The sequence below is a fragment of the Lagenorhynchus albirostris genome, chromosome 6 (assembly GCF_949774975.1).
Source record: "Lagenorhynchus albirostris chromosome 6, mLagAlb1.1, whole genome shotgun sequence".
In the NCBI taxonomy this organism is placed as follows: domain Eukaryota; kingdom Metazoa; phylum Chordata; class Mammalia; order Artiodactyla; family Delphinidae; genus Lagenorhynchus; species Lagenorhynchus albirostris.
The window spans coordinates 97,644,463-97,716,551 of record NC_083100.1 but is presented as its reverse complement, the minus strand read 5'-3'; positions in this window follow the sequence as shown (position 1 = coordinate 97,716,551).

The following is a 72,089-nucleotide window of genomic DNA, read 5'->3' as shown; positions in this document are numbered from 1 at the left end:
TTGCTCTATTTATGCCTTGCAAAATGGTTAATCTGTACAGGTTTTCTAGGTTCCACATATATGCATGAATATACAAGATTTGTTTTTCTCTTTCTGACTTACTTCACTCTGTATGACAGTCTCTAGATGCATCGACGTCTCTACAAATGACCCAATTTCATTCCTTTTCATGGCTTAGTAATATTCCATTTTATATATGTACCACATCTTTATGCATTCGTCTGTCTGTGGGCATTTAGGTTGCTTCCATTACCTCGATATTGTAAATAGTGATGCCATGAACATTGCGGTGAATGTCTCTTTTTGATTTATGGTTTTGTCTGGGTATATGTCCAGTACTGGGATTGCTGTATCATATGGTAATTCTATTGTTAGTTTCTTAAGAAATTTCATATTGTTCTCCATAGTGACTGTATCAATTTATATTCCCAACAATAGTGGAAGAGGGTTCCTTTTCTGCACACCCTTTCCAGCATTTTTTGCTTGTAGATTTTCTATGATGCCTATTCTACCAGGTGTGAGGTGATACCTCATTGTTGAATCCATTTACTTGAGCAAGGGGTAGGTCTTGTCTATTCCATATTTGGCTTAAGAAACTTTATCTGTGCTAATTTCAAACTCTGGTTTAATGCAGCACCCCAACTCACCTTCCCCCTTAAGCAAGCATAAGTTAGTTTTCTAAACTTGAGACCCTGTTCTGTTTTGTAATTCAGTTCATGTGTAGCCAAGTTCACATTCCGTGTATTAGTGATACCTTATGATGTTTCTTTTTCTGTGTGACTTATTTCAGTTAGAATCATCGTACCTGAATCCACTCATTATGCTGCTACGGGCCTGAAGACATAGATTTCCTTGCTGAGTGATATTGCATTGTACGTAAGTACCACAACTTCTTTATCCATTTTTAACTTTCTGCGATATTGAACTTGTACCGTAAGTGAGTTTCTTGTAAACAGAGCCGTCCCAACCTTTTGGGTGGCTCTGTCTTTTTGATTTTAATTTCCCTAAGCTATAGGACCATAAGTGGAAGTGCCCTAGGCTCTGTTGCTTTGTTTTTTAGATGTTTCAGGAAACACCATACACTTCTCCCGAGCGGTTGTTGGCAATTTACATCCCGCCCATCAGCATAACAAGGCTCCCAGTTTTCCATGGCCTGTCCTGCCTTTCTGGATTTTACACTTTTTTCAGATGGCCCTTTTGACCGGGGGGAAGTGAGACTTCATTGTAGTACAGATTTCCATTGCAAGCTTGCTTGGTTGGCCAAAAAGGGCGTATGCGTTTTTTCCTGAATATATTCAGGAAAAAACGCATACGCCCTTTTTGGCCAAGTGCATCATTGTGGACGTTCTGCCTCTTTTCCTATGCTGTAAATGCAATTCCAGTCTACCTCCTGAAATCGGTTTCCTGCAATTCTGCCCCGCTTTCAAGTACTCTTGGCAGCCTTACTTCAGTATAATTTTGGACGATAGCTGTCATTTATAACTCTGCAGGTTTGTGAATTACAGTGCCCCTGAGCTCCTTTCTTCAACTCGCTTTCTCGTGAGCTGGCCGCAACACCGCAGGATGGCTTCAGGCCCTAATCTTGTTCTGGCACGGCACGCTGAGCCTTTGGTTAATTCCTCTTCCTGGTGGGAAATGAGAGTTAAATTTGCCCGTCCAGACACCTCCAGCTAGTCTCTCATTGGTCCTCCCTATTCGTGTTCATCTTCTGCAGAAATTGCAAACTGGGCCAAACAGGAGGTTAAAGGCACTGACTCTCGAAGTCGGGAGAGTGTTACTAAAGCGTCTGGAATGTTGCACCCGAGTACAGAGGATGAAAACTGAGACATATTGGAACACCTCTCCCGATCACACGGTTGATCATACTCTGGGTTCCACATGCATGTTTTAGCTGAAGGAAGAATCCCTTAAACCTGGAGAGTTGATACCCGTGGAATGGGTACCATGCAATATGACTTCAAAGGGTCTTCATTTGCTCACCGAACCTCTCCAATCCTATCACTGCTGCGTTTATGCCCCTGTACACACGCTTGATTCTCTTTCGGAGACATAGCATTCCTTAGGTTTTAAGCTAATTACTAGTCAGGTACATTCTTAGGTGTTTAATATGGGTTGATGAGTCCGTTTCGTTGAGCAAGGAGTAGCTGTTGTCTATTCCATATTTGGCTTAAGGAACTTTATCTGTGCTCATTTCAATCTCTGGTTTTATGCAGCACCCCAACTCACTTTCCCCTTAAGCAAGCATAAGTTGAGTTTCTAAATTTGAGACCCTGTTCTGCTTTGTAATTCAGTTCCTGTGTAGCCACGTTTACATTCCGTGTATTAGTGATATCTTATGATGTTTCTTTTTCTGTGTGACTTATTTCAGTTAGAATCATCATACCTGAATCCACTCATTATGCTGCTACGGGCCTGATGACTTAGATTTCCTTGTTGAGTGATACTGCATTGTACGTAAGTACCACAACTTCTTTATCCATTTTTCACTTTCTGCGATATTGAACTTGTACCGAAAACCAGGTTCTTGTAAACAGAGCCGTCCCAATCTTTGGGGTGGCTGTGTCTTTTTGATTTTAATTTCCCTAAGCTATAGGACCATAAGTGGAAGTGCCCTAGGCTCTGTTGCTTTGTTTTTTAGATGTTTCAGGAAACACCATACACTTCTCCCGAGTGGCTGTTGGCAATTTACATCCCGCCCATCAGCATAAGAAGGCTCCCAGTTCTCCATGGCCTGTCCTGCCTTTCTGGATTTTACACTTTTTTCAGATGGCCCTTTTGACCGGGGGGAAGTGAGACTTCATTGTAGTGCAGATTTCCTTTGCAAGCTTGCTTGGTTGGCCAAAAAGGGCGTATGCGTTTTTTCCTGAATATATTCAGGAAAAAACGCATACGCCCTTTTTGGCCAAGTGCATCATTGTGGACGTTCTGCCTCTTTTCCTATGCTTTAAATGCAATTCCAGTCTACCTCCTGAAATCGGTTTCCTGCAATTCTGCCCCGCATTCAAGTCCTCTTGGCAGCCTTACTTCAGTATATTTTTGGACGATAGCTGTCATTTATAACTCTGCAGGTTTGTGAATTACAGTGCCCCTGAGCTCCTTTCTTCAACTCGCTTTCTCGTGAGCTGGCCGCAACACCGCAGGATGGCTTCAGGCCCTAATCTGGTTCCGGCACGGCACGCTGAGCCTTTGGTTAATTCCTCTTCCTGGTGGGAAATGAGAGTTAAATTTGCCCGTCCAGACACCTCCAGCTAGTCTCTCATTGGTTCTCCCTATTCCTGTTCATCTTCCGCAGAAATTGCAAACTGGACCAAACAGGAGGTTAAAGGCACTGAGTCTCCAAGTAGGGAGAGTGTTAGTAAAGTGTCTGGAATGTTGCACCCGAGTACCAGGGACGAAAACTGACACATATTGGAACACGTCTCCCGATCACACGGTTGATCATACTCTGGGTTCCACATGCATGTTTTAGCTGAAGGAAGAATCCTTTAAACCTGGAGAGTTGAGACCCGTGGAATGGGTACCATGCAATATGACTTCAAAGGGTCTTCATTTGCTCACCGAACCTCTCCAGTCCTATCACTGCTGCGTTTATGCCCCTGTACACACGCTTGATTCTCTTTCGGAGACATAGCAATCCATAGGTTTTAAGATACTTCCTAGTCAGGTACATTCTTAGGCGTTTAATATGGGGTGTTGAGTCCATTTCGTTGAGCAAGGAGTAGCTCTTGTCTATTCCATATTTGGCTTAAGGAACTTTATCTGTGCTCATTTCAATCTCTGGTTTTATGCAGCACCCCAACTCACCTTTCCCCTTAAGCAAGCATAAGTTGGGTTTCTAAATTTGAGACCCTGTTCTGTTTTGTAATTCAGTTCCTATGTAGCCAAGTTTACATTCCGTGTATTAGTGATATCTTATGATGTTTCTTTTTCTGTGAGACTTATTTCAGTTAGAATCATCATACCTGAATCCACTCATTATGCTGCTACGGGCCTGATGACATAGATTTCATTGCTGAGGGATATTGCATTGTACGTAAGTACCACAACTTCTTTATCCATTTTTCACTTTCTGCGATATTGAACTTGTACTGTAAACCAGGTTCTTGTAAACAGAGCCGTCCCAACCTTTGGGGTGGCTGTGTCTTTTTGATTTTAATTTCCCTAAGCTATAGGACCATAAGTGGAAGTGCCCTAGGCTCTGTTGCTTTGTTTTTTAGATGTTTCAGGAAACACCATACACTTCTCCTGAGTGGCTGTTGGCAATTTACATCCCGCCCATCAGCATAACAAGGCTCCCAGTTCTCCATGGCCTGTCCTGCCTTTCTGGATTTTACACTTTTTTCAGATGGCCCTTTTGACCCGGGGGAAGTGAGACTTCATTGTAGTGCAGATTTCCTTTGCAAGCTTGCTTGGTTGGCCAAAAAGGGCGTATGCGTTTTTTCCTGAATATATTCAGGAAAAAACGCATACGCCCTTTTTGGCCAAGTGCATCATTGTGGACATTCTTCCTCTTTTCCTATGCTTTAAATGCAATTCCAGTCTACCTCCTGAAATCGGTTTCCTGCAATTCTGCCCCGCTTTCAAGTCCTCTTGGCAGCCTTACTTCAGTATATTTTTGGACGATAGCTGTCATTTATAACTCTGCAGGTTTGTGAATTACAGTGCCCCTGAGCTCCTTTCTTCAACTCGCTTTCTCGTGAGCTGGCCGCAACAACGCAGGATGGCTTCAGGCCCTAATCTGGTTCTGGCACGGCACGCTGAGCCTTTGGTTAATTCCACTTCCTGGTGGGAAATGAGAGTTAAATTTGCCCGTCCAGACACCTCCAGCTAGTCTCTCATTGGTTCTCCCTATTCCTGTTTATCTTCCGCAGAAATTGCAAACTGGGCCAAACAGGAGGTTAAAGGCACTGACTCTCCAAGTCGGGAGAGTGTTTGTAAAGCGTGTGGAATGTTGCACCCGAGTACCAGGGGACGAAAACTGACACATATTGGAACACGTCTCCCGATCACACGGTTGATGATACTCTGGGTTCCACATGCATGTTTTAGCTGAAGGAAGAATACCTTAAACCTGGAGAGTTGAGACCCGTGGAATGGGTACCATGCAATATGACTTCAAAGGGTCTTCATTTGCTCACCGAACCTCTCCAGTCCTATCACTGCTGCGTTTATGCCCCTGTACACATGCTTGATTCTCTTTTGGAGACATAGCAATCCATAGGTTTTAAGATACTTCCTAGTCAGGTACATTATTAGGCGTTTAATATGGGGTGTTGAGTCCATTTCGTTGAGCAAGGAGTAGCTCTTGTCTATTCCATATTTGGCTTAAGGAACTTTATCTGTGCTCATTTCAATCTCTGGTTTTATGCAGCACCCCAACTCACCTTTCCCCTTAAGCAAGCATAAGTTGGGTTTCTAAATTTGAGACCCTGTTCTGTTTTGTAATTCAGTTCCTGTGTAGCCAAGTTTACATTCCGTGTATTAGTGATATCTTATGATGTTTCTTTTTCTGTGTGACTTATTTCAGTTCGAATCATCATACCTGAATCCACTCATTATGCTGCTACGGGCCTGATGACATAGATTTCATTGCTGAGTGATATTGCATTGTACGTAAGTACCACAACTTCTTTATCCATTTTTCACTTTCTGCGATATTGAACTTGTACTGTAAACCAGGTTCTTGTAAACAGAGCCGTCCCAACCTTTGGGGTGGCTGTGTCTTTTTGATTTTAATTTCCCTAAGCTATAGGACCATAAGTGGAAGTGCCCTAGGCTCTGTTGCTTTGTTTTTTAGATGTTTCAGGAAACACCATACACTTCTCCCGAGTGGCTGTTGGCAATTTACATCCCGCCCATCAGCATAACAAGGCTCCCAGTTCTCCATGGCCTGTCCTGCCTTTCTGGATTTTACACTTTTTTCAGATGGCCCTTTTGACCGGGGGGAAGTGAGACTTCATTGTAGTGCAGATTTCCTTTGCAAGCTTGCTTGGTTGGCCAAAAAGGGCGTATGCGTTTTTTCCTGAATATATTCAGGAAAAAACGCATACGCCCTTTTTGGCCAAGTGCATCATTGTGGACGTTCTGCCTCTTTTCCTATGCTTTTAATGCAATTCCAGTCTACCTCCTGAAATCGGTTTCCTGCAATTCTGCGCCGCATTCAAGTCCTCTTGGCAGCCTTACTTCAGTATATTTTTGGACGATAGCTGTCATTTATAACTCTGCAGGTTTGTGAATTACAGTGCCCCTGAGCTCCTTTCTTCAACTCGCTTTCTCGTGAGCTGGCCGCAACACCGCAGGATGGCTTCAGGCCCTAATCTGGTTCCGGCATGGCACACTGAGCCTTTGGTTAATTCCTCTTCGTGGTGGGAAATGAGAGTTAAATTTGCCCGTCCAGGCACCTCCAGCTAGTCTGTCATTGGTTCTCCCTATTCCTGTTCATCTTCCGCAGAAATTGCAAACTGGGCCAAACAGGAGGTTAAAGGCACTGACTCTCCAAGTCGGGAGAGTGTTAGTAAAGCGTCTGGAATTTTGCACCCGAGTACCAGGGGACGAAAACTGACACATATTGGAACACGTCTCCCGATCACACGGTTGATCATACTCTGGGTTCCACATGCATGTTTTAGCTGAAGGAAGAATACCTTAAACCTGGAGAGTTGAGACCCGTGGAATGGGTACCATGCAATATGACTTCAAAGGGTCTTCATTTGCTCACCGAACGTCTCCAGTCTTATCACTGCTGCGTTTATGCCCCTGTACACACGCTTGATTCTCTTTCGGAAACATAGCAATCCATAGGTTTTAAGATACATCCTAGTCAGGTACATTCTTAGGCGTTTAATATGGGGTGTTGAGTCCATTTCGTTGAGCAAGGAGTAGCTCTTGTCTATTCCATATTTGGCTTAAGGAACTTTATCTGTGCTCATTTCAATCTCTGGTTTTATGCAGCACCCCAACTCACCTTTCCCCTTAAGCAAGCATAAGTTGGGTTTCTAAATTTGAGACCCTGTTCTGTTTTGGAATTCAGTTCCTGTGTAGCCAAGTTTACATTCCGTGTATTAGTGATATCTTATGATGTTTCTTTTTCTGTGTGACTTATTTCAGTTAGAATCATCGTACCTGAATCCACTCATTATGCTGCTACGGGCCTGATGACATAGATTTCATTGCTGAGTGATACTGCATTGTACGTAAGTACCACAACTTCTTTATCCATTTTTTAACTATCTGCGATATTGAACTTGTACCGTAAACCAGGTTCTTGTAAACAGAGCCGTCCCAACCTTTGGGGTAGCTGTGTCTTTATGATTTTAATTTCCCTAAGCTATAGGACCATAAGTGGAAGTGCCCTAGGCTCTGTTGCTTTGTTTTTAAGATGTTTCAGGAAACACCATACACTTCTCCTGAGTGGCTGTTGGCAATTGACATCCCGCCCATCAGCATAACAAGGCTCCCAGTTCTCCATGGCCTGTCCTGCCTTTCTGGATTTTACACATTTTTCAGATGGCCCTTTGACCTGGGGGAATTGAGACTTCATTGTAGTGCAGATTGCCTTTGCAAGCTTGCTTGGTTGGCCAAAAAGGGCGTATGCGTTTTTTCCTGAATATATTCAGGAAAAAACGCATACGCCCTTTTTGGCCAAGTGCATCATTGTGGACGTTCTGCCTCTTTTCCTATGCTTTAAATGCAATTCCAGTCTACCTCCTGAAATCGGTTTCCTGCAATACTGCCCCGCTTTCAAGTCCTCTTGGCAGCCTTACTTCAGTATATTTTTGGACGATAGCTGTCATTTATAACTCTGCTGGTTTGTGAATTACAGTGCCCCTGAGCTCCTTTCTTCAACTCGCTTTCACGTGAGCTGGCCGCAACACCGCAGGATGGCTTCAGGCCCTATTCTGGTTCCGGCACGGCATGCTGAGCCTTTGGTTAATTCCTCTTCCTGGTGGGAAATGAGAGTTAAATTTGCCCGTCCAGACACCTCCAGCTAGTCTGTCATTGGTTCTCCCTATTCCTGTTCATCTTCCGCAGAAATTGCAAACTGGGCCTAACAGGATGTTAAAGGCACTGACTCTCCAAGTCAGGAGAGTGTTAGTAAAGCGTCTGGAATGTTGCACCCGAGTACCAGGGGACGAAAACTGAGACATATTGGAACACGTCTCCCGATCACACGGTTGATCATACTCTGGGTTCCACATGCATGTTTTAGCTGAAGGAAGAATCCCTTAAACCTGGAGAGTTGAGACCCGTGGAATGGGTACCATGCAATATGACTTCAAAGGGTCTTCATTTGCTCACCGAACCTCTCCAGTCCTATCACTGCTGCGTTTATGCCCCTGTACACATGCTTGATTCTCTTTCGGAGACATAGCAATCCATAGGTTTTAAGATACTTCCTAGTCAGGTACATTCTTAGGCGTTTAATATGGGGTGTTGAGTCCATTTCGTTGAGCAAGGAGTAGCTCTTGTCTATTCCATATTTGGATTAAGGAACTTTATCTGTGCTCATTTCAATCTCTGGTTTTATGCAGCACCCCAGCTCACCTTTCCCCTTAAGCAAGCATAAGTTGGGTTTCTAAATTTGAGACCCTGTTCTGTTTTGTAATTCAGTTCCTGTGTAGCCACGTTTACATTCCGTGTATTAGTGATATCTTATGATGTTTCTTTTTCTGTGTGACTTATTTCAGTTAGAATCATCATACCTGAATCCACTCATTATGCTGCTACGGGCCTGATGACATAGATTTCATTGCTGAGGGATATTGCATTGTACGTAAGTACCACAACTTCTTTATCCATTTTTCACTTTCTGCGATATTGAACTTGTACTGTAAACCAGGTTCTTGTAAACAGAGCCGTCCCAACCTTTGGGGTGGCTGTGTCTTTTTGATTTTAATTTCCCTAAGCTATAGGACCATAAGTGGAAGTGCCCTAGGCTCTGTTGCTTTGTTTTTTAGATGTTTCAGGAAACACCATACACTTCTCCCGAGTGGCTGTTGGCAATTTACATCCCGCCCATCAGCATAACAAGGCTCCCAGTTCTCCATGGCCTGTCCTGCCTTTCTGGATTTTACACTTTTTTCAGATGGCCCTTTTGACCGGGGGGAAGTGAGACTTCATTGTAGTGCAGATTTCCTTTGCAAGCTTGCGTGGTTGGCAAAAAAGGGCGTATGCGTTTTTTCCTGAATATATTCAGGAAAAAACGCATACGCCCTTTTTGGCCAAGTGCATCATTGTGGACGTTCTGCCTCTTTTCCTATGCTTTAAATGCAATTCCAGTCTACCTCCTGAAATCGGTTTCCTGCAATTCTGCCCCGCATTCAAGTCCTGTTGGCAGCCTTACTTCAGTATATTTTTGGACGATAGCTGTCATTTATAACTCTGCAGGTTTGTGAATTACAGTGCCCCTGAGCTCCTTTCTTCAACTCGCTTTCTCGTGAGCTGGCCGCAACACCGCAGGATGGCTTCAGGCCCTAATCTGGTTCCGGCATGGCACACTGAGCCTTTGGTTAATTCCTCTTCGTGGTGGGAAATGAGAGTTAAATTTGCCCGTCCAGGCACCTCCAGCTAGTCTGTCATTGGTTCTCCCTATTCCTGTTCATCTTCCGCAGAAATTGCAAACTGGGCCAAACAGGAGGTTAAAGGCGCTGACTCTCCAAGTCGGGAGAGTGGTAGTAAAGCGTCTGGAATGTTGCACCCGAGTACCAGGGGACGAAAACTGAGACATATTGGAACACGTCTCCCGATCACACGGTTGATCATACTCTGGGTTCCACATGCATGTTTTAGCTGAAGGAAGAATACCTTAAACCTGGAGAGTTGAGACCCGTGGAATGGGTACCATGCAATATGACTTCAACGGGTCTTCATTTGCTCACCGAACGTCTCCAGTCTTATCACTGCTGCGTTTATGCCCCTGTACACACGCTTGATTCTCTTTCGGAAACATAGCAATCCATAGGTTTTAAGATACATCCTAGTCAGGTACATTCTTAGGCGTTTAATATGGGGTGTTGAGTCCATTTCGTTGAGCAAGGAGTAGCTCTTGTCTATTCCATATTTGGCTTAAGGAACATTATCTGTGCTCATTTCAATCTCTGGTTTTATGCAGCACCCCAACTCACCTTTCCCCTTAAGCAAGCATAAGTTGGGTTTCTAAATTTGAGACCCTGATCTGTTTTGGAATTCAGTTCCTGTGTAGCCAAGTTTACATTCCGTGTATTAGTGATATCTTATGATGTTTCTTTTTCTGTGTGACTTATTTCAGTTAGAATCATCGTACCTGAATCCACTCATTATGCTGCTACGGGCCTGATGACATAGATTTCATTGCTGAGTGATACTGCATTGTACGTAAGTACCACAACTTCTTTATCCATTTTTTAACTATCTGCGATATTGAACTTGTACCGTAAACCAGGTTCTTGTAAACAGAGCCGTCCCAACCTTTGGGGTAGCTGTGTCTTTATGATTTTAATTTCCCTAAGCTATAGGACCATAAGTGGAAGTGCCCTAGGCTCTGTTGCTTTGTTTTTTAGATGTTTCAGGAAACACCATACACTTCTCCTGAGTGGCTGTTGGCAATTTACATCCCGCCCATCAGCATAACAAGGCTCCCAGTTCTCCATGGCCTGTCCTGCCTTTCTGGATTTTACACATTTTTCAGATGGCCCTTTGACCTGGGGGAATTGAGACTTCATTGTAGTGCAGATTTCCTTTGCAAGCTTGCTTGGTTGGCCAAAAAGGGCGTATGCGTTTTTTCCTGAATATATTCAGGAAAAAACGCATACGCCCTTTTTGGCCAAGTGCATCATTGTGGACGTTCTGCCTCTTTTCCTATGCTTTAAATGCAATTCCAGTCTACCTCCTGAAATCGGTTTCCTGCAATACTGCCCCGCTTTCAAGTCCTCTTGGCAGCCTTACTTCAGTATATTTTTGGACGATAGCTGTCATTTATAACTCTGCTGGTTTGTGAATTACAGTGCCCCTGAGCTCCTTTCTTCAACTCGCTTTCACGTGAGCTGGCCGCAACACCGCAGGATGGCTTCAGGCCCTATTCTGGTTCCGGCACGGCACGCTGAGCCTTTGGTTAATTCCTCTTCCTGGTGCGAAATGAGAGTTAAATTTGCCCGTCCAGACACCTCCAGCTAGTCTCTCATTGGTTCTCCCTATTCCTGTTCATCTTCCGCAGAAATTGCAAACTGGGCCTAACAGGATGTTAAAGGCACTGACTCTCCAAGTCGGGAGAGTGTTAGTAAAGCGTCTGGAATGTTGCACCCGAGTACCAGGGGACGAAAACTGAGACATATTGGAACACGTCTCCCGATCACATGGTTGATCATACTCTGGGTTCCACATGCATGTTTTAGCTGAAGGAAGAATCCCTTAAACCTGGAGAGTTGAGACCCGTGGAATGGGTACCATGCAATATGACTTCAACGGGTCTTCATTTGCTCACCGAACCTCTCCAGTCCTATCACTGCTGCGTTTATGCCTCTGTACACATGCTTGATTCTCTTTCGGAGACATAGCAATCCATAGGTTTTAAGATACTTCCTAGTCAGGTACATTCTTAGGCGTTTAATATGGGGTGTTGAGTCCATTTCGTTGAGCAAGGAGTAGCTCTTGTCTATTCCATATTTGGCTTAAGGAACTTTATCTGTGCTCATTTCAATCTCTGGTTTTATGCAGCACCCCAGCTCACCTTTCCCCTTAAGCAAGCATAAGTTGGGTTTCTAAATTTGAGACCCTGTTCTGTTTTGTAATTCAGTTCCTGTGTAGCCACGTTTACATTCCGTGTATTAGTGATATCTTATGATGTTTCTTTTTCTATGTGACTTATTTCAGTTAGAATCATCATACCTGAATCCACTCATTATGCTGCTACGGGCCTGATGACATAGATTTCATTGCTGAGGGATATTGCATTGTACGTAAGTACCACAACTTCTTTATCCATTTTTCACTTTCTGCGATATTGAACTTGTACTGTAAACCAGGTTCTTGTAAACAGAGCCGTCCCAACCTTTGGGGTGGCTGTGTCTTTTTGATTTTAATTTCCCTAAGCTATAGGACCATAAGTGGAAGTGCCCTAGGCTCTGTTGCTTTGTTTTTTAGATGTTTCAGGAAACACCATACACTTCTCCCGAGTGGCTGTTGGCAATTTACATCCCGCCCATCAGCATAACAAGGCTCCCAGTTCTCCATGGCCTGTCCTGCCTTTCTGGATTTTACACTTTTTTCAGATGGCCCTTTTGACCGGGGGGAAGTGAGACTTCATTGTAGTGCAGATTTCCTTTGCAAGCTTGCTTGGTTGGCCAAAAAGGGCGTATGCGTTTTTTCCTGAATATATTCAGGAAAAAACGCATACGCCCTTTTTGGCCAAGTGCATCATTGTGGACGTTCTGCCTCTTTTCTATGCTTTTAATGCAATTCCAGTCTACCTCCTGAAATCGGTTTCCTGCAATTCTGCGCCGCATTCAAGTCCTCTTGGCAGCCTTACTTCAGTATATTTTTGGACGATAGCTGTCATTTATAACTCTGCAGGTTTGTGAATTACAGTGCCCCTGAGCTCCTTTCTTCAACTCGCTTTCTCGTGAGCTGGCCGCAACACCGCAGGATGGCTTCAGGCCCTAATCTGGTTCCGGCATGGCACACTGAGCCTTTGGTTAATTCCTCTTCGTGGTGGGAAATGAGAGTTAAATTTGCCCGTCCAGGCACCTCCAGCTAGTCTGTCATTGGTTCTCCCTATTCCTGTTCATCTTCCGCAGAAATTGCAAACTGGGCCAAACAGGAGGTTAAAGGCACTGACTCTCCAAGCCGGGAGAGTGGTAGTAAAGCGTCTGGAATGTTGCACCCGAGTACCAGGGGACGAAAACTGACACATATTGGAACACGTCTCCCGATCACACGGTTGATCATACTCTGGGTTCCACATGCATGTTTTAGCTGAAGAAAGAATACCTTAAACCTGGAGAGTTGAGACCCGTGGAATGGGTACCATGCAATATGACTTCAACGGGTCTTCATTTGCTCACCGAACGTCTCCAGTCTTATCACTGCTGCGTTTATGCCCCTGTACACATGCTTGATTCTCTTTCGGAAACATAGCAATCCATAGGTTTTAAGATACATCCTAGTCAGGTACATTCTTAGGCGTTTAATATGGGATGTTGAGTCCATTTCGTTGAGCAAGGAGTAGCTCTTGTCTATTCCATATTTGGCTTAAGGAACTTTTTCTGTGCTCATTTCAATCTCTGGTTTTATGCAGCACCCCAACTCACCTTTCCCCTTAAGCAAGCATAAGTTGGGTTTCTAAATTTGAGACCCTGTTCTGTTTTGGAATTCAGTTCCTGTGTAGCCAAGTTTACATTCCGTGTATTAGTGATATCTTATGATGTTTCTTTTTCTGTGTGACTTATTTCAGTTAGAATCATCATACCTGAATCCAGTCATTATGCTGCTACGGGCCTGATGACATAGATTTCATTGCTGAGTGATATTGCATTGTACGTAAGTACCACAACTTCTTTATCCATTTTTCACTTTCTGCGATATTGAACTTGTACTGTAAACCAGGTTCTTGTAAACAGAGCCGTCCCAACCATTGAGGTGGCTGTGTCTTTTTGATTTTAATTTCCCTAAGCTATAGGACCATAAGTGGAAGTGCCCTAGGCTCTGTTGCTTTGTTTTTTAGATGTTTCAGGAAACACCATACACTTCTCCTGAGTGGCTGTTGGCAATTTACATCCCGCCCATCAGCATAACAAGGCTCCCAGTTCTCCATGGCCTATCCTGCCTTTCTGGATTTTACACATTTTTCAGATGGCCCTTTGACCTGGGGGAATTGAGACTTCATTGTAGTGCAGATTGCCTTTGCAAGCTTGCTTGGTTGGCCAAAAAGGGCGTATGCGTTTTTTCCTGAATATATTCAGGAAAAAACGCATACGCCCTTTTTGGCCAAGTGCATCATTGTGGACGTTCTGCCTCTTTTCCTATGCTTTAAATGCAATTCCAGTCTACCTCCTGAAATCGGTTTCCTGCAATACTGCCCCGCTTTCAAGTCCTCTTGGCAGCCTTACTTCAGTATATTTTTGGACGATAGCTGTCATTTATAACTCTGCTGGTTTGTGAATTACAGTGCCCCTGAGCTCCTTTCTTCAACTCGCTTTCACGTGAGCTGGCCGCAACACCGCAGGATGGCTTCAGGCCCTATTCTGGTTCCGGCACGGCACGCTGAGCCTTTGGTTAATTCCTCTTCCTGGTGCGAAATGAGAGTTAAATTTGCCCGTCCAGACACCTCCAGCTAGTCTGTCATTGGTTCTCCCTATTCCTGTTCATCTTCCGCAGAAATTGCAAACTGGGCCAAACAGGAGGTTAAAGGCACTGACTCTCCAAGTCGGGAGAGTGGTAGTAAAGCGTCTGGAATGTTGCACCCGAGTACCAGGGGACGAAAACTGACACATATTGGAACACGTCTCCCGATCACACGGTTGATCATACTCTGGGTTCCACATGCATGTTTTAGCTGAAGGAAGAATACCTTAAACCTGGAGAGTTGAGACCCGTGGAATGGGTACCATGCAATATGACTTCAACGGGTCTTCATTTGCTGACCGAACGTCTCCAGTCCTATCACTGCTGCGTTTATGCCCCTGTACACACGCTTGATTCTCTTTCGGAAACATAGCAATCCATAGGTTTTAAGATACTTCCTAGTCAGGTACATTCTTAGGCGTTTAATACGGGGTGTTGAGTCCATTTCGTTGAGCAAGGAGTAGCTCTTGTCTATTCCATATTTGGCTTAAGGAACTTTATCTGTGCTCATTTCAATCTCTGGTTTTATGCAGCACCCCAACTCACCTTTCCCCTTAAGCAAGCATAAGTTGGGTTTCTAAATTTGAGACCCTGTTCTGTTTTGGAATTCTGTTCCTGTGTAGCCAAGTTTACATTCCGTGTATTAGTGATATCTTATGATGTTTCTTTTTCTGTGTGACTTATTTCAGTTAGAATCATCATACCTGAATCCACTCATTATGCTGCTACGGGCCTGATGACATAGATTTCATTGCTGAGTGATATTGCATTGTACGTAAGTACCACAACTTCTTTATCCATTTTTCGCTTTCTGCGATATTGAACTTGTACTGTAAACCAGGTTCTTATAAACAGAGCCGTCCCAACCATTGAGGTGGCTGTGTCTTTTTGATTTTAATTTCCCTAAGCTATAGGACCATAAGTGGAAGTGCCCTAGGCTCTGTTGCTTTGTTTTTTAGATGTTTCAGGAAACACCATACACTTCTCCCGAGTGGCTGTTGGCAATTTACATCCCGCCCATCAGCATAACAAGGCTCCCAGTTCTCCATGGCCTGTCCTGCCTTTCTGGATTTTACACTTTTTTCAGATGGCCCTTTTGACCGGGGGGAAGTGAGACTTCATTGTAGTGCAGATTTCCTTTGCAAGCTTGCTTGGTTGGCCAAAAAGTGTGTATGCGTTTTTTCCTGAATATATTCAGGAAAAAACGCATACGCCCTTTTTGGCCAAGTGCATCATTGTGGACGTTCTGCCTCTTTTCCTATGCTTTAAATGCAATTCCAGTCTACCTCCTGAAATCGGTTTCCTGCAATTGTGCCCCGCTTTCAAGTCCTCTTGGCAGCCTTACTTCAGTATATTTTTGGACGATAGCTGTCATTTATAACTCTGCAGGTTTGTGAATTACAGTGCCCCTGAGCTCCTTTCTTCAACTCGCTTTCTCGTGAGCTGGCCGCAACACCGCAGGATGGCTTCAGGCCCTAATCTGGTTCCGGCACGGCACGCTGAGCCTTTGGTTAATTCCTCTTCCTGGTGGGAAATGAGAGTTAAATTTGCCCGTCCAGACACCTCCAGCTAGTCTCTCATTGGTTCTCCCTATTCCTGTTCATCTTCCGCAGAAACTGCAAACTGGGCCAAACAGGAGGTTAAAGGCACTGACTCTCCAAGTCTGGAGAGTGTTAGTAAAGCGTCTGGAATGTTGCACCCGAGTACCAGGGGACGAAAACTGACACCTATTGGAACACGTCTCCCGATCACACGGTTGATCATACTCTGGGTTCCACATGCATGTTTTAGCTGAAGGAAGAATACCTTAAACCTGGAGAGTTGAGACCCGTGGAATGGGTACCATGCAATATGACTTCAAAGGGTCTTCATTTGCTCACCGAACTTCTCTAGTCCTATCACTACTGCGTTTATGCCCCTGTACACACGCTTGATTCTCTTTCGGAGACATAGCAATCCATAGGTTTTAAGATATTCCTAGTCAGGTACACTCTTAGGCATTTAATATGGTGTGTTGAGTCCACTTCGTTGAGCAAGGAGTAGCTCTTGTCTATTCCATATTTGGCTTAAGGAACTTTATCTGTGCTCATTTCAATCTCTGGTTTTATGTAGCACCCCAACTCACCTTTCCCCTTAAGCAAGCATAAGTTGGGTTTCTAAATTTGAGACCCTGTTCTGTTTTGTAATTCAGTTCCTGTGTAGCCAAGATTACATTCCGTGTATTAGTGATATCTTATGATGTTTCTTTTTCTGTGTGACTTATTTCAGTTAGAATCATCGTACCTGAATCCACTCATTATGCTGCTACGGGCCTGATGACATAGATTTCATTGCTGAGTGATACTGCATTGTACGTAAGTACCACAACTTCTTTATCCATTTTTCACTTTCTGCGATATTGAACTTGTACAGTAAATCAGGTTCTTGTAAACAGAGCCGTCCCAACCATTGAGGTGGCTGTGTCATTTTGATTTTAATTTCCCTAAGCTATAGGACCATAAGTGGAAGTGCTCTAGGCTCTGTTGCTTTGTTTTTTAGATGTTTCAGGAAACACCATACACTTCTCCTGAGTGGCTGTTGGCAATTTCCATCCCGCCCATCAGCATAACAAGGCTCCCAGTTCTCCATGGCCTGTCCTGCCTTTCTGGATTTTACACTTTTTTCAGATGGCCCTTTTGACCTGGGGGAAGTGAGACTTCATTGTAGTGCAGATTTCCTTTGCAAGCTTGCTTGGTTGGCCAAAAAGGGCGTATGCGTTTTTTCCTGAATATATTCAGGAAAAAACGCATACGCCCTTTTTGGCCAAGTGCATCATTGTGGACGTTCTGCCTCTTTTCCTATGCTTTAAATGCAATTCCAGTCTACCTCCTGAAATCGGTTTCCTGCAATTCTGCCCCGCTTTCAAGTCCTCTTGGCAGCCTTACTTCAGTATATTTTTGGACGATAGCTGTCATTTATAACTCTGCAGGTTTGTGAATTACAGTGCCCCTGAGCTCCTTTCTTCAACTCGCTTTCTCGTGAGCTGGCCGCAACACCGCAGGATGGCTTCAGGCCCTAATCTGGTTCCGGCACGGCACGCTGAGCCTTTGGTTAATTCCTCTTCCTGGTGCGAAATGAGAGTTAAATTTGCCCATCCAGACACCTCCAGCTAGTCTCTCATTGGTTCTCCCTATTCCTGTTCATCTTCCACAGATATTGCAAACTGGGCCAAAAGGAGGTTAAAGGCATTGACTCTCCAAGTCGGGAGAGTGTTAGTAAAGCGTCCGGAATGTTGCACCCGAGTACCAGGGGACGAAAACTGACACATATTGGAACACGTCTGCCAGTCACACGGTTGATGATACTCTGGGTTCCACATGCATGTTTTAGCTGAAGGAAGAATACCTTAAACCTGGAGAGTTGAGACCCGTGGAATGGGTACCATGCAATATGACTTCAACGGGTCTTCATTTGCTCACTGAACCTCTCCAGTCCTAACACTGCTGCGTTTATGCCCCTGTACACATGCTTGATTCTCTTTCGGAGATATAGCAATCCATAGGTTTTAAGATACTTCTTAGTCAGGTACATTCTTAGGCGTTTAATATGGGGTGTTGAGTCCATTTCGTTGAGCAAGGAGTAGCTCTTGTCTATTCCATATTTGGCTTAAGGAACTTTATCTGTGCTCATTTCAATCTCTGGTTTTATGCAGCACCCCAACTCACCTTTCCCCTTAAGCAAGCATATGTTGGGTTTCTAAATTTGAGACCCTGTTCTGTTTTGTAATTTAGTTCCTCTGTAGCCAAGTTTACATTCCGTGTATTAGTGATATCTTATGATGTTTCTTTTTCTGTGTGACTTATTTCAGTTAGAATCATCATACCTGAATCCACTCATTATGCTGCTACGGGCCTGATGACATAGATTTCATTGCTGAGTGATATTGCATTGTACGTAAGTACCACAACTTCTTTATCCATTTTTCACTTTCTGCGATATTGAACTTGTACTGTAAACCAGGTTCTTGTAAACAGAGCCGTCCCAACCATTGAGGTGGCTGTGTCTTTTTGATTTTAATTTCCCTAAGCTATAGGACCATAAGTGGAAGTGCCCTAGGCTCTGTTGCTTTGTTTTTTAGATGTTTCAGGAAACACCATACACTTCTCCCGAGTGGCTGTTGGCAATTTACATCCCGCCCATCAGCATAACAAGGCTCCCAGTTCTCCATCGCCTGTCCTGCCTTTCTGGATTTTACACATTTTTCAGATGGCCCTTTGACCTGGGGGAATTGAGACTTCATTGTAGTGCAGATTGCCTTTGCAAGCTTGCTTGGTTGGCCAAAAAGGGCGTATGCGTTTTTTCCTGAATATATTCAGGAAAAAACGCATACGCCCTTTTTGGCCAAGTGCATCATTGTGGACGTTCTGCCTCTTTTCCTATGCTTTAAATGCAATTCCAGTCTACCTCCTGAAATCGGTTTCCTGCAATACTGCCCCGCTTTCAAGTCCTCTTGGCAGCCTTACTTCAGTATATTTTTGGACGATAGCTGTCATTTATAACTCTGCAGGTTTGTGAATTACAGTGCCCCTGAGCTCCTTTCTTCAACTCGCTTTCACGTGAGCTGGCCGCAACACCGCAGGATGGCTTCAGGCCCTATTCTGGTTCCGGCACGGCACGCTGAGCCTTTGGTTAATTCCTCTTCCTGGTGGGAAATGAGAGTTAAATTTGCCCGTCCAGACACCTCCAGCTAGTCTCTCATTGGTTCTCCCTATTCCTGTTCATCTTCCGCAGAAATTGCAAACTGGGCCTAACGGGATGTTAAAGGCACTGACTCTCCAAGTCGGGAGAGTGTTAGTAAAGCGTCTGGAATGTTGCACCCGAGTACCAGGGCACGAAAACTGACACATATTGGAACACGTCTCCCGATCACACGGTTGATCATACTCTGGGTTCCACATGCATGTTTTAGGTGAAGGAAGAATATCTTAAACCTGGAGAGTTGAGACCCGTGGAATGGGTACCATGCAATATGACTTCAACGGGTCTTCATTTGCTCACCGAACGTCTCCAGTCTTATCACTGCTGCGTTTATGCCCCTGTACACACGCTTGATTCTCTTTCGGAAACATAGCAATCCATAGGTTTTAAGATACTTCCTAGTCAGGTACATTCTTAGGCGTTTAATACGGGGTGTTGAGTCCATTTCGTTGAGCAAGGAGTAGCTCTTGTCTATTCCATATTTGGCTTAAGGAACTTTTTCTGTGCTCATTTCAATCTCTGGTTTTATGCAGCACCCCAACTCACCTTTCCCCTTAAGCAAGCATAAGTTGGGTTTCTAAATTTGAGACCCTGTTCTGTTTTGGAATTCAGTTCCTGTGTAGCCAAGTTTACATTCCGTGTATTAGTGATATCTTATGATGTTTCTTTTTCTGTGTGACTTATTTCAGTTAGAATCATCATACCTGAATCCACTCATTATGCTGCTACGGGCCTGATGACATAGATTTCATTGCTGAGTGATATTGCATTGTACGTAAGTACCACAACTTCTTTATCCATTTTTCGCTTTCTGCGATATTGAACTTGTACTGTAAACCAGGTTCTTGTAAACAGAGCCGTCCCAACCATTGAGGTGGCTGTGTCTTTTTGATTTTAATTTCCCTAAGCTATAGGACCATAAGTGGAAGTGCCCTAGGCTCTGTTGCTTTGATTTTTAGATGTTTCAGGAAACACCATACACTTCTCCCGAGTGGCTGTTGGCAATTTACATCCCGCCCATCAGCATAACAAGGCTCCCAGTTCTCCATGGCCTGTCCTGCCTTTCTGGATTTTACACTTTTTTCAGATGGCCCTTTTGACCGGGGGGAAGTGAGACTTCATTGTAGTGCAGATTTCCTTTGCAAGCTTGCTTGGTTGGCCAAAAAGTGTGTATGCGTTTTTTCCTGAATATATTCAGGAAAAAACGCATACGCCCTTTTTGGCCAAGTGCATCATTGTGGACGTTCTGCCTCTTTTCCTATGCTTTAAATGCAATTCCAGTCTACCTCCTGAAATCGGTTTCCTGCAATTGTGCCCCGCTTTGAAGTCCTCTTGGCAGCCTTACTTCAGTATATTTTTGGACGATAGCTGTCATTTATAACTCTGCAGGTTTGTGAATTACAGTGCCCCTGAGCTCCTTTCTTCAACTCGCTTTCTCGTGAGCTGGTCGCAACACCGCAGGATGGCTTCAGGCCCTAATCTGGTTCCGGCACGGCACGCTGAGCCTTTGGTTAATTCCTCTTCCTGGTGGGAAATGAGAGTTAAATTTGCCCGTCCAGACACCTCCAGCTAGTCTCTCATTGGTTCTCCCTATTCCTGTTCATCTTCCGCAGAAACTGCAAACTGGGCCAAACAGGAGGTTAAAGGCACTGACTCTCCAAGTCTGGAGAGTGTTAGTAAAGCGTCTGGAATGTTGCACCCGAGTACCAGGGGACGAAAACTGACACCTATTGGAACACGTCTCCCGATCACACGGTTGATCATACTCTGGGTTCCACATGCATGTTTTAGCTGAAGGAAGAATACCTTAAACCTGGAGAGTTGAGACCCGTGGAATGGGTACCATGCAATATGACTTCAAAGGGTCTTCATTTGCTCACCGAACTTCTCCAGTCCTATCACTACTGCGTTTATGCCCCTGTACACACGCTTGATTCTCTTTCGGAGACATAGCAATCCATAGGTTTTAAGATATTCCTAGTCAGGTACACTCTTAGGCATTTAATATGGTGTGTTGAGTCCACTTCGTTGAGCAAGGAGTAGCTCTTGTCTATTCCATATTTGGCTTAAGGAACTTTATCTGTGCTCATTTCAATCTCTGGTTTTATGTAGCACCCCAACTCACCTTTCCCCTTAAGCAAGCATAAGTTGGGTTTCTAAATTTGAGACCCTGTTCTGTTTTGTAATTCAGTTCCTGTGTAGCCAAGTTTACATTCCGTGTATTAGTGATATCTTATGATGTTTCTTTTTCTGTGTGACTTATTTCACTTAGAATCATCATACCTGAATCCACTCATTATGCTGCTACGGGCCTGATGACATAGATTTCATTGCTGAGTGATATTGCATTGTACGTAAGTACCACAACTTCTTTATCCATTTTTCACTTTCTGCGATATTGAACTTGTACTGTAAACCAGGTTCTTGTAAACAGAGCCGTCCCAACCATTGAGGTGGCTGTGTCTTTTTGATTTTAATTTCCCTAAGCTATAGGACCATAAGTGGAAGTGCTCTAGGCTCTGTTGCTTTGTTTTTTAGATGTTTCAGGAAACACCATACACTTCTCCCGAGTGGCTGTTGGCAATTTACATCCCGCCCATCAGCATAACAAGGCTCCCAGTTCTCCATGGCCTGTCCTGCCTTTCTGGATTTTACACTTTTTTCAGATGGCCCTTTTGACCTGGGGGAAGTGAGACTTCATTGTAGTGCAGATTTCCTTTGCAAGCTTGCTTGGTTGGCCAAAAAGGGCGTATGCGTTTTTTCCTGAATATATTCAGGAAAAAACGCATACGCCCTTTTTGGCCAAGTGCATCATTGTGGACGTTCTGCCTCTTTTCCTATGCTTTAAATGCAATTCCAGTCTACCTCCTGAAATCGGTTTCCTGCAATTCTGCCCCGCTTTCAAGTCCTCTTGGCAGCCTTACTTCAGTATATTTTTGGACGATAGCTGTCATTTATAACTCTGCAGGTTTGTGAATTACAGTGCCCCTGAGCTCCTTTCTTCAACTCGCTTTCTCGTGAGCTGGCCGCAACACCGCAGGATGGCTTCAGGCCCTAATCTGGTTCCGGCACGGCACGCTGGGCCTTTGGTTAATTCCTCTTCCTGGTGCGAAATGAGAGTTAAATTTGCCCATCCAGACACCTCCAGCTAGTCTCTCATTGGTTCTCCCTATTCCTGTTCATCTTCCGCAGATATTGCAAACTGGGCCAAAGAGGAGGTTAAAGGCATTGACTCTCCAAGTCGGGAGAGTGGTAGTAAAGCGTCTGGAATGTTGCACCCGAGTACCAGGGGATGAAAACTGACACATATTGGAACACGTCTGACAGTCACACGGTTGATCATACTCTGGGTTCCACATGCATGTTTTAGCTGAAGGAAGAATACCTTAAACCTGGAGAGTTGAGACCCGTGGAATGGGTACCATGCAATATGACTTCAACGGGTCTTCATTTGCTCACTGAACCTCTCCAGTCCTATCACTACTGCGTTTATGCCCCTGTACACATGCTTGATTCTCTTTCGGAGGTATAGCAATCCATAGGTGTTAAGATACTTCCTAGTCAGGTACATTCTTAGGCGTTTAATATGGGGTGTTGAGTCCATTTCGTTGAGCAAGGAGTAGCTCTTGTCTATTCCATATTTGACTTAAGGAACTTTATCTGTGCTCATTTCAATCTCTGGTTTTATGCAGCACCCCAACTCACCTTTCCCCTTAAGGAAGCATAAGTTGGTTTTCTAAATTTGAGACCCTGTTCTGTTTTGGAATTCAGTTCCTGTGTAGCCAAGTTTACATTCCGTGTATTAGTGATATCTTATGATGTTTCTTTTTCTGTGTGACTTATTTCAGTTAGAATCATCGTACCTGAATCCACTCATTATGCTGCTACGGGCCTGATGACATAGATTTCATTGCTGAGTGATACTGCATTGTACGTAAGTACCACAACTTCTTTATCCATTTTTCACTTTCTGCGATATTGAACTTGTACAGTAAACCAGGTTCTTGTAAACAGAGCCGTCCCAACCATTGAGGTGGCTGTGTCATTTTGATTTTAATTTCCCTAAGCTATAGGACCATAAGTGGAAGTGCTCTAGGCTCTGTTGCTTTGTTTTTTAGATGTTTCAGGAAACACCATACACTTCTCCCGAGTGGCTGTTGGCAATTTACATCCCGCCCATCAGCATAACAAGGCTCCCAGTTCTCCATGGCCTGTCCTGCCTTTCTGGATTTTACACTTTTTTCAGATGGCCCTTTTGACCTGGTGGAAGTGAGACTTCATTGTAGTGCAGATTTCCTTTGCAAGCTTGCTTGGTTGGCCAAAAAGGGCGTATGCGTTTTTTCCTGAATATATTCAGGAAAAAACGCATACGCCCTTTTTGGCCAAGTGCATCATTGTGGACGTTCTGCCTCTTTTCCTATGCTTTAAATGCAATTCCAGTCTACCTCCTGAAATCGGTTTCCTGCAATTCTGCCCCGCTTTCAAGTCCTCTTGGCAGCCTTACTTCAGTATATTTTTGGACGATAGCTGTCATTTATAACTCTGCAGGTTTGTGAATTACAGTGCCCCTGAGCTCCTTTCTTCAACTCGCTTTCTCGTGAGCTGGCCGCAACACCGCAGGATGGCTTCAGGCCCTAATCTGGTTCCGGCACGGCACGCTGAGCCTTTGGTTAATTCCTCTTCCTGGTGCGAAATGAGAGTTAAATTTGCCCATCCAGACACCTCCAGCTAGTCTCTCATTGGTTCTCCCTATTCCTGTTCATCTTCCACAGATATTGCAAACTGGGCCAAAGAGGAGGTTAAAGGCATTGACTCTCCAAGTCGGGAGAGTGTTAGTAAAGCGTCTGGAATGTTGCACCCGAGTACCAGGGGACGAAAACTGACACATATTGGAACACGTCTGCCAGTCACACGGTTGATGATACTCTGGGTTCCACATGCATGTTTTAGCTGAAGGAAGAATACCTTAAACCTGGAGAGTTGAGACCCGTGGAATGGGTACCATGCAATATGACTTCAACGGGTCTTCATTTGCTCACTGAACCTCTCCAGTCCTAACACTGCTGCGTTTATGCCCCTGTACACATGCTTGATTCTCTTTCGGAGATATAGCAATCCATAGGTTTTAAGATACTTCCTAGTCAGGTACATTCTTAGGCGTTTAATATGGGGTGTTGAGTCCATTTCGTTGAGCAAGGAGTAGCTCTTGTCTATTCCATATTTGGCTTAAGGAACTTTATCTGTGCTCATTTCAATCTCTGGTTTTATGCAGCACCCCAACTCACCTTTCCCCTTAAGCAAGCATATGTTGGGTTTCTAAATTTGAGACCCTGTTCTGTTTTGTAATTTAGTTCCTCTGTAGCCAAGTTTACATTCCGTGTATTAGTGATATCTTATGCTGTTTCTTTTTCTGTGTGACTTATTTCAGTTAGAATCATCCTACCTGAATCCACTCATTATGCTGCTACGGGCCTGATGACATAGATTTCATTGCTGAAGGATATTGCATTGTACGTAAGTACCACAACTTCTTTATCCATTTTTCACTTTCTGCGATATTGAACTTGTACCGTAAACCAGGTTCTTGTAAAGAGAACCGTCCCAACCTTTGGGGTGGCTGTGTCTTTTTGATTTTAATTTCCTTAAGCTATAGGACCATAAGTGGAAGTGCCCTAGGCTCTGTTGCTTTGTTTTTTAGATGTTTCAGGAAACACCATACACTTCTCCCGAGTGGCTGTTGGCAATTTACATCCCGCCCATCAGCATAACAAGGCTCCCAGTTCTCCATGGCCTGTCCTGCCTTTCTGGATTTTACACTTTTCTCAGATGGCCCTTTTGACCGGGGAGAATTGAGACTTCATTGTAGTGCAGATTTCCTTTGCAAGCTTGCTTGGTTGGCCAAAAAGGGTGTATGCGTTTTTTCCTGAATATATTCAGGAAAAAACGCATACGCCCTTTTTGGCCAAGTGCATCATTGTGGACGTTCTGCCTCTTTTCCTATGCTTTAAATGCAATTCCAGTCTACCTCCTGAAATCGGTTTCCTGCAATTCTGCCCCGCTTTCAATCCTCTTGGCAGCCTTACTTCAGTATATTATTGGTCGATAGCTGTCATTTATAACTCTGCAGGTTTGTGAATTACAGTGCCCCTGAGCTCCTTTCTTCAACTCGCTTTCTCGTGAGCTGGCCGCAACACTGCAGGATTGCTTCAGGCCCTAATCTGGTTCCGGCACGGCACGCTGAGCCTTTGGTTAATTCCTCTTCCTGGTGGGAAATGAGAGTTAAATTGGCCCGTCCAGACACCTCCAGCTAGTCTGTCATTGGTTCTCCCTATTCCTGTTCATCTTCTGCAGAAATTGCAAACTGGGCCAAACAGGAGGTTAAAGGCACTGACTCTCCAAGTCGGGAGAGTGTTAGTAAAGCGTCTGGAATGTTGCACCTGAGTACCAGGGGACGAAAACTGACACATATTGGAACACGTCTCCCGATCACACGGTTGATCATACTCTGGGTTCCACATGCATGTTTTAGCTGAAGGAAGAATACCTTAAACCTGGAGAGTTGAGACCCGTGGAATGGGTACCATGCAATATGACTTCAAAGGGTCTTCATTTGCTCACCGAACCTCTCCAGTCCTATCACTGCTGCGTTTATGCCCCTTTACACACGCTTGATTCTCTTTCGGAGACATAGCAATCCATAGGTTTTAAGATACTTCCTAGTCAGGTACACTCTTAGGCATTTAATATGGTGTGTTGAGTCCATTTCGTTGAGCAAGGAGTAGCTCTTGTCTATTCCATATTTGGCTTAAGGAACTTTATCTGTGCTCATTTCAATCTCTGGTTTTATGCAGCACCCCAACTCACCTTTCCCCTTAAGAAAGCATAAGTTGGGTTTCTAAATTTGAGACCCTGTTCTGTTTTGTAATTCAGTTCCTCTGTAGCCAAGTTTACATTCCGTGTATTAGTGATATCTTATGATGTTTCTTTTTCTGTGTGACTTATTTCAGTTAGAATCATCGTACCTGAATCCACTCATTATGCTGCTACGGGCCTGATGACATAGATTTCATTGCTGAGTGATACTGCATTGTACGTAAGTACCACAACGTCTTTATCCATTTTTCACTTTCTGCGATATTGAACTTGTACCGTAAACCAGGTTCTTGTAAACAGAGCCGTCCCAACCTTTGGGGTGGCTCTGTCTTTTTGATTTTAATTTCCCTAAGCTATAGGACCATAAGTGGAAGTGCCCTAGGCTCTGTTGCTTTGATTTTTAGATGTTTCAGGAAACACCATACACTTCTCCCGAGTGGCTGTTGGCAATTTACATCCCGCCCATCAGCATAACAAGGCTCCCAGTTCTCCATGGCCTGTCCTGCCTTTCTGGATTTTACACTTTTTTCAGATGGCCCTTTTGACCGGGGGGAAGTGAGACTTCATTGTAGTGCATATTTCCTTTGCAAGCTTGCTTGGTTGGCCAAAAAGGGCGTATGCGTTTTTTCCTGAATATATTCAGGAAAAAACGCATACGCCCTTTTTGGCCAAGTGCATCATTGTGAACGTTCTGCCTCTTTTCGTATGCTTTAAATGCAATTCCAGTCTACCTCCTGAAATCGGTTTCCTGCAATTCTGCCCCGCTTTCAAGTCCTCTTGGCAGCCTTACTTCAGTATATTATTGGTCGATAGCTGTCATTTATAACTCTGCAGGTTTGTGAATTACAGTGCCCCTGAGCTCCTTTCTTCAACTCGCTTTCTCGTGAGCTGGCCGCAACACCGCACGATTGCTTCAGGCCCTAATCTGGTTCCGGCACGGCATGCTGAGCCTTTGGTTAATTCCTCTTCCTGGTGCGAAATGAGAGTTAAATTGGCCCGTCCAGACACCTCCAGCTAGTCTGTCATTGGTTCTCCCTATTCCTGTTCATCTTCCGCAGAAATTGCAAACTGGGCCAAACAGGAGGTTAAAGGCACTGACTCTCCAAGTCGGGAGAGTGTTAGTAAAGTGTCTGGAATGTTGCACCCGAGTACCAGGGGACGAAAACTGACACATATTGGAACACGTCTCCCGATCACACGGTTGATCATACTCTGGGTTCCACATGCATGTTTTAGCTGAAGGAAGAATACCTTAAACCTGGAGAGTTGAGACCCGTGGAATGGGTACCATGCAATATGACTTCAAAGGGTCTTCATTTGCTCACCGAACCTCTCCAGTCCTATCACTGCTGCGTTTATGCCCCTGTACACACGCTTGATTCTCTTTCGGAGACATACCAATCCATAGGTTTTAAGATACTTCCTAGTCAGGTACACTCTTAGGCATTTAATATGGTGTGTTGAGTCCATTTCGTTGAGCAAGGAGTAGCTCTTGTCTATTCCATATTTGGCTTAAGGAACTTTATCTGTGCTCATTTCAATCTCTGGTTTTATGCAGCACCCCAACTCACCTTTCCCCTTAAGCAAGCATAAGTTGGTTTTCTAAATTTGAGACCCTGTTCTGTTTTGGAATTCAGTTCCTGTGTAGCCAAGTTTACTTTCCGTGTATTAGTGATATCTTATGATGTTTCTTTTTCTGTGTGACTTATTTCAGTTAGAATCATCGTACCTGAATCCACTCATTATGCTGCTACGGGCCTGATGACATAGATTTCATTGCTGAGTGATATTGCATTGTACGTAAGTACCACAACTTCTTTATCCATTTTTCACTTTCTGCGATATTGAACTTGTACCGTAAACCAGGTTCTTGTAAAGAGAGCCGTCCCAACCTTTGGGGTGGCTGTGTCTTTTTGCTTTTAATTTCCCTAAGCTATAGGACCATAAGTGGAAGTGCCCTAGGCTCTGTTGCTTTGATTTTTAGATGTTTCAGGAAACACCATACACTTCTCCCGAGTGGCTGTTGGCAATTTACATCCCGCCCATCAGCATAACAAGGCTCCCAGTTCTCCATGGCCTGTCCTGCCTTTCTGGATTTTACACTTTTTTCAGATGGCCCTTTTGACCGGGGGGAAGTGAGACTTCATTGTAGTGCAGATTTCCTTTGCAAGCTTGCTTGGTTGGCCAAAAAGGGCGTATGCGTTTCTTCCTGAATATATTCAGGAAAAAACGCATACGCCCTTTTTGGCCAAGTGCGTCATTGTGGACGTTCTGCCTCTTTTCCTATGCTTTAAATGCAATTCCAGTCTACCTCCTGAAATCGGTTTCCTGCAATTCTGCCCCGCTTTCAAGTCCTCTTGGCAGCCTTACTTCAGTATATTATTGGTCGATAGCTGTCATTTATAACTCTGCAGGTTTGTGAATTACAGTGCCCCTGAGCTCCTTTCTTCAACTCGCTTTCTCGTGAGCTGGCCGCAACACCGCAGGATTGCTTCAGGCCCTAATCTGGTTCCGGCACGGCACGCTGAGCCTTTGGTTAATTCCTCTTCCTGGTGCGAAATGAGAGTTAAATTGGCCCGTCCAGACACCTCCAGCTAGTCTGTCATTGGTTCTCCCTATTCCTGTTCATCTTACGCAGAAATTGCAAACTGGGCCAAACAGGAGGTTAAAGGCACTGACTCTCCAAGTCGGGAGAGTGTTAGTAAAGCGTCTGGAATGTTGCACCCGAGTACCAGGGGACGACAACTGACACATATTGGAACACGTCTCCCGATCACACGGTTGATCATACTCTGGGTTCCACATGCATGTTTTAGCTGAAGGAAGAATCCCTTAAACCTGGAGAGTTGAGACCCGTGGAATGGGTACCATGCAATATGACTTCAAAGGGTCTTCATTTGCTCACCGAACCTCTCCAGTCCTATCACTGCTGCGTTTATGCCCCTGTACACACGCTTGATTCTCTTTCGGAGACATAGCAATCCATAGGTTTTAAGATACTTCCTAGTCAGGTACACTCTTAGGCATTTAATATGGTGTGTTGAGTCCATTTCGTTGAGCAAGGAGTAGCTCTTGTCTATTCCATATTTGGCTTAAGGAACTTTATCTGTGCTCATTTCAATCTCTGGTTTTATGCAGCACCCCAACTCACCTTTCCCCTTAAGCAAGCATAAGTTGGTTTTCTAAATTTGAGACCCTGTTCTGTTTTGTAATTCAGTTCCTGTGTAGCCAAGTTTACATTCCGTGTATTAGTGATATCTTATGATGTTTCTTTTTCTGTGTGACTTATTTCAGTTAGAATCATCGTACCTGAATCCACTCATTATGCTGCTACGGGTCTGATGACATAGATTTCATTGCTGAGTGATACTGCATTGTACGTAAGTACCACAACTTCTTTATCCATTTTTCACTTTCTGCGATATTGAACTTGTACCGTAAACCAGGTTCTTGTAAAGAGAGCCGTCCCAACCTTTGGGGTGGCTGTGTCTTTTTGATTTTAATTTCCCTAAGCTATAGGACCATAAGTGGAAGTGCCCTAGGCTCTGTTGCTTTGATTTTTAGATGTTTCAGGAAACACCATACACTTCTCCCGAGTGGCTGTTGGCAATTTACATCCCGCCCATCAGCATAACAAGGCTCCCAGTTCTCCATGGCCTGTCCTGCCTTTCTGGATTTTACACTTTTTTCAGATGGCCCTTTTGACCGGGGGGAAGTGAGACTTCATTGTAGTGCAGATTTCCTTTGCAAGCTTGCTTGGTTGGCCAAAAAGGGCGTATGCGTTTTTTCCTGAATATATTCAGGAAAAAACGCATACGCCCTTTTTGGCCAAGTGCATCATTGTGGACGTTCTGCCTCTTTTCCTATGCTTTAAATGCAATTCCAGTCTACCTCCTGAAATCGGTTTCCTGCAATTCTGCCCCGCTTTCAAGTCCTCTTGGCAGCCTTACTTCAGTATATTATTGGTCGATAGCTGTCATTTATAACTCTGCAGGTTTGTGAATTACAGTGCCCCTGAGCTCCTTTCTTCAACTCGCTTTCTCGTGAGCTGGCCGCAACACCGCAGGATGGCTTCAGGCCCTAATCTGGTTCCGGCACGGCACGCTGAGCCTTTGGTTAATTCCTCTTCCTGGTGGGAAATGAGAGTTAAATTTGCCCGTCCAGACACCTCCAGCTAGTCTCTCATTGGTTCTCCCTATTCCTGTTCATCTTCCGCAGAAATTGCAACCTGGGCCAAACAGGAGGTTAAAGGCACTGACTCTCCAAGTCGGGAGAGTGTTAGTAAAGCGTCTGGCATGTTGCACCCGAGTACCAGGGAACGAAAAGTGAGACACATTTGAACATGTTTCTCGATCACATGGTGGATCATGCTCTGGGTTCCACATGCATGTTTTAGCTGAAGGAAGTATCCCTTAAACCTGGAGAGTTGAGACCCATGGAATGGGTACCATGCAATATGACTTCAAAGGTCTTCATTTGCTCACCGAACCTCACCAATCTTATGAGCCCCAAGTGTCCAGCCTTATGTGTCACCCAGCTCTGGGTGTAGAGGTGGTAAATGCAGGTTGCATCAGAAGCCTTGAATGAATTACTTAAGTATTTCTCTCTATTTCACTGTCATTGTGTTTTGTTTAAGAAATTTATTTTTATTATGGGATTTACCTGATTTTCACTGCTTTAATGCCGCTGTACACACTCTTGATTCCCTTACAGAGATATATAAATCCATAGGTTTTATGATTCTTACTAGTCAGGTATATTCCTAGGCGTTGAATATGGGGTGTTGAGTCCATTTCGTTGAGCAAGGAGTAGCTCTTGTCTATTCCATATTTGGCTTAAGGAACTTTATCTGTGCTCATTTCAATCTCTGGTTTTATGCAGCACCCCAACTCACCTTTCCCCTTAAGCAAGCATAAGTTGGTTTTCTAAATTTGAGACCCTGTTCTGTTTTGGAATTCAGTTCCTGTGTAGCCAAGTTTACATTCCGTGTATTAGTGATACCTTATGATGTTTCTTTTTCTGTGTGACTTATTTCAGTTAGATTCATCGTACTTAGTCCACTCATTATGCTGCTATGGGCCTGATGACATAGATTTCATTGCTGAGTGATATTGCATTGTACGTAAGTACCACAACTTCTTTATCCATTTTTCACTTTCTGCGATATTGAACTTGTACCGTATATGAGGTTCTTGTAAACAGAGCCATCCCAAACTTTGGGGTGGCTGTGTCTTTTTGATTTTAATTGCCCTAAACTATAGTACCATAAGTGGAAGTGCCCTAGGCTCTGTTGCTTTGTTTTTTAGATGTTTCAGGAAACACCATACACTTCTCCCGAGTGGCTGTTGGCAATTTACATCCTGCCCATCAGCAGAAGATGGCTCCCAGTTCTCCATGGCCTGTCATGCCTTTATGGATTTTACACTTTTTTCAGATGGCCCTTTTGACCAGGGGGAATTGAGACTTCATTGTAGTGCAGATTTCCTTTGCAAGCTTGCTTGGTTGGCCAAAAAGGGCGTATGCGTTTTTTCCTGAATATATTCAGGAAAAAACACATACGCCCTTTTTGGGCAAGTCAGGTTTTTGAATTGCAGTGGCCCTTAGCTCCATTTTTCAGCTCTTAGTTTTGTGATCTTGCCCCATAACCACAGGATTCCTTGAAGCCCTATTCTTCTTCTGGGGCACCTTGCTGTGCCTTTGGTTCATTCTTCTTACTGATGTGAAATTAGAGTGACATGTGCCCATTGAAACCGCTACAGCTAGTTTCTCACTGGTTCCCCCTATTCCCATTCATCCTCCGCACTAACTGAAGACTGTGCGATACCAGAACTTAAAGGCATTGACTCTCCATGTGGGGATGTTGTTAGTAAAGCGGCTGGAATGTCGATCCGGAGCCCCAAGAGAGGAAAAATGTGGTGCGTTTTAGAAACCTTTCCCGATCATATGGTATACCAGTCGCTGGGTTTCCCAAGCATGGTTTAGCTGTAGGAAGATTCCCTTCAACCTGGAGTGTTGGGACCCTTGGAATGAGTAGCATGAAGTATTGCATTAAACTTTCGGCAGTTGCTCACCGAAGCTCACCAATCCTCTCAGCCCCAAGTGTCCAGCCTTATGTCTTATCCAGCTGTGGGTTTATATGTGGTCAATCCAGGTTGCATCACAGCCCCTGAGCGAATTTTGTAAGAATTTTTCTCTCTTTCATTGTTTCTGCGTTTTGTTTTTAACATTTATTTCTATAATGGGGTTTAGCTCATTTTCACTGCTGTGTTTGTGCCGCTCTGCACACACTTGATTCCCTTATGGAGATAGATCAATACATGGGTTTTAAGATTCTTATTACTCAGATATATTTCTCTGCGGTGTATAGGGTGTGTTGAGGCCAGTTCATTGAGCAAGGTGTAGATCTTGTCTAATACCTATTTGGTTTCTTGAACGGTATCTGTGCTAATTTCAAACTCTGGTTTTATGCATCACCCCACCTCTCCTTTCCCCTTAAGCTGACATAAGTGTGTTTTCTAAATGTGAGACACTGTTCTGTTCTGTAATTCATTTCTTGTGCAGCCATATTTACCCTCCCTCTATAAGTGATATCTTATGATATGTTTCTTTTTCTGTTTGACTTATTTCAAGTAGTATTATCGGACCTAAATCCACTCTTTATCCTTCTACTAGCCTTATTACATTGATTTCATGGTGAAGAGATATTCCATTGTACATAAGTACCACATCTTCTTTATCCATTGTTCTCTTTCCTGGGATATTTACGGTGTACTGAAGTTGAGGTTCTTGTAAACAGAGTAGCCCTAAACTGTGGTGTGCTTGTGTCTTGTTGATTTTTAGACTTCCCTAGATATACTCCCATGATTGGAAGTGTCCTATGCTCTGTAGCTCTGTTTTTAGATGATTTAGGAACCACCATAGACTTCTCCAGAGTGGCTCTCGGCAGTTCACACACTGCCCATCAGCGTATAAAGGCTCCCTGTTCTCCATGGCCTGTCCTGCATTTCTGGTTTTTACAACTTTTTAGGATGGCCCTTTTGACCGGTGGGAAATGAGACTTCTTTGTTGTGCACATTTGCATTGCTTGCTTGCTTCGTTGCCCATAAAGTGCGTATGCGTTTTTTCCTGGATATAATCAGGAAAAATCGCATACGCCCTTTTGGGCCAACTGCATCATTGTCGAAATTCTGCCGCTTTTCATGTGCGTTAAAGACGAGTCCAATCTATCTCTTGAAATCTGTTTCTTGCAATTCTGTCTTGCATTCAGATCCTCTTCTTTGCCTTACCTCAACATATTTTTGGACGTTAGTTTTCATTTATAACTCTGCAGGTTTGTGAATTGCAGTGACCCTGAGCTCCATGTTTTAAGTTGCTCTTTTGTGAGCTGGCCTCAAACCCGCAGGATTGCTTCAGGCCCTATTTTGGCTCCGGCGAGGCAGGCTGAGCCTTTTTTTAATTCTTATTCTTAATGGGAAATTAGAGTGATATGTGCCCGTCCAAACCCCTACAACTCTTCTCTCATTGGTTCCCCCTCTTCCCGTTCATCCTCCTCACAATTTGCAAAATGTGTGAAACAGAAGTTTAAATGTGCTGATTCTCCAAGTGGGGAGCTTCTAAGTAACGTGGCTGGAATGGTGAACAGGAGCACCAGGAGAGGATAAATGAGGTGCATCACATGGTGTACAGTCCTCTGGGTTTTCCATGCATGTTTTAGCTGTAGGAAGATCCCTTGAACCTGCAGATTTGGGACCCATTGAATGGGTACCAGGTAGTATTACTTTAAAGGGTGTGCATTTCCTCACCCAACCTCACATTTCTCTTAGCGCAAACAGTTTCCAGCCTTATGTCTCATTCTGCTGTGGGTCTAGATGTGTTCAATCCATGTTGCATCACCATCCCTGAGGAAAAGTTGTAAGAGGTTTTCTCTGTCTCTCTGTCGTTTATTTTTTTCAATTTATTACTATATTGGTTACAGCTGATTTTCAAAGCTCTGTTTCTTGCTGCTGTACATCCACTTGATTCACGTACAGAGAGACATCAATAAATTCTTTTTCAGATTCTTACCAGTCGTATATATTCTTTTCCGGTGACTTGAGTGTGCTGAGTGCAGTTCTTTTAGCTACCGTGTAGGCCTTGTTGATTATCAGTTTGGTATTTGGAATGGTATCTTTGCTAATTTCAACCTCCTGGATGATGCCTCACCCCTCCCCACCTTTCCCGTTTAGCAGCCTTATGCGTGTTTTCTACATATTTGACTATGTTTTTGTTTTGTAATTTATTTCATGTGTAGCCATTTTGGATTCCACCTTTAAGTGATATCTTATGATATGTGTCTTTTTCTTTTTGAATTCTGTCACTTAGAATGATCATACGTAACTCCTCCGGAGTTGTTACAGCTGGCCATATTTCATTGATTTCCAGGCTGAATAATATTCCACTCTACCTAAGTACCACATCTCTATCCATTTTTTCCCTCCAGAGACATTTAAGTTATATCCTAGTCGAGGATCTTTTAAACAGAGAGGGGGTAAACATTGGGGTGCCTGTGTCCTCTCGAGTTTTGTTTTTCCCAAGATATACGCCCATGAGTGCAAGTGCCCTATGCTCTGTAGCTCATTGTTTAGATGCTTTAGTAAACACAATACACTTCTCCAGAATGGCCGTTGGCAATATACATTTCCACTATAAGTCTCACAGGGCTCCCTCTTCTCCTTGCCCTGTCCTGCATTTCTGTTGTTTACGCTTTATGAGGATGGCTCTTCTGACTGATGCGAAGTGATGTCTTTTGTAGTATTGACTTCCAGTGCCCACCTGTTTGGGTGGCTAAAAAGGTGTACGCTCTTTTCTTGAATATATACACAAAAAAACGCATACACCCTTTTTGGCCAACTGCAGTGTTGGCAATGTTCAGCTCCTTTTCTTGTGCTTAATGGCGAGTCCTTTCTACCTCCTCAAATCCCTTTCCTGCCATTCTCCCTTGCTTACAAGTCCTTTTCTCTGACTTTCCTCAAGACATTTTTCAGTGATGGATATTTTCAACTCTGCAGTTTTGTGAATTTTACTGCCCCTGAGTTCTATTGTTCAACTTGTGTTTATGGGAACTGGCCACAAAGCAGCGGGATTTCCTCAAGCCCTATACTGTTTCCATGGGCAACCCTAGCCTTTGGTCAATTCGTCTTCCTGATTGGAAATTAGAGTGACATGTGCCTGTCTGAACACGTAGGACTTGTCTCTCATTGTTCCTCATCCTTCCGCTTCATCCTCTGGACAAATTCCAAACTGTACGCAACAGGATGTTGACAGTGCTGACATCTCCAAGTGGGGAGACTGTTAGTAAAGACGCTGGAGGGGTGAACCCGAGCACCAGGAGATGAGGAGATGAGATGCCTTTTCCAAACTCTTCCCGATCAGACGGTATACCATCCTCTGGGTGTGACAGACATGTTTTAGCAGTAGGAAGAGTCCCATTCATGTAAGGAGAACACCAGGGCTTTTTCAAAATCAGTGTCTCCCCGAAACCCAAACTGGGGAATTTTTTAAGCTACGGCTACACATATGTTCATTAAGGGCCTTGGGAAGTAGGCAGAGTCCAAACTTTAGATGATTGAAGTCTTCAGGGTCAGAAGCACTCACCACCAGCTTCCCTTAGGTTACACTTTAACTGTCATTGATAGATGATGTCAATAAAAATATCTATTCTTTTTCAGATTATTTCCCCTTATAGGTTATTGCAAAATGTTGAGTGTAGTTCCCTGTGCTATACAGTAGTTCCTTGTTGATGATCTATTTTATACATAGCAGTGTGTATGTGTTCATCCCAAACTGTTAATTTATCCCTCCTCCCACCTTTCCCCTTTGGTAATAATAAATTATAAGATTTTATATTTCTCAGAAATGGGGGAGCTGAAAGAGAGGTATCATTTTCAATGGAAAAGCATTTAAAACAAGATTGAAGGTTTAACCAAGATTATTAGATGTACATCCTTGGAAAGAAATCACTTCATTTCTCTAATATTGAGCTGACAAATAAGACAAACCTTTTCACTGAACTTGCTTATAATAAAGTGATGGAAATATCCAATGGAAGTGTTAGAAACATCTTATTTTACCCGAGCCTTATACACTGTTCTATGTTAACTACACTTTGGCTCACACATCTGTTCATTGAGGTTACAATAGTCTCAATTTCTGTTACTGATCCTCCAGAGTGGACCCCAACAAGTGTCCCCCTGCCCAGTGTCATTGGGGCCAACAGATCGAGACTGAGTTTGGTTCACAAGCAAAGGAAACTTTATATTTTGATCAGAGAATGGAGAGGTGAGAGCATGTACTACCCCGTGGGCTGTGGGCTGGGCTGCTGTGTAGAGATCCTGTCAGAGTCAGTGGGAGGGAGGGGGCGGAGCTCTCGAGGGCCGGGTTGGCTGTAGCTCAGGCTCTATATCGCGGAGTCTGCACTGGGCCCCAGGAGCTGAGGTGTCGACCCAGCCATTCTGCACTAGGAAATCTGGTCTGAAGTGCCGGGTGTGGAACCTCTGCATGCGGGACCCTAGGAGCACGTGAAATTAGACAAAGCACAAAGGATAAAAAAGGTTAGACTTGACTTTATTGCCCAGATTCTATTTTTATCTCCCAGGGATTTTTAATGGGCTTTGCTGGGGACAAACCCCCCCCTCTGCCTTTTGTCCCGTTCCTCATTCTTGGAGTGCTGAGGGTGCAGACCCTTCTTCTGTAACTGCTGAGTGCTGAGTTGGGAGCCCTCATACCCTGGGGCGAGGGTCAGAGCTTCTCCCCAGCAGCCTCCAGGTGACGTTGATTGTCCCCAGGCCCCCTGCCTCCCTGCTCGTCCACCTGAGCACCAGCATTGGAAGTGTTATAGATTCTAATGACCTTTAAGGGTCCAGGAAAGAGATGTGCAGAGACGCTGTGGGGGCCGGTTTCACCCCGCCCCACATTTGTTCGGCCACCTTAGGCCGACCGTTTCTGCCAGCCTAGATGCTCTGACCAGTAGTCTGCGCTTTCTTCAATTAGGCCCCTGAATTAACGTACAAACAGCACCAGGTGTCAGAGCCCTGCCCGCTCAACTCCCAGACAGTCCAGGGTCAGTGGTGATCAAGGACCATGATGGCCACTGAGTCAACAGCCTTTTGAAGTAAACAAGAGTCCAGCCGGTCTTACTGGCCACCATCATCACGGTGTCTGTAGGCTTTTCTATGGTGACAGTGTGATATACGGTTCCCCCGCCAAGATTATTAGCTCCCCTCTGGGTGCAGTAAGTCCTGCAAGCAGTAGTCTACTCTTTTGGGACACACTCTTGTTGTTTTATGAGAGAAACTCCAGGTCAAGTGATGTTCACACGAGTCGTCATGGTGCCCTGTTGCCCCCGGTTATCTCTCTGGATGTTGGAGTTGGAGGGCCTCCTCACTCGAGGTCGGTGTGCCCACGGAGCGAACCCTGCAACTTCAGGGCATGGTTGGTGGTTAGGATCACCACGTGGGGTCCTTTTCCCTTAGGAGGGAGGTGGCCTTTTGGGCTGCTGATTTCCAGGTTTTTAGATACCGCCAGTATCTTGGCCAGATGTGGCAGTGGGCCAAGCCCCTTGGTGACCATAGTTTATCCTACCTGGATGGCATTCTTGCATTGTTCCATTTCAAGTGGTCCCAGGTTTTGCACTAATTCTCCAATGGCGATTCACCTTTCACCGGGAATGTAAAGGTCAAAGGGTTTAGCTAAATTAGGGAGTTCCAGGGCAAGGGTCTGAATTGACTGCTCTTTCCATTCTTGAAAGGCCACTTCTGGATTCTATTCAAAAGGATCATCATCTTTTCCTTTCAGTGTTTCATATAGAGGCCCAGCTAGTAGACTGTAGTTAGGGATCCAGAAGCAGCAAACCCTGGCCTCCCCAGGAACCCCTAAGCTGTCTTCTAGTTTTAGAAAGGGGTAAGGCTGAAAATGGTTTCTTCCCTTTCCTGGGATGGACTTCTCCAACCTTCTGTGAGAATGAAGCCCAGGCAGGTCACGGCAGTCTGTGATATTTGAGCTTTTTCTTGGACAACTTCTATCCTTTATTGGCTTGGTAGTTCAGAGGCCTCCTTAGTAGGGCTGGCGATCAGAATGTCGTCTGCATATTGAAGGAGGGTTTCCTTTTCCAGAGGTAGAACTTTTAGGTCTTTAGCTAAGCTTTCCCCAAAGATGGTGTGGGAATTTTTGCACCCTTGGGGCCAGACGGCCCGGAAGTATTGTTTTAGTTGTATGTTGAGTCCTGCCACTCACAAGCCAAAATTTCTTGTGACTCTGGGACTAATGGAATACAAAAGAAGGCATCATTGAAGACTAATACAGAATACCATGTCCTGGTGGTTGGTAGAATGACCAGCAGGGTGTAGGAATTAGGAGCAACTGGAGGTATATCCTCGGTGGCTTCACTGACTGTCCTGACATCCTTTACCAGGTCCCCAGCAGCCCATGGGGCTCTCGTGGTCAGACCAATCCCAGAATATGGAGCTCACCTGGGCAGGTACCCCACCCCCACCCCAGCCCACAGGGCTCTCGTGGTCAGGCCCCTCCCAGGATACAGAGCTACCCTTGCAGGTACTGTGGCAGGGCTGGGCACACAGGAACCGTGCACATAGCCCTCATTGCAGAGCACCCCCAGCTCACCTGTCGCTCAGAGCTGACACAGAGCACCTCAGAGCAGGACTTGAACTAACAAACAGCAGCTGCGACAGGTCTGTGACCCTGGGCATCACTCCGTGAGGCCTCCCTCCACCTGGTCTTCCAGAGACTTCCACTGCACCCGGGGCACCAGGCCTGTGTCTCCAACCACCACCCACCCCTCCTCTCCCTGACTCCTGGGTTCCTCTCATTAGGAGAGGGTTTTCTTGAAGTTGTCTCCCACTCATGGGCCAGATAAAATGATTAGAAAACAAGCCAAAGCTGCAGCCCCTTGTCTATCCTGACTCTCAGGAGCCCACACCTGTTCCTTGGACCTGGCCGGTTCAGCAAGTTCCATTTTCTGCAACTGTGAGCCCCTGAGGGGTGATGATTGGCTGACCTGGGCAGCCTTACCGTGCCGGCCAGCCCTCCCCAGGTGTGCCTGGGTTGAGATCACTATAAATACCACTCCAGGCAGCAAGAGCCCCTGCAGCCGTGCCTGACGCCATTTTCTCTGCCCTGTCAGCAGTCTCGGGGCTGGGCTGGTGGGAGGGAGTGAGAGGCCACGGCTTTGTGGGTGGCCCAGTGTGAGTGGGGCTCTGCTGGACTTTCTGCAGCAGTTGCCAGGCTGCCACCTGCTAAAGAAGAAGATGTGTCACCCATACCTGCTGCTGGAATTTCTCCCTGGGCAGAGGTGAGGAAGGAAAAAAGCAGTGGGGGCAGGGACAGGACGGGTATCTCAGGCAGGGAAATGGAAATCTTCCAGAAGAGCACCCAGGGCCAGGACCATCCTGGCTGGCCTGCAGGCACCAAGTCGGCCGGCATGCTGTCACTCGTGTGGCTCTATGGCCCTCCCTCTAGGCTTTCAAGTCCTTGTATATATTCAGGTGTTTTACCTGGGATGGGTGGGAATAGTTCAGCAGCAACTGGCCTGGGGCTCAGCTCACGTTTACTCACAGATGCCTCGGCACGGTGCCCCAGCTTTGCAATGAGGACGCTTGTTGCGTGGGGGCTGCTGGCTGAATGGGAGACGATTCCCCACCACTGACCAACTTCAGAATTGTTTACAACTGGAGCAAGTGCCCTGATACGGTTTTCCTCTGTGGAACTGGTGGGTTCTGTGTTTTTTTTCTCTTTTTCGTTTTGGGTTCAAGGTAGATTTTATTCCTCTTTTCTGTATTTACAGATATAAGCATGGAAATAATTTATTCATATAAATACATGTATGTGAAGGGAATAATTGTTTTTTCTATTTTTTAAATTTTATTTCTTTTTAATTTTGAATTTTATTTTATATTTTTATACAGCAGGTTCTTATTGGTTATCTATTTTATACATATAAATGTATACATGCCAATCCCAGTCTCTCAACTCCTCCCACCACCCCCCCCAACAGCTTTCCCCCCTTGTTGTCCATACGTTTGTTGTCTACATCTGTTGCTCTATTTATGCCTTGCAAAATGGTTAATCTGTACAGGTTTTCTAGGTTCCACATATATGCATGAATATGCAAGATTTGTTTTTCTCTTTCTGACTTACTTCACTCTGTATGACAGTCTCTAGATGCATCGACGTCTCTACAAATGACCCAATTTCATTCCTTTTCATGGCTTAGTAATATTCCATTTTATATATGTACCACGGCTTTATGCATTCGTCTGTCTGTGGGCATTTAGGTTGCTTCCATTACCTCGATATTGTAAATAGTGATGCCATGAACATTGCGGTGAATGTCTCTTTTTGATTTATGGTTTTGTCTGGGTATATGTCCAGTACTGGGATTGCTGTATCATATGGTAATTCTATTGTTAGTTTCTTAAGAAATTTCATATTGTTCTCCATAGTGACTGTATCAATTTATATTCCCAACAATAGTGGAAGAGGGTTCCTTTTCTCCACACCCTTTCCAGCATTTTTTGCTTGTAGATTTTCTATGATGCCTATTCTACCAGGTGTGAGGTGATACCTCATTGTTGAATCCATTTAGTTGAGCAAGGGGTAGGTCTTGTCTATTCCATATTTGGCTTATGGAACGGTATCTGTGCTAATTTCAAACTCTGGTTTAATGCAGCACCCCAACTCACCTTCCCCCTTAAGCAAGCATAAGTTAGTTTTCTAAACTTGAGACCCTGTTCTGTTTTGTAATTCAGTTCATGTGTAGCCAAGTTCACATTCCGTGTATTAGTGATACCTTATGATGTTTCTTTTTCTGTGTGACTTATTTCACTTAGAATCATCATGCCTCAATCCACTCATTATGCTGGTACAGGCCTGGTGACATAGATTTCATTGCTGAGTGGTATTCTGTTGTACATAAGTACCGCAACTTCTTTATCCATTATTTGCTCTCTGGGATATTTAACTTGTGCCGTAGAAGAGATTCCAGTAAAAAGAACCGTCCCAACTTTTGGGGTGGCTGTGTCTTTTTGATTTTAAATTAACTAAGCTATAGGACCATAAGTGGAAGTGCCCTAGGCTCTGTTGCTTTGTTTTTTAGATGTTTCAGGAAACACCATACACTTCTCCCGAGTGGCTGTTGGCAATTTACATCCCGCCCATCAGCATAACAAGGCTCCCAGTTCTCCATGGCCTGTCCTGCCTTTCTGGATTTTACACTTTTTTCAGATGGCCCTTTTGACCGGGGGGAAGTGAGACTTCATTGTAGTGCAGATTTCCTTTGCAAGCTTGCTTGGTTGGCCAAAAAGGGCGTATGCGTTTTTTCCTGAATATATTCAGGAAAAAACGCATACACACTTTTCGGCCAAGTGCATCATTGTGGACGTTCTGCCTCTTTTCCTATGCTTTAAATGCAATTCCAGTCTACCTCCTGAAATCGGTTTCCTGCAATTCTGCCCCGCTTTCAAGTCCTCTTGGCAACCTTACTTCAGTGTATTTTTGGACGATAGCTGTCATTTATAACTCTGCAGGTTTGTGAATTACAGTGCCCCTGAGCTCCTTTCTTCAACTCGCTTTCTCGTGAGCTGGCCGCAACACTGCAGGATGGCTTCAGGCCCTAATCTGGTTCCGGCACGGCACGCTGAGCCTTTGGTTAATTCCTCTTCCTGGTGGGAAATGAGAGTTAAATTTGCCCGTCCAGACACCTCCAGCTAGTCTGTCATTGGTTCTCCCTATTCCTGTTCATCTTCCGCAGAAATTGCAAACTGGGCCAAACAGGAGGTTAAAGGCACTGACTCTCCAAGTCGGGAGAGTGGTAGTAAAGCGTCTGGAATGTTGCACCCGAGTATCAGGGGACGAAAACTGACACATATTGGAACACGTCTCCCGATCACATGGTTGATCATACTCTGGGTTCCACATGCATGTTTTAGCTGAAGGAAGAATGCCTTAAACCTGGAGAGTTGAGACCCGTGGAATGGGTACCATGCAATATGACTTCAAAGGGTCTTCAATTGCTCACCGAACCTCTCCAGTCCTATCACTGCTGCGTTTATGCCCCTGTACACACGCTTGATTCTCTTTCGGAGACATAGCAATCCATAGGTTTTAAGATACTTCCTAGTCAGGTACACTCTTAGGCGTTTAATATGGGGTGTTGAGTCCATTTCGTTGAGCAAGGAGTAGCTCTTGTCTATTCCATATTTGGCTTAAGGAACTTTATCTGTGCTCATTTCAATCTCTGGTTTTATGCAGCACCCCAACTCACCTTTCCCCTTAAGCAAGCATAAGTTGGTTTTCTAAATTTGAGACCCTGTTCTGTTTTGGAATTCAGTTCCTGTGTAGCCACGTTTACATTCCGTGTATTAGTGATATCTTATGATGTTTCTTTTTCTGTGAGACTTATTTCAGTTAGAATCACCGTACCTGAATCCACTCATTATGCTGCTACGGGCCTGATGACATAGATTTCCTTGCTGAGTGATATTGCATTGTACGTAAGTACCACAACTTCTTTATCCATTTTTCACTTTCTGCGATATTGAACTTGTACCGTAAATGAGTTTCTTGTAAACAGAGCCGTCCCAACATTTTGGGTGGCTCTGTCTTTTTGACTTTAATTTCCCTAAGCTATAGGACCATAAGTGGAAGTGCCCTAGGCTCTGTTGCTTTGATTTTTAGATGTTTCAGGAAACACCATACACTTCTCCCGAGTGGCTGTTGGCAATTTACATCCCGCCCATCAGCATAACAAGGCTCCCAGTTCTCCATGGCCTGTCCTGCCTTTCTGGATTTTACACTTTTTTCAGATGGCCCTTTTGACCGGGGGGAAGTGAGACTTCATTGTAGTGCAGATTTCCTTTGCAAGCTTGCTTGGTTGGCCAAAAAGGGCGTATGCGTTTTTTCCTGAATATATTCAGGAAAAAACGCATACGCCCTTTTTGGCCAAGTGCATCATTGTGGACGTTCTGCCTCTTTTCCTATGCTTTAAATGCAATTCCAGTCTACCTCCTGAAATCGGTTTCCTGCAATTCTGCCCCGCTTTCAAGTCCTCTTGGCAGCCTTACTTCAGTATATTATTGGTCGATAGCTGTCATTTATAACTCTGCAGGTTTGTGAATTACAGTGCCCCTGAGCTCCTTTCTTCAACTCGCTTTCTCGTGAGCTGGCCGCAACACCGCAGGATTGCTTCAGGCCCTAATCTGGTTCCGGCACGGCATGCTGAGCCTTTGGTTAATTCCTCTTCCTGGTGCGAAATGAGAGTTAAATTGGCCCGTCCAGACACCTCCAGCTAGTCTGTCATTGGTTTTCCCTATTCCTGTTCATCTTACGCAGAAATTGCAAACTGGGCCAAACAGGAGGTTAAAGGCACTGACTCTCCAAGTCGGGAGAGTGTTAGTAAAGCGTCTGGAATGTTGCACCCGAGTACCAGGGGACGAAAACTGACACATATTGGAACACGTCTCCCGATCACACGGTTGATCATACTCTGGGTTCCACATGCATGTTTTAGCTGAAGGAAGAATACCTTAAACCTGGAGAGTTGAGACCCGTGGAATGGGTACCATGCAATATGACTTCAAAGGGTCTTCATTTGCTCACCGAACCTCTCCAGTCCTATCACTGCTGCGTTTATGCCCCTGTACACACGCTTGATTCTCTTTCGGAGACATAGCAATCCATAGGTTTTAAGATACTTCCTAGTCAGGTACATTCTTAGGCGTTTAATATGGGGTGTTGAGTCCATTTCGTTGAGCAAGGAGTAGCTCTTGTCTATTCCATATTTGGCTTAAGGAACTTTATCTGTGCTCATTTCAATCTCTGGTTTTATGCAGCACCCCAACTCACCTTTCCCCTTAAGCAAGCATAAGTTGGTTTTCTAAATTTGAGACCCTGTTCTGTTTTGTAATTCAGTTCCTGTGTAGCCAAGTTTACATTCCGTGTATTAGTGATATCTTATGATGTTTCTTTTTCTGTGTGACTTATTTCAGTTAGAATCATCGTACCTGAATCCACTCATTATGCTGCTACGGGCCTGATGACATAGATTTCATTGCTGAGTGAAATTGAATTGTACGTAAGTACCACAACTTCTTTATCCATTTTTCACTTTCTGCGATATTGAACTTGTACCGTAAACCAGGTTCTTGTAAACAGAGCCGTCCCAACCTTTTGGGTGGCTGTGTCTTTTTGCTTTTAATTTCCCTAAGCTATAGGACCATAAGTGGAAGTGCCCTAGGCTCTGTTGCTTTGATTTTTAGATGTTTCAGGAAACACCATACACTTCTCCCGAGTTGCTGTTGGTAATTTACATCCCGCCCATCAGCATAACAAGGCTCCCAGTTCTCCATGGCCTGTCCTGCCTTTCTGGATTTTACACTTTTTTCAGATGGCCCTTTTGACCGGGGGGAAGTGAGACTTCATTGTAGTGCAGATTTCCTTTGCAAGCTTGCTTGGTTGGCCAAAAAGGGCGTATGCGTTTTTTCCTGAATATATTCAGGAAAAAACGCATACGCCCTTTTTGGCCAAGTGCATCATTGTGGACGTTCTGCCTCTTTTCCTATGCTTTGAATGCAATTCCAGTCTACCTCCTGAAATCGGTTTCCTGCAATTCTGCCCCGCATTCAAGTCCTCTTGGCAGCCTTACTTCAGTATATTTTTGGACGATAGCTGTCATTTATAACTCTGCAGGTTTGTGAATTACAGTGCCCCTGAGCTCCTTTCTTCAACTCGCTTTCTCGTGAGCTGGCCGCAACACCGCAGGATGGCTTCAGGCCCTAATCTGGTTCCGGCACGGCACGCTGAGCCTTTGGTTAATTCCTCTTCCTGGTGCGAAATGAGAGTTAAATTTGCCCGTCCAGACCCCTCCAGCTAGTCTCTCATTGGTTCTCCCTATTCCTGTTCATCTTCCGCAGAAATTGCAAACTGGGCCAAACAGGAGGTTAAAGGCACTGACTCTCCAAGTCGGGAGAGTGTTAGTGAAGCGTCTGGAATGTTGCACCCGAGTACCAGGGGACGAAAACTGACACATATTGGAACACGTCTCCCGATCACACGGTTGATCATACTCTGGGTTCCACATGCATGTTTTAGCTGAAGGAAGAATACCTTAAACCTGGAGAGTTGAGACCCGTGGAATGGGTACCATGCAATATGACTTCAAAGGGTCTTCATTTGCTCAGCGAACCTCTCCAATCCTATCACTGCTGCGTTTATGCCCCTGTACACACGCTTGATTCTCTTTCGGAGACATAGCAATCCATAGGTTTTAAGATACTTCCTAGTCAGGTACACTCTTAGGCATTTAATATGGTGTGTTGAGTCCATTTCGTTGAGCAAGGAGTAGCTCTTGTCTATTCCATATTTGGCTTAAGGAACTTTATCTGTGCTCATTTCAATCTCTGGTTTTATGCAGCACCCCAACTCACCTTTCCCCTTAAGCAAGCATAAGTTGCGTTTCTAAATTTGAGACCCTGTTCTGTTTTGTAATTCAGTTCCTCAGTAGCCAAGTTTACATTCCGTGTATTAGTGATATCTTATGATGTTTCTTTTTCTGTGTGACTTATTTCAGTTAGAATCATCGTACCTGAATCCACTCATTATGCTGCTACGGGCCTGATGACATAGATTTCATTGCTGAGTGATACTGCATTGTACGTAAGTACCACAACTTCTTTATCCATTTTTCACTTTCTGCGATATTGAACTTGTACCGTAAACCAGGTTCTTGTAAAGAGAGCCGTCCCAACCTTTGGGGTGGCTGTGTCTTTTTGCTTTTAATTTCCCTAAGCTATAGGACCATAAGTGGAAGTGCCCTAGGCTCTGTTGCTTTGATTTTTAGATGTTTCAGGAAACACCATACACTTCTCCCGAGTGGCTGTTGGCAATTTACATCCCGCCCATCAGCATAACAAGGCTCCCAGTTCTCCATGGCCTGTCCTGCCTTTCTGGATTTTACACTTTTTTCAGATGGCCCTTTTGACCGGGGGGAAGTGAGACTTCATTGTAGTGCAGATTTCCTTTGCAAGCTTGCTTGGTTGGCCAAAAAGTGCGTATGCGTTTTTTCCTGAATATATTCAGGAAAAAACGCATACGCCCTTTTTGGCCAAGTGCATCATTGTGGACGTTCTGCCTCTTTTCCTATGCTTTAAATGCAATTCCAGTCTACCTCCTGAAATCGGTTTCCTGCAATACTGCCCCGCTTTCAAGTCCTCTTGGCAGCCTTACTTCAGTATATTTTTGGACGATAGCTGTCATTTATAACTCTGCAGGTTTGTGAATTACAGTGTCCCTGAGCTCCTTTCTTCAACTCGCTTTCTCGTGAGCTGGCCGCAACACCGCAGGATTGCTTCAGGCCCTAATCTGGTTCCGGCACGGCATGCTGAGCCTTTGGTTAATTCCTCTTCCTGGTGCGAAATGAGAGTTAAATTGGCCCGTCCAGACACCTCCAGCTAGTCTGTCATTGGTTCTCCCTATTCCTGTTCATCTTCCGCAGAAATTGCAAACTGGGCCAAACAGGAGGTTAAAGGCACTGACTCTCCAAGTCGGGAGAGTGTTAGTGAAGCGTCTGGAATGTTGCACCCGAGTACCAGGGGACGAAAACTGACACATATTGGAACACGTCTCCCGATCACACGGTTGATCATACTCTGGGTTCCACATGCATGTTTTAGCTGAAGGAAGAATACCTTAAACCTGGAGAGTTGAGACCCGTGGAATGGGTACCATGCAATATGACTTCAAAGGGTCTTCATTTGCTCACCGAACCTCTCCAGTCCTATCACTGCTGCGTTTATGCCCCTGTACACACGCTTGATTCTCTTTCGGAGACATAGCAATCCATAGGTTTTAAGATACTTCCTAGTCAGGTACACTCTTAGGCATTTAATATGGTGTGTTGAGTCCATTTCGTTGAGCAAGGAGTAGCTCTTGTCTATTCCATATTTGGCTTAAGGAACTTTATCTGTGCTCATTTCAATCTCTGGTTTTATGCAACACCCCAACTCACCTTTCCCCTTAAGCAAGCATAAGTTGGTTTTCTAAATTTGAGACCCTGTTCTGTTTTGTAATTCAGTTCCTGTGTAGCCAAGTTTACATTCCGTGTATTAGTGATATCTTATGATGTTTCTTTTTCTGTGTGACTTATTTCAGTTAGAATCATCGTACCTGAATCCACTCATTATGCTGCTACGGGCCTGATGACATAGATTTCATTGCTGAGTGATACTGCATTGTACGTAAGTACCACAACTTCTTTATCCATTTTTCACTTTCTGCGATATTGAACTTGTACCGTAAACCAGGTTCTTGTAAACAGAGCCGTCCCAACCTTTGGGGTGGCTGTGTCTTTTTGCTTTTAATTTCCCTAAGCTATAGGACCATAAGTGGAAGTTCCCTAGGCTCTGTTGCTTTGATTTTTAGATGTTTCAGGAAACACCATACACTTCTCCCGAGTGGCTGTTGGCAATTTACATCCCGCCCATCAGCATAACAAGGCTCCCAGTTCTCCATGGCCTGTCCTGCCTTTCTGGATTTTACACTTTTTTCAGATGGCCCTTTTGACCGGGGGGAAGTGAGACTTCATTGTAGTGCAGATTTCCTTTGCAAGCTTGCTTGGTTGGCCAAAAAGGGCGTATGCGTTTTTTCCTGAATATATTCAGGAAAAAACGCATACGCCCTTTTTGGCCAAGTGCATCATTGTGGACGTTCTGCCTCTTTTCCTATGCTTTAAATGCAATTCCAGTCTACCTCCTGAAATCGGTTTCCTGCAATTCTGCCCCGCTTTCAAGTCCTCTTGGCAGCCTTACTTCAGTATATTATTGGTCGATAGCTGTCATTTATAACTCTGCAGGTTTGTGAATTACAGTGCCCCTGAGCTCCTTTCTTCAACTCGCTTTCTCGTGAGCTGGCCGCAACACCGCAGGATTGCTTCAGGCCCTAATCTGGTTCCGGCACGGCACGCTGAGCCTTTGGTTAATTCCTCTTCCTGGTGCGAAATGAGAGTTAAATTGGCCCGTCCAGACACCTCCAGCTAGTCTGTCATTGGTTCTCCCTATTCCTGTTCATCTTCCGCAGAAATTGCAAACTGGGCCAAACAGGAGGTTAAAGGCACTGACTCTCCAAGTCGGGAGAGTGTTAGTAAAGCGTCTGGAATGTTGCACCCGAGTACCAGGGGACGAAAACTGACACATATTGGAACACGTCTCCCGATCACACGGTTGATCATACTCTGGGTTCCACATGCATGTTTTAGCTGAAGGAAGAATACCTTAAACCTGGAGAGTTGAGACCCGTGGAATGGGTACCATGCAATATGACTTCAAAGGGTCTTCATTTGCTCACCGAACCTCTCCAGTCCTATCACTGCTGCGTTTATGCCCCTGTACACACGCTTGATTCTCTTTCGGAGACATAGCAATCCATAGGTTTTAAGATACTTCCTAGTCAGGTACACTCTTAGGCATTTAATATGGTGTGTTGAGTCCATTTCGTTGAGCAAGGAGTAGCTCTTGTCTATTCCATATTTGGCTTAAGGAACTTTATCTGTGCTCATTTCAATCTCTGGTTTTATGCAGCACCCCAACTCACCTTTCCCCTTAAGCAAGCATAAGTTGGTTTTCTAAATTTGAGACCCTGTTCTGTTTTGGAATTCAGTTCCTGTGTAGCCAAGTTTACATTCCGTGTATTAGTGATATCTTATGATGTTTCTTTTTCTGTGTGACTTATTTCAGTTAGAATCATCGTACCTGAATCCACTCATTATGCTGCTACGGGCCTGATGACATAGATTTCATTGCTGAGTGATACTGCATTGTACGTAAGTACCACAACTTCTTTATCCATTTTTCACTTTCTGCGATATTGAACTTGTACCGTAAACCAGGTTCTTGTAAAGAGAGCCGTCCCAACCTTTGGGGTGGCTGTGTCTTTTTGATTTTAATTTCCCTAAGCTATAGGACCATAAGTGGAAGTGCCCTAGGCTCTGTTGCTTTGATTTTTAGATGTTTCAGGAAACACCATACACTTCTCCCGAGTGGCTGTTGGCAATTTACATCCCGCCCATCAGCATAAGAAGGCTCCCAGTTCTCCATGGCCTGTCCTGCCTTTCTGGATTTTACACTTTTTTCAGATGGCCCTTTTGACCGGGGGGAAGTGAGACTTCATTGTAGTGCAGATTTCCTTTGCAAGCTTGCTTGGTTGGCCAAAAAGGGCGTATGCGTTTTTTCCTGAATATATTCAGGAAAAAACGCATACGCCCTTTTTGGCCAAGTGCATCATTGTGGACGTTCTGCCTCTTTTCCTATGCTTTAAATGCAATTCCAGTCTACCTCCTGAAATCGGTTTCCTGCAATTCTGCCCCGCTTTCAAGTCCTCTTGGCAGCCTTACTTCAGTATATTATTGGTCGATAGCTGTCATTTATAACTCTGCAGGTTTGTGAATTACAGTGCCCCTGAGCTCCTTTCTTCAATTCGCTTTCTCGTGAGCTGGCCGCAACACCGCAGGATGGCTTCAGGCCCTAATCTGGTTCCGGCACGGCACGCTGAGCCTTTGGTTAATTCCTCTTCCTGGTGGGAAATGAGAGTTAAATTTGCCCGTCCAGACCCCTCCAGCTAGTCTGTCATTGGTTCTCCCTATTCCTGTTCATCTTACGCAGAAATTGCAACCTGGGCCAAACAGGAGGTTAAAGGCACTGACTCTCCAAGTCGGGAGAGTGTTAGTAAAGCGTCTGGAATGTTGCACCCGAGTACCAGGGGACGACAACTGACACATATTGGAACACGTCTCCCGATCACACGGCTGATCATACTCTGGGTTCCACATGCATGTTTTGGCTGAAGGAAGAATCCCTTAAACCTGGAGAGTTGAGACCCGTGGAATGGGTACCATGCAATATGACTTCAAAGGGTCTTCATTTGCTCACCGAACCTCTCCAATCCTATCACTGCTGCGTTTATGCCCCTGTACACACGCTTGATTCTCTTTCGGAGACATAGCAATCCATAGGTTTTAAGATACTTCCTAGTCAGGTACACTCTTAGGCATTTAATATGGGGTGTTGAGTCCATTTCGTTGAGCAAGGAGTAGCTCTTGTCTATTCCATATTTGGCTTAAGGAACTTTATCTGTGCTCATTTCAATCTCTGGTTTTATGCAGCACCCCAACTCACCTTTCCCCTTAAGCAAGCATAAGTTGGTTTTCTAAATTTGAGACCCTGTTCTGTTTTGTAATTCAGTTCCTGTGTAGCCAAGTTTACATTCCGTGTATTAGTGATATCTTATGATGTTTCTTTTTCTGTGTGACTTATTTCAGTTAGAATCATCGTACCTGAATCCACTCATTATGCTGCTACGGGCCTGATGACATAGATTTCATTGCTGAGTGATACTGCATTGTACGTAAGTACCACAACTTCTTTATCCATTTTTCACTTTCTGCGATATTGAACTTGTACCGTAAACCAGGTTCTTGTAAACAGAGCCGTCCCAACCTTTGGGGTGACTGTGTCTTTTTGATTTTAATTTCCCTAAGCTATAGGACCATAAGTGGAAGTGCCTTAGGCTCTGTTGCTTTGTTTTATAGATGTTTCAGGAACACCATACACTTCTCCCGAGTGGCTGTTGGCAATTTACATCCCGCCCATCAGCATAACAAGGCTCCCAGTTCTCCATGGCCTGTCCTGCCTTTCTGGATTTTACACTTTTTTCAGATGGCCCTTTTGACCGTGGGGGGGGAAGTGAGACTTCATTGTAGTGCAGATTTCCTTTGCAAGCTTGCTTGGTTGGCCAAAAAGGGCGTATGCGTTTTTTCCTGAATATATTCAGGAAAAAACGCATACGCCCTTTTTGGCCAAGTGCATCATTGTGGACGTTCTGCCTCTTTTCCTATGCTTTAAATGCAATTCCAGTCTACCTCCTGAAATCGGTTTCCTGCAATTCTGCCCCGCTTTCAAGTCCTCTTGGCAGCCTTACTTCAGTATATTTTTGGACGATAGCTATCATTTATAACTCTGCAGGTTTGTGAATTACAGTGCCCCTGAGCTCCTTTCTTCAACTCGCTTTATCGTGAGCTGCCCGCAACACCGCAGGATGGTTTCAGGCCCTAATCTGGTTCCGGCACGGCACGCTGAGCCTTTGGTTAATTCCTCTTCCTGGTGCGAAATGAGAGTTAAATTTGCCCGTCCAGACACCTCCAGCTAGTCTGTCATTGGTTCTCCCTATTCCTGTTCATCTTCCGCAGAAATTGCAAACTGGGCCAAACAGGAGGTTAAAGGCACTGACTCTCCAAGTCGGGAGAGTGTTAGTAAAGCGTCTGGAATGTTGCACCCGAGTACCAGGGGACGAAAACTGACACATAATGGAACACGTCTCCCGATCACACGGTTGATCATACTCTGGGTTCCACATGCATTTTTTAGCTGAAGGAAGAATACCTTAAACCTGGAGAGTTGAGACCCGTGGAATGGGTACCATGCAATATGACTTCAAAGGGTCTTCATTTGCTCACCGAACATCTCCAATCCTATCACTGCTGCGTTTATGCCCCTGTACACACGCTTGGTTCTCTTTCGGAGACATAGCAATCCATAGCTTTTAAGATACTTCCTAGTCAGGTACACTCTTAGGCAATTAATATGGGGTGTTGAGTCCATTTCGTTGAGCAAGGAGTAGCTCTTGTCTATTCCATATTTGGCTTAAGGAACTTTATCTGTGCTCATTTCAATCTCTGGTTTTATGCAGCACCCCAACTCACCTTTCCCCTTAAGCAAGCATAAGTTGGTTTTCTAAATTTGAGACCCTGTTCTGTTTTGGAATTCAGTTCCTGTGTAGCCAAGTTTACATTCCGTGTATTAGTGATATCTTATGATGTTTCTATTTCTGTGTGACTTATTTCAGTTAGAATCATCATACCTGAATCCACTCATTATGCTGCTACGGGCCTGATGACATAGATTTCCTTGCTGAGTGATATTGCATTGTACGTAAGTACCACAACTTCTTTATCCATTTTTCACTTTCTGCGATATTGAACTTGTACCGTAAACCAGGTTCTTGTAAACAGAGCCGTCCCAACCTTTTGGTTGGCTCTGTCTTTTTGATTTTAATTTCCCTAAGCTATAGGACCATAAGTGGAAGTGCCCTAGGCTCTGTTGCTTTGTTTTTTAGATGTTTCAGGAAACACCATACACTTCTCCCGAGTGGCTGTTGGCAATTTACATCCCGCCCATCAGCATAACAAGGCTCCTAGTTCTCCATGGCCTGTCCTGCCTTTCTGGATTTTACACTTTTTTCAGATGGCCCTTTTGACCGGGGGGAAGTGAGACTTCATTGTAGTGCAGATTTCCTTTGCAAGCTTGCTTGGTTGGCCAAAAAGGGCGTATGCGTTTTTTCCTGAATATATTCAGGAAAAAACGCATACGCCCTTTTTGGCCAAGTGCATCATTGTGGACGTTCTGCCTCTTTTCCTATGCTTTAAATGCAATTCCAGTCTACCTTCTGAAATCGGTTTCCTGCAATTCTGCCCCGCTTTCAAGTCCTCTTGGCAGCCTTACTTCAGTATATTTTTGGACGATAGCTGTCATTTATAACTCTGCAGGTTTGTGAATTACAGTGGCCCTGAGCTCCTTTCTTCAACTCGCTTTCTTGTGAGCTGGCCTCAACACCGCAGGATGGCTTCAGGCCCTAATCTGGTTCCGGCACGGCATGCTGAGCCTTTGGTTAATTCCTCTTCCTGGTGGGAAATGAGAGTTAAATTTGCCCGTCCAGACACCTCCAGCTAGTCTCTCATTGGTTCTCCCTATTCCTGTTCATCTTCCGCAGAAATTGCAAACTGGGCCAAACAGGAGGTTGAAGGCACTGACTCTCCAAGTCGGGAGAGTGTTAGTAAAGTGTCTGGAATGTTGCACCCGAGCACCAGGGGACGAAAACTGAGACATATTGGAACACGTCTCCCGATCACACGGTTGATCATACTCTGGGTTCCACATGCATGTTTTAGCTGAAGGAAGAATACCTTAAACCTGGAGAGTTGAGACCCGTGGAATGGGTTCCATGCAATATGACTTCAAAGGGTCTTCATTTGCTCACCAAACCTCTCCAGTCCTATCACTGCTGCTTTTATGCCCCTGTACACACGCTTGATTCTCTTTCGGAGACATAGCAATCCATAGGTTTTAAGATACTTCCTAGTCAGGTACATTCTTAGGCGTTTAATATGGCGTGTTGAGTCCATTTCCTTGAGCAAGGAGTAGCTCTTGTCTATTCCATATTTGGCTTAAGGAACTTTATCTGTGCTCATTTCAATCTCTGGTTTTATGCAGCATCCGAAGTCACATTTCCCCTTAAGCAAGCATAAGTTGGGTTTCTAAATTTGAGACCCTGTTCTGTTTTGTAATTCAGTTCCTGTGTAGCCAAGTTTACATTCCGTGTATTAGTGATATCTTATGATGTTTCTTTTTCTGTGTGACTTATTTCAGTTAGAATCATCATACCTGAATCCACTCATTATGCTGCTACGGGCCTGATGACATAGATTTCCTTGCTGAGTGATATTGCATTGTACGAAAGTACCACAACTTCTTTATCCATTTTTCACTTTCTGCGATATTGAACTTGTACCGTAAACCAGGTTCTTGTAAACAGAGCCGTCTCAACCTTTTGGGTGGCTCTGTCTTTTTGATTTTAATTTCCCTAAGCTATAGGACCATAAGTGGAAGTGCCCTAGGCTCTGTTGCTTTGTTTTTTAGATGTTTCAAGAAACACCATACACTTCTCCCGAGTGGCTGTTGGCAATTGACATCCCGCCCATCAGCATAACAAGGCTCCCAGTTCTCCATGGCCTGTCCTGCCTTTCTGGATTTTACACTTTTTTCAGATGGCCCTTTTGACCGGGGGGAAGTGAGACTTCATTGTAGTGCAGATTTCCTTTGCAAGCTTGCTTGGTTGGCCAAAAAGGGCGTATGCGTTTTTTCCTGAATATATTCAGGAAAAAACGCATACGCCCTTTTTGGCCAAGTGCATCATTGTGGACGTTCTGCCTCTTTTCCTATGCTTTAAATGCAATTCCAGTCTACCTCCTGAAATCGGTTTCCTGCAATTCTGCCCCGCTTTCAAGTCCTCTTGGCAGCCTTACTTCAGTATATTTTTGGACGATAGCTGTCATTTATAACTCTGCAGGTTTGTGAATTACAGTGCCCCTGAGCTCCTTTCTTCAACTCGCTTTCTCGTGAGCTGGCCGCAACACCGCAGGATGGCTTCAGGCCCTAATCTGGTTCCGGCACGGCACGCTGAGCCTTTGGTTAATTCCTCTTCCTGGTGGGAAATGAGAGTTAAATTTGCCCGTCCAGACACCTCCAGCTAGTCTCTCATTGGTTCTCCCAATTCCTGTTCATCTTCCGCAGAAATTGCAAACTGGGCCAAACAGGAGGTTAAAGGCACTGACTCTCCAAGTCGGGAGAGTGTTAGTAAAGCGTCTGGAATGTTGCACCCGAGTACCAGGGGACGAAAACTGACACATATTGGAACACGTCTCCCGATCACACGGTTGATCATACTCTGGGTTCCACATGCATGTTTTAGCTGAAGGAAGAATCCCTTAAACCTGGAGATTTGAGACCCTTGGAATGGGTACCATGCAATATGACTTCAAAGGGTCTTCATTTGCTCACCGAACCACTCCAGTCCTATCACTGCTGCGTTTATGCCCCTGTACACACGCTTGATTCTCTTTCGGAGACATAGCAATCCATAGGTTTTAAGATACTTCCTAGTCAGGTACATTCTTAGGCGTTTAATATGGGGTGTTGAGTCCATTGCGTTGAGCAAGGAGTAGCTCTTGTCTATTCCATATTTGGCTTAAGGAACTTTATCTGTGCTCATTTCAATCTCTGGTTTTATGCAGCACCCCAACTCACCTTTCCCCTTAAGCAAGCATAAGTTGGTTTTCTAAATTTGAGACCCTGTTCTGTTTTGTAATTCAGTTCCTGTGTAGCCAAGTTTACATTCCGTGTATTAGTGATATCTTATGATGTTTCTTTTTCTGTGTGACTTATTTCAGTTAGAATCATCATACCTGAATCCACTCATTATGCTGCTATGGGCCTGATGACATAGATTTCCTTGCTGAGTGATATTGCATTGTACGTAAGTACCACAACTTCTTTATCCATTTTTCACTTTCTGCGATATTGAACTTGTACCGTAAACCAGGTTCTTGTAAACGGAGCTGTCCCAACCTTTTGGGTGGCTCTGTCTTTTTGATTTTAATTTCCCTAAGCTATAGGACCATAAGTGGAAGTGCCCTAGGCTCTGTTGCTTTGTTTTTTAGATGTTTCAGGAAACACCATACACTTCTCCCGAGTGGCTGTTGGCAATTTACATCCCGCCCATCAGCATAACAAGGCTCCCAGTTCTCCATGGCCTGTCCTGCCTTTCTGGATTTTACACTTTTTTCAGATGGCCCTTTTGACCGGGGGGAAGTGAGACTTCATTGTAGTGCAGATTTCCTTTGCAAGCTTGCTTGGTTGGCCAAAAAGGGCGTGTGCGTTTTTTCCTGAATATATTCAGGAAAAAACGCATACGCCCTTTTTGGCCAAGTGCATCATTGTGGACGTTCTGCCTCTTTTCCTATGCTTTAAATGCAATTCCAGTCTACCTCCTGAAATCGGTTTCCTGCAATTTTGCCCCGCTTTCAAGTCCTCTTGGCAGCCTTACTTCAGTATATTTTTGGACGATAGCTGTCATTTATAACTCTGCAGGTTTGTGAATTACAGTGCCCCTGAGCTCCTTTCTTCAACTCGCTTTCTCGTGAGCTGGCCTCAACACCGCAGGATGGCTTCAGGCCCTAATCTGGTTCCGGCATGGCACGCTGAGCCTTTGGTTAATTCCTCTTCCTGGTGGGAAATGAGAGTTAAATTTGCCCGTCCAGACACCTCCAGCTAGTCTCTCATTGGTTCTCCCTATTCCTGTTCATCTTCCGCAGAAATTGCAAACTGGGCCAAACAGGAGGTTGAAGGCACTGACTCTCCAAGTCGGGAGAGTGTTAGTAAAGTGTCTGGAATGTTGCACCCGAGCACCAGGGGACGAAAACTGAGACATATTGGAACACGTCTCCTGAACACACGGTTGATCATACTCTGGGTTCCACATGCATGTTTTAGCTGAAGGAAGAATACCTTAAACCTGGAGAGTTGAGACCCGTGGAATGGGTTCCATGCAATATGACTTCAAAGGGTCTTCATTTGCTCACCAAACCTCTCCAGTCCTATCACTGCTGCGTTTATGCCCCTGTACACATGCTTGATTGTCTTTCGGAGACATAGCAGTCCATAGGTTTTAAGATACTTCCTAGTCAGGTACATTCTTAGGCGTTTAATATGGGGTGTTGAGTCCATTTCCTTGAGCAAGGAGTAGCTCTTGTCTATTCCATATTTGGCTTAAGGAACTTTATCTGTGCTCATTTCAATCTCTGGTTTTATGCAGCACCCCAAGTCACATTTCCCCTTAAGCAAGCATAAGTTGGGTTTCTAAATTTGAGACCCTGTTCTGTTTTGTAATTCAGTTCCTGTGTAGCCAAGTTTACATTCCGTGTATTAGTGATATCTTATGATGTTTCTTTTTCTGTGTGACTTATTTCAGTTAGAATCATCATACCTGAATCCACTCATTATGCTGCTACGGGCCTGATGACATAGATTTCCTTGCTGAGTGATATTGCATTGTACGTAAGTACCACAACTTCTTTATCCATTTTTCACTTTCTGCGATATTGAACTTGTACCGTAAACCAGGTTCTTGTAAACAGAGCCGTCCCAACCTTTGGGGTGGTTGTGTCTTTTTGATTTTAATTTCCCTAAGCTATAGGACCATAAGTGGAAGTGCCCTAGGCTCTGTTGCTTTGTTTTTTAGATGTTTCAGGAAACACCATACACTTCTCCCGAGTGGCTGTTGGCAATTTACATCCCGCCCATCAACATAACAAGGCTCCCAGTTCTCCATGGCCTGTCCTGCCTTTCTGGATTTTACACTTTTTTCAGATGGCCCTTTTGACCGGGGGGAAGTGAGACTTCATTGTAGTGCAGATTTCCTTTGCAAGCTTGCTTGGTTGGCCAAAAAGGGCGTATGCGTTTTTTCCTGAATATATTCAGGAAAAAACGCATACGCCCTTTTTGGCCAAGTGCATCATTGTGGACGTTCTGCCTCTTTTCCTATGCTTTAAATGCAATTCCAGTCTACCTCCTGAAATCGGTTTCCTGCAATTCTGCCCCGCTTTCAAGTCCTCTTGGCAGCCTTACTTCAGTATATTTTTGGACGATAGCTGTCATTTATAACTCTGCAGGTTTGTGAATTACAGTGCCCCTGAGCTCCTTTCTTCAACTCGCTTTCTCGTGAGCTGGCCTCAACACCGCAGGATGGCTTCAGGCCCTAATCTGGTTCCGGCATGGCACGCTGAGCCTTTGGTTAATTCCTCTTCCTGGTGGGAAATGAGAGTTAAATTTGCCCGTCCAGACACCTCCAGCTAGTCTCTCATTGGTTCTCCCTATTCCTGTTCATCTTCCGCAGAAATTGCAAACTGGGCCAAACAGGAGGTTGAAGGCACTGACTCTCCAAGTCGGGAGAGTGTTAGTAAAGTGTCTGGAATGTTGCACCCGAGCACCAGGGGACGAAAACTGAGACATATTGGAACACGTCTCCTGAACACACGGTTGATCATACTCTGGGTTCCACATGCATGTTTTAGCTGAAGGAAGAATACCTTAAACCTGGAGAGTTGAGACCCGTGGAATGGGTTCCATGCAATATGACTTCAAAGGGTCTTCATTTGCTCACCAAACCTCTCCAGTCCTATCACTGCTGCGTTTATGCCCCTGTACACATGCTTGATTGTCTTTCGGAGACATAGCAGTCCATAGGTTTTAAGATACTTCCTAGTCAGGTACATTCTTAGGCGTTTAATATGGGGTGTTGAGTCCATTTCCTTGAGCAAGGAGTAGCTCTTGTCTATTCCATATTTGGCTTAAGGAACTTTATCTGTGCTCATTTCAATCTCTGGTTTTATGCAGCACCCCAAGTCACATTTCCCCTTAAGCAAGCATAAGTTGGGTTTCTAAATTTGAGACCCTGTTCTGTTTTGTAATTCAGTTCCTGTGTAGCCAAGTTTACATTCCGTGTATTAGTGATATCTTATGATGTTTCTTTTTCTGTGTGACTTATTTCAGTTAGAATCATCATACCTGAATCCACTCATTATGCTGCTACGGGCCTGATGACATAGATTTCATTGCTGAGGGATATTGCATTGTACGAAAGTACCACAACTTCTTTATCCATTTTTCACTTTCTGCGATATTGAACTTGTACCGTAAACCAGGTTCTTGTAAACAGAGCCGTCTCAACCTTTTGGGTGGCTCTGTCATTTTGATTTTAATTTCCCTAAGCTATAGGACCATAAGTGGAAGTGCCCTAGGCTCTGTTGCTTTGTTTTTTAGATGTTTCAAGAAACACCATACACTTCTCCCGAGTGGCTGTTGGCAATTGATATCCCGCCCATCAGCATAACAAGGCTCCCAGTTCTCCATGGCCTGTCCTGCCTTTCTGGATTTTACACTTTTTTCAGATGGCCCTTTTGACCGGGGGGAAGTGAGACTTCATTGTAGTGCAGATTTCCTTTGCAAGCTTGCTTGGTTGGCCAAAAAGGGCGTATGCGTTTTTTCCTGAATATATTCAGGAAAAAACGCATACGCCCTTTTTGGCCAAGTGCATCATTGTGGACGTTCTGCCTCTTTTCCTATGCTTTAAATGCAATTCCAGTCTACCTCCTGAAATCGGTTTCCTGCAATTGTGCCCCGCTTTCAAGTCCTCTTGGCAGCCTTACTTCAGTATATTTTTGGACGATAGCTGTCATTTATAACTCTGCAGGTTTGTGAATTACAGTGCCCCTGAGCTCCTTTCTTCAACTCGCTTTCTCGTGAGCTGGCCGCAACACCGCAGGATGGCTTCAGGCCCTAATCTGGTTCCGGCACGGCACGCTGAGCCTTTGGTTAATTCCTCTTCCTGGTGGGAAATGAGAGTTAAATTTGCCCGTCCAGACACCTCCAGCTAGTCTCTCATTGGTTCTCCCAATTCCTGTTCATCTTCCGCAGAAATTGCAAACTGGGCCAAACAGGAGGTTAAAGGCACTGACTCTCCAAGTCGGGAGAGTGTTAGTAAAGCGTCTGGAATGTTGCACCCGAGTACCAGGGGACGAAAACTGACACATATTGGAACACGTCTCCCGATCACACGGTTGATCATACTCTGGGTTCCACATGCATGTTTTAGCTGAAGGAAGAATCCCTTAAACCTGGAGATTTGAGACCCTTGGAATGGGTACCATGCAATATGACTTCAAAGGGTCTTCATTTGCTCACCGAACCACTCCAGGCCTATCACTGCTGCGTTTATGCCCCTGTACACACGCTTGATTCTCTTTCGGAGACATAGCAATCCATAGGTTTTAAGATACTTCCTAGTTAGGTACATTCTTAGGCGTTTAATATGGGGTGTTGAGTCCATTGCGTTGAGCAAGGAGTAGCTCTTGTCTATTCCATATTTGGCTTAAGGAACTTTATCTGTGCTCATTTCAATCTCTGGTTTTATGCAGCACCCCAACTCACCTTTCCCCTTAAGCAAGCATAAGTTGGTTTTCTAAATTTGAGACCCTGTTCTGTTTTGTAATTCAGTTCCTGTGTAGCCAAGTTTACATTCCGTGTATTAGTGATATCTTATGATGTTTCTTTTTCTGTGTGACTTATTTCAGTTAGAATCATCATACCTGAATCCACTCATTATGCTGCTATGGGCCTGATGACATAGATTTCCTTGCTGAGTGATATTGCATTGTACGTAAGTACCACAACTTCTTTATCCATTTTTCACTTTCTGCGATATTGAACTTGTACCGTAAACCAGGTTCTTGTAAACGGAGCCGTCCCAACCTTTTGGGTGGCTCTGTCTTTTTGATTTTAATTTCCCTAAGCTATAGGACCATAAGTGGAAGTGCCCTAGGCTCTGTTGCTTTGTTTTTTAGATGTTTCAGGAAACACCATACACTTCTCCCGAGTGGCTGTTGGCAATTTACATCCCGCCCATCAGCATAACAAGGCTCCCAGTTCTCCATGGCCTGTCCTGCCTTTCTGGATTTTACACTTTTTTCAGATGGCCCTTTTGACCGGGGGGAAGTGAGACTTCATTGTAGTGCAGATTTCCTTTGCAAGCTTGCTTGGTTGGCCAAACAGGGCGTATGCGTTTTTTCCTGAATATATTCAGGAAAAAACGCATACGCCCTTTTTGGCCAAGTGCATCATTGTGGACGTTCTGCCTCTTTTCCTATGCTTTAAATGCAATTCCAGTCTACCTCCTGAAATCGGTTTCCTGCAATTCTGCCCCGCTTTCAAGTCCTCTTGGCAGCCTTACTTCAGTATATTTTTGGACGATATCAGTCATTTATAACTCTGCAGGTTTGTGAATTTCTGTGCCCCTGAGCTCCTTTCTTCAACTCGCTTTCTCGTGAGCTGGCTGCAACACCGCAGGATGGCTTCAGGCCCTAATCTGGTTCCGGCACGGCACGCTGAGCCTTTGGTTAATTCCTCTTCCTGGTGGGAAATGAGAGTTAAATTTGCCCATCCAGACACCTCCATCTAGTCTGTCATTGGTTCTCCCTATTCCTGTTCATCTTCCGCAGAAATTGCAAACTGGGCCAAACAGGAGGTTAAAGGCACTGACTCTCCAAGTCGGGAGAGTGTTAGTAAAGCGTCTGGAATGTTGCACCCGAGTACCAGGGGACGAAAACTGACACATATTGGAACACGTCTCCCGATCACACGGTTGATCATACTCTGGGTTCCACATGCATGTTTTAGCTGAAGGAAGAATACCTTAAACCTGGAGAGTTGAGACCCGTGGAATGGGTTCCATGCAATATGACTTCAAAGGGTCTTCATTTGCTCACCAAACCTCTCCAGTCCTATCACTGCTGCTTTTATGCCCCTGTACACACGCTTGATTCTCTTTCGGAGACATAGCAGTCCATAAGTTTTAAGATACTTCCTAGTCAGGTACATTCTTAGGCGTTTAATATGGCGTGTTGAGTCCATTTCGTTGAGCAAGGAGTAGCTCTTGTCTATTCCATATTTGGCTTAAGGAACTTTATCTGTGCTCATTTCAATCTCTGGTTTTATGCAGCACCCCAAGTCACATTTCCCCTTAAGCAAGCATAAGTTGGGTTTCTAAATTTGAGACCCTGTTCTGTTTTGTAATTCAGTTCCTGTGTAGCCAAGTTTACATTCCGTGTATTAGTGATATCTTATGATGTTTCTTTTTCTGTGTGACTTATTTCAGTTAGAATCATCATACCTGAATCCACTCATTATGCTGCTACGGGCCTGATGACATAGATTTCCTTGCTGAGTGATATTGCATTGTACGAAAGTACCACAACTTCTTTATCCATTTTTCACTTTCTGCGATATTGAACTTGGACCGTAAACCAGGTTCTTGTAAACAGAGCCGTCCCAACCTTTTGGGTGGCTCTGTCTTTTTGATTTTAATTTCCCTAAGCTATAGGACCATAAGTGGAAGTGCCCTAGGCTCTGTTGCTTTGTTTTTTAGATGTTTCAAGAAACACCATACACTTCTCCCGAGTGGCTGTTGGCAATTGACATCCCGCCCATCAGCATAACAAGGCTCCCAGTTCTCCATGGCCTGTCCTGCCTTTCTGGATTTTACACTTTTTTCAGATGGCCCTTTTGACCGGGGGGAAGTGAGACTTCATTGTAGTGCAGATTTCCTTTGCAAGCTTGCTTGGTTGGCCAAAAAGGGCGTATGCGTTTTTTCCTGAATATATTCAGGAAAAAACGCATACGCCCTTTTTGGCCAAGTGCATCATTGTGGACGTTCTGCCTCTTTTCCTATGCTTTAAATGCAATTCCAGTCTACCTCCTGAAATCGGTTTCCTGCAATTGTGCCCCGCTTTCAAGTCCTCTTGGCAGCCTTACTTCAGTATATTTTTGGACGATAGCTGTCATTTATAACTCTGCAGGTTTGTGAATTACAGTGCCCCTGAGCTCCTTTCTTCAACTCGCTTTCTCGTGAGCTGGCCGCAACACCGCAGGATGGCTTCAGGCCCTAATCTGGTTCCGGCACGGCACGCTGAGCCTTTGGTTAATTCCTCTTCCTGGTGGGAAATGAGAGTTAAATTTGCCCGTCCAGACACCTCCAGCTAGTCTCTCATTGGTTCTCCCAATTCCTGTTCATCTTCCGCAGAAATTGCAAACTGGACCAAACAGGAGGTTAAAGGCACTGACTCTCCAAGTCGGGAGAGTGTTAGTAAAGCGTCTGGAATGTTGCACCCGAGTACCAGGGGACGAAAACTGACACATATTGGAACACGTCTCCCGATCACACGGTTGATCATACTCTGGGTTGCACATGCATGTTTTAGCTGAAGGAAGAATCCCTTAAACCTGGAGATTTGAGACCCTTGGAATGGGTACCATGCAATATGACTTCAAAGGGTCTTCATTTGCTCACCGAACCACTCCAGTCCTATCACTGCTGCGTTTATGCCCCTGTACACACACTTGATTCTCTTTCGGAGACATAGCAATCCATAGGTTTTAAGATACTTCCTAGTCAGGTACATTCTTAGGCGTTTAATATGGGGTGTTGAGTCCATTTCGTTGAGCAAGGAGTAGCTCTTGTCTATTCCATATTTGGCTTAAGGAACTTTATCTGTGCTCATTTCAATCTCTGGTTTTATGCAGCACCCCAACTCACCTTTCCCCTTAAGCAAGCATAAGTTGGGTTTCTAAATTTGAGACCCTGTTCTGTTTTGTAATTCAGTTCCTGTGTAGCCAAGTTTACATTCCGTGTATTAGGGATATCTTATGATGTTTCTTTTTCTGTGTGACTTATTTCAGTTAGAATCATCATACCTGAATCCACTCATTATGCTGCTATGGGCCTGATGACATAGATTTCCTTGCTGAGTGATATTGCATTGTACGTAAGTACCACAACTTCTTTATCCATTTTTCACTTTCTGCGATATTGAACTTGTACCGTAAACCAGGTTCTTGTAAACAGAGCTGTCCCAACCTTTTGGGTGGCTCTGACTTTTTGATTTTAACTTCCCTAAGCTATAGGACATTAAGTGGAAGTGCCCTAGGCTCTGTTGCTTTGTTTTTTAGATGTTTCAGGAAACACCATACACTTCTCCCGAGTGGCTGTTGGCAATTTACATCCCGCCCATCAACATAACAAGGCTCCCAGTTCTCCATGGCCTGTCCTGCCTTTCTGGATTTTACACTTTTTTCAGATGGCCCTTTTGACCGGGGGGAAGTGAGACTTCATTGTAGTGCAGATTTCCTTTGCAAGCTTGCTTGGTTGGCCAAAAAGGGCGTATGCGTTTTTTCCTGAATATATTCAGGAAAAAACGCATACGCCCTTTTTGGCCAAGTGCATCATTGTGGACGTTCTGCCTCTTTTCCTATGCTTTAAATGCAATTCCAGTCTACCTCCTGAAATCGGTTTCCTGCAATTCTGCCCCGCTTTCAAGTCCTCTTGGCAGCCTTACTTCAGTATATTTTTGGACGATAGCTGTCATTTATAACTCTGCAGGTTTGTGAATTACAGTGCCCCTGAGCTCCTTTCTTCAACTCGCTTTCTCGTGAGCTGGCCGCAACACCGCAGGATGGCTTCAGGCCCTAATCTGGTTCCGGCACGGCACGCTGAGCCTTTGGTTCATTCCTCTTCCTGGTGGGAAATGAGAGTTAAATTTGCCCGTCCAGACACCTCCAGCTAGTCTCTCATTGGTTCTCCCAATTCCTGTTCATCTTCCGCAGAAATTGCAAACTGGGCCAAACAGGAGGTTAAAGGCACTGACTCTCCAAGTCGGGAGAGTGTTAGTAAAGCGTCTGGAATGTTGCACCCGAGTACCAGGGGACGAAAACTGACACATATTGGAACACGTCTCCCGATCACACGGTTGATCATACTCTGGGTTCCACATGCATGTTTTAGCTGAAGGAAGAATACCTTAAACCTGGAGAGTTGAGACCCGTGGAATGGGTACCATGCAATATGACTTCAAAGGGTCTTCATTTGCTCACCAAACCTCTCCAGTCCTATCACTGCTGCGTTTATGCCCCTGTACACACGCTTGATTCTCTTTCGGAGACATAGCAATCCATAGGTTTTAAGATACTTCCTAGTCAGGTACATTCTTAGGCATTTAATATGGGGTGTTGAGTCCATTTCGTTGAGCAAGGAGTAGCTCTTGTCTATTCCATATTTGGCTTAAGGAACTTTATCTGTGCTCATTTCAATCTCTGGTTTTATGCAGCACCCCAACTCACCTTTCCCCTTAAGCAAGCATAAGTTGGGTTTCTAAATTTGAGACCCTGTTCTGTTTTGTAATTCAGTTCCTGTGTAGCCAAGTTTACATTCCGTGTATTAGTGATATCTTATGATGTTTCTTTTTCTGTGTGACTTATTTCAGTTAGAATCATCATACCTGAATCCACTCATTATGCTGCTACGGGCCTGATGACATAGATTTCATTGCTGAGGGATATTGCATTGTACGTAAGTACCACAACTTCTTTATCCATTTTTCACTTTCTGCGATATTGAACTTGGACCGTAAACCAGGTTCTTGTAAACAGAGCCGTCCCAACCTTTTGGGTGGCTCTGTCTTTTTGATTTTAATTTCCCTAAGCTATAGGACCATAAGTGGAAGTGCCCTAGGCTCTGTTGCTTTGTTTTTTAGATGTTTCAAGAAACACCATACACTTCTCCCGAGTGGCTGTTGGCAATTGACATCCCGCCCATCAGCATAACAAGGCTCCCAGTTCTCCATGGCCTGTCCTGCCTTTCTGGATTTTACACTTTTTTCAGATGGCCCTTTTGACCGGGGGGAAGTGAGACTTCATTGTAGTGCAGATTTCCTTTGCAAGCTTGCTTGGTTGGCCAAAAAGGGCGTATGCGTTTTTTCCTGAATATATTCAGGAAAAAACGCATACGCCCTTTTTGGCCAAGTGCATCATTGTGGACGTTCTGCCTCTTTTCCTATGCTTTAAATGCAATTCCAGTCTACCTCCTGAAATCGGTTTCCTGCAATTGTGCCCCGCTTTCAAGTCCTCTTGGCAGCCTTACTTCAGTATATTTTTGGACGATAGCTGTCATTTATAACTCTGCAGGTTTGTGAATTACAGTGCCCCTGAGCTCCTTTCTTCAACTCGCTTTCTCGTGAGCTGGCCGCAACACCGCAGGATGGCTTCAGGCCCTAATCTGGTTCCGGCACGGCACGCTGAGCCTTTGGTTAATTCCTCTTCCTGGTGGGAAATGAGAGTTAAATTTGCCCGTCCAGACACCTCCAGCTAGTCTCTCATTGGTTCTCCCTATTCCTGTTCATCTTCCGCACAAATTGCAAACTGGGCCAAACAGGAGGTTGAAGGCACTGACTCTCCAAGTCGGGAGAGTGTTAGTAAAGTGTCTGGAATGTTGCACCGAGCACCAGGGGACGAAAACTGAGACACATTGGAACACGTCTCCCGAACACACGGTTGATCATACTCTGGGTTCCACATGCATGTTTTAGCTGAAGGAAGAATACCTTAAACCTGGAGAGTTGAGACCCGTGGAATGGGTTCCATGCAATATGACTTCAAAGGGTCTTCATTTGCTCACCAAACCTCTCCAGTCCTATCACTGCTGCGTTTATGCCCCTGTACACATGCTTGATTCTCTTTCGGAGACATAGCAGTCCATAGGTTTTAAGATACTTCCTAGTCAGGTACATTCTTAGGCGTTTAATATGGGGTGTTGAGTCCATTTCCTTAAGCAAGGAGTAGCTCTTGTCTATTCCATATTTGGCTTAAGGAACTTTATCTGTGCTCATTTCAATCTCTGGCTTTATGCAGCACCCCAAGTCACATTTCCCCTTAAGCAAGCATAAGTTGTGTTTCTAAATTTGAGACCGTGTTCTGTTTTGTAATTCAGTTCCTGTGTAGCCAAGTTTACATTCCGTGTATTAGTGATATCTTATGATGTTTCTTTTTCTGTGTGACTTATTTCAGTTAGAATCATCATACCTGAATCCACTCATTATGCTGCTACGGGTCTGATGACATAGATTTCCTTGCTGAGTGATATTGCATTGTACGTAAGTACCACAACTTCTTTATCCATTTTTCACTTTCTGCGATATTGAACTTGTACCGTAAACCAGGTTCTTGTAAACAGAGCCGTCCCAACCTTTGGGGTGGTTGTGTCTTTTTGATTTTAATTTCCCTAAGCTATAGGACCATAAGTGGAAGTGCCCTAGGCTCTGTTGCTTTGTTTTTTAGGTGTTTCAGGAAACACCATACACTTCTCCCGAGTGGCTGTTGGCAATTTACATCCCGCCCATCAACATAACAAGGCTCCCAGTTCTCCATGGCCTGTCCTGCCTTTCTGGATTTTACACTTTTTTCAGATGGCCCTTTTGACCGGGGGGAAGTGAGACTTCATTGTAGTGCAGATTTCCTTTGCAAGCTTGCTTGGTTGGCCAAAAAGGGCGTATGCGTTTTTTCCTGAATATATTCAGGAAAAAACGCATACGCCCTTTTTGGCCAAGTGCATCATTGTGGACGTTCTGCCTCTTTTCCTATGCTTTAAATGCAATTCCAGTCTACCTCCTGAAATCGGTTTCCTGCAATTCTGCCCCGCTTTCAAGTCCTCTTGGCAGCCTTACTTCAGTATATTTTTGGACGATAGCTGTCATTTATAACTCTGCAGGTTTGTGAATTACAGTGCCCCTGAGCTCCTTTCTTCAACTCGCTTTCTCGTGAGCTGGCCGCAACACCGCAGGATGGCTTCAGGCCCTAATCTGGTTCCGGCACGGCACGCTGAGCCTTTGGTTCATTCCTCTTCCTGGTGGGAAATGAGAGTTAAATTTGCCCGTCCAGACACCTCCAGCTAGTCTCTCATTGGTTCTCCCAATTCCTGTTCATCTTCCGCAGAAATTGCAAACTGGGCCAAACAGGAGGTTAAAGGCACTGACTCTCCAAGTCGGGAGAGTGTTAGTAAAGCGTCTGGAATGTTGCACCCGAGTACCAGGGGACGAAAACTGACACATATTGGAACACGTCTCCCGATCACACGGTTGATCATACTCTGGGTTCCACATGCATGTTTTAGCTGAAGGAAGAATACCTTAAACCTGGAGAGTTGAGACCCGTGGAATGGGTACCATGCAATATGACTTCAAAGGGTCTTCATTTGCTCACCGAACCTCTCCAGTCCTATCACTGCTGCGTTTATGACCCTGTACACACGCTTGATTCTCTTTCGGAGACATAGCAATCCATAGGTTTTAAGATACTTCCTAGTCAGGTACATTCTTAGGCGTTTAATATGGGGTGTTGAGTCCATTTCGTTGAGCAAGGAGTAGCTCTTGTCTATTCCATATTTGGCTTAAGGAACTTTATCTGTGCTCATTTCAATCTCTGGTTTTATGCAGCACCCCAACTCACCTTTCCCCTTAAGGAAGCATAAGTTGGGTTTCTAAATTTGAGACCCTGTTCTGTTTTGTAATTCAGTTCCTGTGTAGCCAAGTTTACATTCCGTGTATTAGTGATATCTTATGATGTTTCTTTTTCTGTGTGACTTATTTCAGTTAGAATCATCATACCTGAATCCACTCATTATGCTGCTACGGGCCTGATGACATAGATTTCATTGCTGAGGGATATTGCATTGTACGTAAGTACCACAACTTCTTTATCCATTTTTCATTTTCTGCGATATTGAACTTGTACCGTAAACCAGGTTCTTGTAAACAGAGCCGTCCCAACCTTTGGGGTGGCTGTGTCTTTTTGATTTTAATTTCCCTAAGCTATAGGACCATAAGTGGAAGTGCCCTAGGCTCTGTTGCTTTGCTTTTTAGATGTTTCAGGAAACACCATACACTTCTCCCGAGTGGCTGTTGGCAATTTACATCCCGCCCATCAGCATAACAAGGCTCCCAGTTCTCCATGGCCTGTCCTGCCTTTCTGGATTTTACACTTTTTTCAGATGGCCCTTTTGACCGGGGGGAAGTGAGACTTCATTGTAGTGCAGATTTCCTTTGCAAGCTTGCTTGGTTGGCCAAACAGGGCGTATGCGTTTTTTCCTGAATATATTCAGGAAAAAACGCATACGCCCTTTTTGGCCAAGTGCATCATTGTGGACGTTCTGCCTCTTTTCCTATGCTTTAAATGCAATTCCAGTCTACCTCCTGAAATCGGTTTCCTGCAATTCTGCCCCGCTTTCAAGTCCTCTTGGCAGCCTTACTTCAGTATATTTTTGGACGATATCAGTCATTTATAACTCTGCAGGTTTGTGAATTTCTGTGCCCCTGAGCTCCTTTCTTCAACTCGCTTTCTCGTGAGCTGGCTGCAACACCGCAGGATGGCTTCAGGCCCTAATCTGGTTCCGACACGGCACGCTGAGCCTTTGGTTCATTCCTCTTCCTGGTGGGAAATGAGAGTTAAATTTGCCCATCCAGACACCTCCATCTAGTCTGTCATTGGTTCTCCCTATTCCTGTTCATCTTCCGCAGAAATTGCAAACTGGGCCAAACAGGAGGTTAAAGGCACTGACTCTCCAAGTCGGGAGAGTGTTAGTAAAGCGTCTGGAATGTTGCACCCGAGTACCAGGGGACGGAAACTGACACATATTGGAACACGTCTCCCGATCACACGGTTGATCATACTCTGGGTACCACATGCATGTTTTAGCTGAAGGAAGAATACCTTAAACCTGGAGAGTTGAGACCCGTGGAATGGGTACCATGCAATATGACTTCAAAGGGTCTTCATTTGCTCACCGAACCTCTCCAATCCTATCACTGCTGCGTTTATACCCCTGTACACAAGCTTGATTCTCTTTCGGAGACATAGCAGTCCATAGGCTTTAAGATACTTCCTAGTCAGGTACATTCTTAGGCGTTTAATATGGGGTGTTGAGTCCATTTCGTTGAGCAAGGAGTAGCTCTTGTCTATTCCATATTTGGCTTAAGGAACTTTATCTGTGCTCATTTCAATCTCTGGTTTTATGCAGCACCCCAACTCACCTTTCCCCTTAAGCAAGCATAAGTTGGTTTTCTAAATTTGAGACCCTGTTCTGTTTTGTAATTCAGTTCCTTTGTAGCCAAGTTTACATTCCGTGTATTAGTGATATCTTATGATGTTTCTTTTTCTGTGTGACTTATTTCAGTTAGAATCATCATACCTGAATCCACTCATTATGCTGCTACGGGTCTGATGACATAGATTTCATTGCTGTGTGATATTGCATTGTACTAAAGTACCACAACTTCTTTATCCATTTTTCACTTTCTGCAATATTGAACTTGTACCGTAAACCAGGTTCTTGTAAACAGAGCCGTCCCAATCTTTGGGGTGGCTGTGTCTTTTTGATTTTAATTTCCCTAAGCTATAGGACCATAAGTGGAAGTGCCCTAGGCTCTGTTGCTTTGTTTTTTAGATGTTTCAGGAAACACCATACACTTCTCCCGAGTGGCTGTTGGCAATTTACAGCCCGCCCATCAGCATAACAAGGCTCCCAGTTCTCCATGGCCTGTCCTGCCTTTCTGGATTTTACACTTTTTTCAGATGGCCCTTTTGACCGGGGGGAAGTGAGACTTCATTGTAGTGCAGATTTCCTTTGCAAGCTTGCTTGGTTGGCCAAAAAGGGCGTATGCGTTTTTTCCTGAATATATTCAGGAAAAAACGCATACGCCCTTTTTGGCCAAGTGCATCATTGTGGACGTTCTGCCTCTTTTCCTATGCTTTTAATGCAATTCCAGTCTACCTCCTGAAATCGGTTTCCTGCAATTCTGCGCCGCATTCAAGTCCTCTTGGCAGCCTTACTTCAGTATATTTTTGGACGATAGCTGTCATTTATAACTCTGCAGGTTTGTGAATTACAGTGCCCCTGAGCTCCTTTCTTCAACTCGCTTTCTCGTGAGCTGGCCGCAACACCGCAGGATGGCTTCAGGCCCTAATCTGGTTCCGGCATGGCACACTGAGCCTTTGGTTAATTCCTCTTCGTGGTGGGAAATGAGAGTTAAATTTGCCCGTCCAGGCACCTCCAGCTAGTCTGTCATTGGTTCTCCCTATTCCTGTTCATCTTCCGCAGAAATTGCAAACTGGGCCAAACAGGAGGTTAAAGGCACTGACTCTCCAAGTCGGGAGAGTGGTAGTAAAGCGTCTGGAATGTTGCACCCGAGTACCAGGGGACGAAAACTGACACATATTGGAACACGTCTCCCGATCACACGGTTGATCATACTCTGGGTTCCACATGCATGTTTTAGCTGAAGGAAGAATCCCTTAAAGCTGGAGAGTTGAGACCCGTGGAATGGGTACCATGCAATATGACTTCAAAGGGTCTTCATTTGCTCACCGAACCTCTCCAATCCTATCACTGCTGCGTTTATGCCCCTGTACACACGCTTGATTCTCTTTCGGAGACATAGCAATCCATAGGTTTTAAGATACTTCCTAATCAGGTACACTCTTAGGCATTTAATATGGTGTGTTGAGTCCATTTTGTTGAGCAAGGAGTAGCTCTTGTCTATTCCATATTTGGCTTAAGGAACTTTATCTGTGCTCATTTCAATCTCTGGTTTTATGCAGCACCCCAACTCACCTTTCCCCTTAAGCAAGCATAAGTTGGTTTTCTAAATTTGAGACCCTGTTCTGTTTTGTAATTCAGTTCCTGTGTAGCCAAGTTTACATTCCGTGTATTAGTGATATCTTATGATGTTTCTTTTTCTGTGTGACTTATTTCAGTTAGAATCATCGTACCTGAATCCACTCATTATGCTGCTACGGGCCTGATGACATAGATTTCCTTGCTGAGTGATACTGCATTGTACGTAAGTACCACAACTTCTTTATCCATTTTTCACTTTCTGCGATATTGAACTTGTACCGTAAACCAGGTTCTTGTAAACAGAGCCGTCCCAACCTTTGGGGTGGCTGTGTCTTTACGATTTTAATTTCTCTAAGCTATAGGACCGTAAGTGGAAGTGCCCTAGGCTCTGTTGCTTTGTTTTTTAGATGTTTCAGGAAACACCATACACTTCTCCTGAGTGGCTGTTGGCAATTTACATCCCGCCCATCAGCATAACAAGGCTCCCAGTTCTCCATGGCCTGTCCTGCCTTTCTGGATTTTACACTTTTTTCAGATGGCCCTTTTGACCGGGGGGAAGTGAGACTTCATTGTAGTGCAGATTTCCTTTGCAAGCTTGCTTGGTTGGCCAAAAAGGGCGTATGCGTTTTTTCCTGAATCTATTCAGGAAAAAACACATACGCCCTTCTTGGGCAAGTCAGGTTTTTGAATTGCAGTGGCCCTTAGCTCCATTTTTCAGCTCTTAGTTTTGTGATCTTGCCCCATAACCACAGGATTCCTTGAAGCCCTATTCTTCTTCTGGGGCACCTTGCTGTACCTTTGGTTCATTCTTCTTACTGATGTGAAATTAGAGTGACATGTGCCCATTGAAACCGCTACAGCTAGTTCCTCACTGGTTCCCCCTATTCCCACTCATCCTCCGCAGTAACTGAAGACTGTGCGATACCAGAACTTAAAGGCATTGACTCTCCATGTGGGGATGTTGTTAGTAAAGCGGCTGGAATGTCGATCCGGAGCCCCAGGAGAGGAAAAATGTGGTGCGTTTTAGAAACCTTTCCCGATCAATCGCTGGGTTTCCCAAGCATGGTTTAGCTGTAGGAAGATTCCCTTCAACCTGGAGTGTTGGGACCCTTGGAATGAGTAGCATGAAGTATTGCATTAAACTTTCGGCAGTTGCTCACCGAAGCTCACCAATCCTCTCAGCCCCAAGTGTCCAGCCTTATGTCTTATCCAGCTGTGGGTTTATATGTGGTCAATCCAGGTTGCATCACAGCCCCTGAGCGAATTTTGTAAGAATTTTTCTCTCTTTCATTGTTTCTGCGTTTTGTTTTTAACATTTATTTCTATAATGGGGTTTAGCTCATTTTCACTGCTGTGTTTGTGCCGCTCTGCACACACTTGATTCCCTTATGGAGATAGAT